At 45.6% G+C, this 68,353-nt stretch overlaps 1 protein-coding gene across 6 annotated transcripts; it reads right to left on the bottom strand.

Moving 5' to 3' along the window:
• Positions 1-22,448: 22,448 nt before the first annotated feature.
• Positions 22,449-64,242, bottom strand: LOC121864140 (titin-like). 6 transcript variants are annotated; one of them, XM_042363082.1, is made up of 17 exons: positions 64,143-64,242; positions 52,627-52,736; positions 42,744-42,863; positions 40,738-41,109; positions 39,059-39,555; positions 38,026-38,851; positions 36,221-37,597; positions 33,624-34,172; positions 33,129-33,575; positions 31,276-31,439; positions 30,613-30,934; positions 29,359-29,531; positions 27,108-27,299; positions 26,617-26,793; positions 25,927-26,013; positions 25,379-25,584; positions 22,449-25,053 (listed from the first exon to the last, which is right to left on the bottom strand). In XM_042363082.1, exons 2-17 carry the CDS (start codon positions 52,706-52,708, stop codon positions 24,813-24,815), a joined length of 5,832 nt encoding a protein of 1,943 aa, XP_042219016.1. In that variant the 5' UTR covers positions 52,709-52,736; positions 64,143-64,242; the 3' UTR covers positions 22,449-24,812. The 6 variants fall into 6 exon arrangements, with proteins under 6 accessions (XP_042219016.1, XP_042219015.1, XP_042219018.1 ...); XM_042363081.1 differs by having other exon boundaries at positions 33,129-34,172; positions 39,059-39,229; positions 39,278-39,555; XM_042363084.1 differs by having other exon boundaries at positions 33,129-34,172; positions 39,059-39,178; positions 39,278-39,555.
• Positions 64,243-68,353: the final 4,111 nt, after the last annotated feature.

The following is a 68,353-nucleotide window of genomic DNA, read 5'->3' as shown; positions in this document are numbered from 1 at the left end:
TCCTCCTCCTCCACTCCCTCCTCCCTCCTCCTCCTCCCTCTCTCCTCCCTCACCCCTCCTCCTCCCCTCACCCTCCTCTCCCCTCACTCTCCTCCTCCCACCCCTCCCTCCCTCCCCTCTCCCCTCCCTCCTCCCCTCCCTCCTCCCCCTCCCCCTCCCCTCCTCCCCTCCCCCTCTCTCCCTCCACCTCCTCCTCCCCTCCCCCTCCTCTCCCCCCTCCTCCTCCCCTCCCTCTCCCCTCCCTCTCCCTCCCCCTCCCCTCCTCCCCTCCCCTCTCTCCCCTCTCCTCTCCCCTCCCCTCCCCCTCCTCCTCCCTACCCCTCCCTCCTCCCCTCCCCCTCTCCTCCCCTCCCCCCTCCCCTCTCCCCTCCCCCTCCTCCCTCCCTCCTCCCCTCCCTCCTCCTCTCCCTCACCTCCTCCTCCCTCCCTCTCACCCCTCCTCCCCTCCCCTCCCTCCTCCCCTCACTCCCCTCCTCCTCCTCCTCCCTCACCCCTCATCCTCCCTCACCTCTCTCTCCTCCCTCCCTCCTCCCTCCCCTCCTCCCTCCCTCCTCCCTCCCTCACCCCTCCTCCTCCCCTCACCCTCCCTCCCTCCCTACCCTCCTCCTCCCTCCCTCCCTCTCCCTCACCCTCCCTCCTCCCCTCACCCCTCCTCCTCCCTCCCCACCCCCCTCCTCCCTCACCCTCCCCTCCCCTCACCTCCCTCCTCCCCTCACCCTCCCTCTCCTCCCTCCCTCCTCCCCTCACCTCTCCTCCCTCTCACCTCCTCTCCCTCCCCTCCCTCCTCCCCTCCCCTCCCTCTCCCTCCCCTCCTCCTCCCTCACTCCCTCCCCTCCCCCTCCTCCTCCCTCACCCCCTCCTCCTCCCTCCCCTCCCCTCCTCCCCTCACCTCCTCCTCCCTCCTCCTCCCCTCCCCACCCCTCCTCCTCCCTCACCCCTCCTCTCTCCCTCCACCCCTCCTCCTCCCCTCACCCTCTCCCCCCCCCTCCCTCCTCCTCCCCCTCCCTCTCCCTCCCTCACCCCTCCCCTCCTCCCCTCCCCACCCCTCCCTCCCCCTCACCTCCCTCCTCCCCCCTCCTCCTCCCTCCCCCTCTCCCCTCCTCCCCTCCTCCCTCTCCCTCACCTCCTCCCACCCCTCCTCCTCCCTCACCTCCTCCCTCTCCTCCTCCCTCCCTCCTCCTCCCTCCCTCCTCCTCCCTCCCACCACCTCCTCCCCTCCCCTCTCCTCCCTCACCCCTCCCTCTCTCCCACCTCCCTCCTCCCCTCACCCCTCCTCCCCTCCCTCCCTCCTCCTCCCCTCACCCTCCCTCCCCCTCCCTCCCCTCCCTCCCCTCCCCTCCCCACCTCCCTCCTCCCCCTCCCCCTCCCTCTCCCCTCCCTCCTCCCTCCCCTCCTCCTCCCCTCCTCCCCCTCCTCCCCTCCCCCTCCCCTCCCCTCCTCCCTCACCTCCTCCCTCCCCTCCCCTCCTCCTCCCTCACTCCTCCTCCCTCACCCCTCCTCCTCCCTCCACCCCTCCCTCCCCCTCCCCCTCCCTCTCCCTCACCCCTCCTCCTCCCTCCCCCTCCTCCCCCTCCCCCTCCTCCTCCCCTCACCCCTCCCTCTCCCTCACCCTCCTCCTCCCCTCCACCCCTCCCTCCCCCCTCCCTCCCTCCTCCCTCACCCCTCCCTCCTCTCCCCCTCCCTCCTCCCTCCCTCCCCTCCTCCTCCCTCCCCCTCCTCCTCCCCCCCCTCCTCCTCCCCTCCCCTCCTCCTCCCTCCCCCTCCTCCTCCCTCCCCTCCTCCTCCCCACCCCTCCCTCCTCCCTCCCACCTCCTCCTCCCCTCCCCTCCCTCCTCCCCTCCCCTCTCCTCCCTCCCCCTCTCCTCCCTCCCCCTTCCCCTCCCCTCCCTCCCCTCCTCTCCCCTCCCCACCTCCTCCTCCTCACCTCCTCCTCCCTCACCCTCCTCCTCCCCTCACCTCCTCCTCCCTCACCCTCCTCCTCCCTCCTCCTCCTCCTCCCCTCCCCTCCTCCCTGTTTATTACCCCTAAGTGGCAGGTCTTCTCTCCCTTCGTTTGTTTGTTTAGGTGTTTGTTGTGTTAATATACCTGGCTGGCAGCTCACCTGGCCTACCTGCTGCTGCTGTTATTGTTTGTATGGGGATGGCTCTCTCTCTCTCTCTCTCTCTCTCTCTCTCTCTCTCTCTCTCTCTCTCTCCTTTATGTGTGTGTATCTGCGTGTGTGTGTGTGTGTGTATGTGTCTGTAATAATAATAATAAACGGTTTTTTGTAGAGTTGCAGCCGGTGGCTGAAAATATACAAACTTACATGTGATTTAGACACAATAATATACGTTCAAAACATTTACAGGGCTGTACAGTACATAAATCAGGAGTTGTTTATTATTTTACCAATAGATGGGATGGTGCTGTTCTTATATCTATCAGTGCGGGCTCTTATGGGCTGAATTTTGTTGTAGTGGCGGACTGCGCGAGGTGGGTGGGAGGACTGCCGGTGGCAGGGGTGGCGATGACGAGGATGGTGCAGTCCTGCCAAACCTTGCAAGAGCTTGGTGGTGGAGATCACTGAGGATGGCATTTCCAGGTGGAAGAGCGTTGGTGTAGCCGGAGTAGTCTGCGCCGAGCATGATTCTGCAGGCCCTCTGCAGCCTTCTCTAACCGACGTTGTTGGGTAGAGTTGAAAAGAAGAGCCAGGCTGGTGACGCATACGTTAATTTGGGAATAAAGGTGTTGTAGATGGTCCTCAGCTCTGGCGTGGGTGTCCCAAGTGACCTAAGTCGTCATAGCATGTAGAGTCGGTAGAGGCTGCCTTGATTGTGTTGTTTACATGGGCCTTCCAGTCCAGTTTGTGGTCTATGGTAACACCCAGGAGTTTGGCAGACTGCACTAACTGGAGAGGATGGGCACCCACTGTCACTGCTGGAGCTTGCACTGGTATGTGTGTGTGTGTGTGTGTGTGTGTGTGTGTGTGTGTGTGTGTGTGCAACAAATGTTTATTGCCTCCAGAAAGAATTTATCTGTCTGGACGAACGTTTATCGCCTCTCATAAAGATCTATTATGGTTCCCCCACAAGAGATCTGGTGTGTGTGTGTGTGAACGTTTATGTCTCTCATAAGGGTATAATGAATCTAGTAAACATTTATTGTCCAGCAAACGTTTATTGTCCAGTAAACGTTTATTGTCCAGTAAACGTTTATTGTCCAGTAAGCGTTTATTGTCAAGTAAACCTTTAGTGTCCAGCAAACGTTTTTTGTCCAGCAAATGTTTATTGTCCAGTAAACGTTTATTGTCCAGTAAACGTTTATTGTCCAGTAAACGTTTATTGTCCAGCAAACGTTTATTGTCCAGCAAACGTTTATTGTCCAGCAAACGTTTATTGTCCAGCAAACGTTTATTGTCCAGTAAACGTTTATTGTCTAGCAAACGTTTATTGTCCAGTAAACGTTTATTGTCCATAGCGTTTATTGTCCAGCAAACGTTTATTGTCCAGTAAACGTTTATTGTCCAGTAAACGTTTATTGTCCAGTAAACGTTTATTGTCCAGCAAACGTTTATTGTCAAGTAAACGTTTATTGTCAAGTAAACTCTTAGTGTCCAGCAAACGTTATTTGTCCAGACGACCTAACCTAACCTAACGTAACCTTGGTTGTATCTCTCATAACCCGGGGCCCGTCTGAGAAACTGTCTCTTTTGTGTAAACATTGAAGGTGCCTCACCAGGATTAAAAATGAGAGAGATGATTCGTTAGTTTCTTAGTAATGTATCTTGTGTGTGTGTGTGTCTCAGTAATGTCTCTCTCTTCTCGTGGTGATTAAAGAGAGAGAGATAAATGTGTGGAGGAAGAGAGGGAGTGGTCATATCTCTCTCTCTCTCTCTCTCTCTCTCTCTCTCTCTCTCTCTCTCTCTCTCCCCTGAGTCCTACCCTCCTGAGGTTAGGTTTAGGTTAGGTTAGATTGTGTGAGAGGGAAGGAGAGAGAATGAAGGGGAGGTTGAGTGAAAGTGAGAGGGTCGGAGTGGCGGAGGATTAGAGCCATGTAAGTCCAAGGCTCCTCCTTCCAACTCACTCTATGGTGCTCTTGACCTGGAGGACGCTGTGGGGCCTCCTCGACCACCAAGTGAGAGAATCACCACCTCGTACGACCCGAAATGTTAATGGAATTCTGGTTTTATGGAAGGAGGAGGCATATTGTGTGTGTATCCGTGTGTGTGTGTGTGTGTGTGTGTGTGTGTGTGTGTGTGTGTGTGTGTGTGTGTGTGTGTGTGTGTGTGTGTGTGTGTGTGTGTGTGGGGTCCTTACCAAATGTTCCTCAGTATGTTTCCTTCATGTTGCCATTAGGTTCCATGTACAAAAGACCGTGGTGGGTGGTGGAGGGTGGTGGGGTGTGGGATGTGAGGTGTGGTAGTGGTGGAGGGTGTGAGAGATGGTGTGGGTGTGTAGTGGTGAGGTGTGTGGAATGTGAGGTGTGGTAATGGTGAGGTGTGAGATAGTGTGTGTGTGTGGTGAGGTGTGGTGATGTGAGGTGTGGGTGATGGTGATGGGTGGTGGTAGGTGGTGAGAATGTTGAGACATCGGTGGCATGAACCTTCCTGCTAATGTTTGGCCGCTATGTTGAGAGAGAGAGAGAGAGAGAGAGAGAGAGACTGAGACTAAGTACACTTGTTATTGTTGTTGTTGTTGTTGTTGTTGTTGTTGTTGTTGTTGTTATTTTTATTGTTATTATGACGATACGGAGTTATATGTTGAGGAACTTTGAGTAATGAAGGTCTCTCTCTCTCTCTCTCTCTCTCTCTCTGTGTGTGTGTGTGCGTGTGTGTAGAACAGTCTCCTCTTTTACACCTAGATGTGTGTGTGTGTGTGTGTGTGTGTGTGTGTGTGTGTGTGTGTGTGTGTGTAACGTTAAAGTCATTAGGCAGGCCAGTCCTCCATCACCATAATATATCAAACCTGGATTCAGTTTTTATAAATATTCACACGACTCGAAATATAGTCACCCCCTCCCTTCACCCCTCCCTCACCCCTCCTTCACCCTCCTCCCCCAACCCTCTCCCTCCCCTCCCTCCTCCTTCACCCCTCCCTCCCTTCACCCCTCCCCTCACCCTCCCTCCCTCACCCCTCCCCCTTCCCTCACCCTCCTCCTTCACCCCCTCCCTCCTTTTCCTTCATCCCCTCTCCTCCCCCCCCTCCCCCCTCCCTCCCCCCCCCCCCTCCCTACCCTCCTCCCCCTCCTCCCTCCTTCGCCCCCTCCCTCCCTCACCCTCCCTCCTCCTCCTTCCCCCTCCTCCTTCACCCCTCCTCCCTTCACCCCTCCCTCCTCACCCTCTTCCCTCACCCTCCTCCTTCACCCCTCCTTTACCTCCTCCTTCACCCTCCCTTCCCCCTCCTCCTCACTCCTCCACCCTCCTCCTTCACCCCTCCCTCACCCTCCCTCCCTTCCCCTCACCCTCCCCCCCATATGATTTGTTTTGTAAATGTTTTAATTCACTCCATTAACTAGATGTATTTTTTAAACATTGATATATGACACAGTAACACGTGAGCGTATTTTGGAAATGACCTCCAAAAAACAGTACATAATAAAAGTTGTTTAAAGAGGTAAATATGCCTTGTAGTTTGGGTAGTTTGCTGTGGAGGCTTATGGGGAGGGGATGTGAGGTGGGGGGAGGGGATGTGAGGGGTGGGGGAAGGGGGAAGGGGTTGTGATGGGTGGGGAGGGGGAGGGGTAGTGTTGTTGTGTTTTAACATATAAAGTAGTTTAGTTGTTTCGTATCATTGGTTGTGTTTGTGTGTATGGATGTGTGTTTGTGTGTGTGTGTGTGTGTGTGTGTGTGTGTGTGTGTGTGTGTGTGTGTGTTGGCGTCACACACCCTCAACTCACTCTCCCAACACACACACACACACACACACACAGACATACCGGATATTAAAACAGAAACACGCAACTGTCCAAAAATTTCGTTCTAAGGTGCGGGTCCTTCGCGCTTCAAGTAGCTGTTTCTGATCTCCTACTTCCTCTCCTGTTCTCCCTCTCTCTCCCTCCATCCATCTATCCCTCCTCCTCCTCCTCCTCCCTCCCTCCATTCTACTATGCCCCTCCTTCTTTCCTTCCCTTCCCCTCCCTCACTATCTCTCCCTCCTCCTCCTCCTTCCCTCCCTCTTATCTTTATTTCCAGGTGACAGCACAGGACGCCAGCCAAACATTCCTTGGTAACTTGGTTGGCAAGGTATCTCTTACTCAGACCTCCTCATAACCGCTCACAAGATGCCTCCTCCTCACCTTGATTCCCACGTCTCTCTCTTGGTTAGGTTAGGTTTGGTTTGGTTAGGTTAGGTTAGGTTAGGTTAGGTTAGGTTTGGTTTGGTTAGGTTAGGTTAGGTTAGAGTACATGGCCCCAGTCGACCCCTTGAGGTAAACCAATTCATAAACTCATTGTATGGAGGTTGGGTTAGATTATGTGGAATGACTTTGACAATATCTAACTCTCTCCCTCCTCCCTTCCCTCCTCCCTTCCTCTCCTCCCTTTTCCTCCCTCTCCCAGCCTCCTAACACCCTCCCCTCAGTTACAGCTGTGAACGAGGTCATTTGGTCGTATTTTGTCAAGCTGGGTGAGATAAGACACCCCTGTTACAGCACCTCCCTCCCCCTTCCTCCCTCTCCCTTCCTCCCTCCTCCTTTCCTCCCTCCCCCCTTACTGCTGCTGCCCCCTGCCTCCAAGGAATTTATGAGCAAGACACTCTGGTACAGTTTCTTGTGGGAGGGTGAGTGTTTGTATGTCTGATTGTTATTGCTCTCTCTCTCTCTCTCTCTCTCTCTCTCTCTCTCTCTCTCTCTCTCTCTCTCTCTCTCTCTCTCTCTCTCTGGTAGACCTGGCTTGAGTTTGTCTTGCAGCCGAGGCGATGTCACGTTATTTCGGGGGCGGTGTGGGTGGGAGGATGGGCGGTGTGGGTGGGTGGTCGGGCGGGAGCGTCACACGGGGGTCGATATGTCTTCTTGGGCAGCATCGACCAGACGGGATCATTCTACTCCTCTCCTCCTCTTGTTCTTCTTCCTCCTCCTCCTCCTCCTCCTCCTCCTCCTCCTCTTGTTCCTTGTCCGTCTGTCTATCTATCAACAAAACTGATATCAGGACTAAACAAAGGTACTCAAACTATCCAACCAGGTGCGAACTCATAACAATGGTTTTAAATGAGACAAGTTTAGAGTTAGGCGCGAGATAGGTAAACATTGGTCTGGAAATAGAGTCGTGGACGAGTGGAACAAGTTACCAAATATCATCATTAACTCGAATACGCTGGATAGCTTCAAAAATAGGTTGGGTGGATATATGAGCAATAGGGGTTAGGTTAGGTTAGGTTGGATGGATATATGAGAAATAGGGGTTAGGTTAGGTTAGGTTGGATGGTTATGAGAAATAGGGGTTAGGTTAGGTTAGGTTGGATGTGGTTATAGAAATAGGGGTTAGGTTAGGTTAGGTTGGATGGATATATGAGAAATAGGGGTTAGGTTGGGTTGGATGGTTATGAGAAATAGGGTAGGTTAGGTTAGGTTGGATGGATTTATGAGCAATAGGGGCTAGGTTAGGTTAGGTTGGATGGATATATGAAATAGGGGGTTGGTTAGGTTGGATGGTTATGAGAAATAGGGGTTAGGTTGGGTTGGGTTGGATGGTTATGAGCAATAGGGGTTAGGTTGGGTTTGGTTGGATGGTTTTATGAGCAATAGGGTTAGGTTAGGTTAGGTTGGATGGATATATGAAAATAGGGGTTAGGTTAGGTTGGATGGATATAGGCAATAGGGGTTAGGTGTAAATGGGACTGCCTAGTATGGGACCCGCTGCAGTTTCCTCCATTCTTATGTTCTTATGTATCCATCCATCCACCCCTACCCTCACCACTCCACCACTTGCCACCCACTTGCCTCACCCACCCCACCCACTCACCCACTTGCCTCAACCACCCACAACACATGAAGCTGTACGTACGAATAACTTTGGATGCTCATGAGAGAGATCAAATGTCACGAGCCTAACTTCTTAACCAAACCAAATCAGTGTTACCAAATCTGGATAATGTTTCTCATATTTACACTTCTTTTATTTTATTCTGTTGGGATATTATTTACAGTTGGTAATACTGGATAATGATTTACGAAATGGAGAGAGAGAGAAGGGAGAGAGAGAGAGAGGGAGAGAGATTATTCATATTTAAGAGTTGGATATTGTGTGCATTTAATGGAGGAGGTTGAGGGTGGTGAGGGGAGGAAGGAAGAGGTAGATTGCATCTCTCCTCTCTCTCCTCTCTCTCTCTCTCTCTCTCTCTCTCATAATACTTCAGTCATTCCTCTTCATAATATAAGTTTACGGCAGTTTACACGTAAGGAGTCCCTGATGCTTTACGCAACACGTCGTTAAAACATTCTGAAGAAACGTTAAAACAAGTTAAAACACCTCAAAGGACACACGACTACACACTAAAACACCTTTAAACACTTTACAACACATGGAAATGACTCACAACACCGTCACTACAGGTTCAAACACGTCACAAACAACAACATCAATTCTATGGGTGTGTGTGTGTGTGTGTGTGTGTGTGTGTGTGTGTGTGTGTGTGTGTAACATTTGTCTTGCGTGCATATCATTTTATTAATTTCTTTATTTATATCATAAAGGGTGTCTGCCTGTCTGTCTGTGTGTGTGGGGGATGGTTGGTGTGTGTTTATCTGGTTGATATTAGTAGTAGTGGTGATGGTGGTAGTGGTGACGTGAAATAATGGTGTGATGTTAGTTGGGGGCCTTGTGTGGTGGTGGTGGTGGCGGCAGTGGTGATTATGGTGATCCAGGTGGTGGTGATGATGGTATGATGACTGTGATGATGGTGATGGTATGATGACTGTGATGATGGTGATGGTATGATGACTGTGATGGTGGTGATGGTTGGTGTTGGTGGTAGTGGGTGTTGGTGTGTGGTGGTGATGGTTGGTGTTGTTGGTATTGTCTGGTAGTGGTGGTGATGGTGGTAGTGGTGGTGGTAGTGGTGGTGGTAGTAGTGGTGGTGGTGGTGGTAGTGTGTGGTATCTGGTGGTGGTATTGGTTGTGATGGTGGTGGTGGTTGTGTGGTGGTGATGGTGGTGGTGGTGGTGGTGGTGGTGGTGGGTGTTGGTGGTAGTGGTGGTAGGAAGGCATTAAGACTAGCGTCTTAAAGCTGCCAGGTGGGGAGGAGGAGGAGGAGGAGGAGGCCGGGCACCACCCTAATACTGTCTCCCCCTCACCACCACCATCACCAACACTTGAGCCTTCTCCCTCCCTCACTACCACCACCACCTTCTCCCTCACTAGATCCATAACTCTCTTTAAAGTATTGGTCATCGGACCTTCAGGAGTCACACCCCCTTCAGGAGTCACACCCCCTTCAGAACTCACACCACCTTCAGGAGTCACACCACCTTCAGGAGTCAATGGTCCACCTGCGTTATAAAACCTGATGTATTGTTTTCTCTTTCACTGTGCTGGGGATTTGTTCAGCTCTGTCAGTCAGCCCTAGAAATATTACTGACTGACTGACCGACCGACCGACCGAGGGAATTTTCTGACGCCGACGTAGGTGATGGATGCAGGTCAGTCCTCGTCGTCAGTAATTGTGTTTTTTTTATTCTTTCTCTTCACTTTATTTTTTACTCTTAATTTTTCTTTTTTTTTTGTATTTTTCTCCGGACACACACAAGTTAAGGTTGTGGGCAACATTGAGAAATATGGGGTGGGTGTGGTGGGGGTGTGGTGGGGGTGTGGTAGGGGGTGTGGTGGGATTATGGTGGGGGCATCAGACGAGGAGGTAGAGACTGATGTTACTGCCCACCACAACCTTTGAACCTGACCTGACCAGACCAGAACTTGACAGGTTAGTTAGTCTCATGGTGAGTTGGTGAGATGAGTTGAGGTGAGGTGAGATGAGTTGAGGTGAGATGAGGTGAGGTGCGGGGATGGGCTCTACATTACCGCTACACACTAAACATCCAGGTAAAATTCTAGTGCTAACATGGACGTCGTCGGGAGCCCTACCTAGATGTGGACTATCCATAGGCAACATTGCTGGTAGGTGAGTGGAGATGACCTACAGGGGGCTAGATACGACCATCTAGGAGTGATAAAACTGGGTCACTAGTTCACTAACAGGGGCAGGCCTGCCGGGTACGGGGCTGCCATCCACACTGAGGGAGAAGCAGCCGGGCAGCCTCCACTCCACCACCACCACCAGCCGCTCTCACCCTCCCTGATGCCAAACACCATTTCACGAACACTGAGGATCACAACTCTTTGGTCCACCTCTGGCTAATTTACCGTGAGGGTCGTGTGTCGTCCCCGCGCGTGCATGTTATCACGACCTCTGAGCTACCGTCACGACCCATCTAGGTACCGTAAAATGATCTATTTACAGGTAGTAAAGGAGAAAGTATCGACAGGGTAAGGTAAAGGAGGGACGGGTGTGTGGTGGACGGTTGCCAGGCGTCACCAGAGGGAGACAGACCACCTAGCTCGGAACCACCCACAGACGATGCAACAATCAATTCCCAGCGAGCGACGGTGGACGAACCTCAGGCCTGGCGGGGAACTTTACGCTAAACGTCTCCTATGACCACCTGGGCGCTTATTTCCGGGCGATATTAACGATTCTCGGCGATAATTTCAGGGGATGCTTTTTTTCAGTGTACTTTCTCGAGGTGAAGTATAATGTAACTTAAAATGAAGATAGATAAATAAAGAGATAGTTTAATATTATTTCATCAATGGAAACTGTTGCTACTGCTCGCCTCTCTCACTGCTTCACCTGTTATGAATACCTGATCTCAATGCACAGGTGTCGTGTTTATCCACAGGTGTCAAGAGTAACCCTTTCTGTATTGTTGTTATTATTATTATTATTATTATTATTATTATTATTATTATTATTATTATTATTATTATTATTATTATTATTATTATTATTATTATTATTATTATTGTTGGTGGTGGTGGTATTGTTGTTGTTGTTGTTGTTATTGTTATTATTATTATTATTATTATTATTATTATTATTATTATTATTATTATTATTATTATTATTATTATTATTATTATTATTATTATTATTATTATTATCATCATTATTATTATTATTATTATTATTATTATCAGACAGACTAACGTTCACATTTTCTCGTATCTTTACAATTAATAACTGAGGCATGTCTTTAAAGGTGGCTGTATGGATAAAGTGAAATTACAGGCAGGCGAACGTTTGCCTGGCGTTGATTCTTTCCTGCTGGTGCGGGCGTAAAGAGTGTACTTAATTGGGACGACTTTTCTTATTTCTCTTCTTCCTTCTTCCTCCTCCTCTTCTTTCTGCTCCTTTTCTTTCTCCTCCTCCTCCTCCTTCCTTTTCCTCCCTCCTTCCTCTTCCTCTTCTTCTTCCTTCTCCTCCTCCTCCCCAATTCGTGATCGATATCTGTTGTGATCGTGCAGGTGGTCACCCCCCGTCCTCCCTCCTGCCACCACTGTCAGCTGTTACTGCCACCACTATCACCACTGTCAGCTGTTACTGCCACCTGTCAGCTGTTGCACCACCATATCACCACCACTACACACCACTATCACCACCACTACCACCACCACTATCACCACCACTACACCCACCTGCCACTACCACACCACCACCACCACTACCACCACCTACACCACACCTACCACCACCACTGCACACCACCACTATCACCACCACTCACCACCACTATCACCACCACTATCACCACCCTATCACCACCACTATCACCACCACTACCACCACCAATATACAGAGGTAAACAATACATCTCCAACCTAACTGAATCTGACACAAGACCATAAAATATTACTTGATTTTCTTTTACCATTTTTACGACCTTCCGCCCTACTAACATGTGTGAGAGGAGGAGGGAGTGAGGAGGGTGAGGAGAGTGTGTCAGGGAGGAGGGTGAGGAGGAGGGGGTGAGGAGAGTCTGTGATGAAGGGGTGGTGAGGTGTGTGTCAGGGGAGGAGGAGGTGGTGAGGAGAGTGTCAGGAGGAGGAGGGTGGTGAGGAGAGTCTGTGATGAAGGGGGTGGTGAGGAGAGTGTGTCAGGAGGAGGAGGGTGTGGTGAAGGAGGAGGTGACTGGGTGAGGAGGAGGTGTGTGAGTGAAGGGGGGTGGTGAGGAGAGAGAGATGTGAGAGAGAGACTGGGGTGACAAATTGAACGGCCATTATTCTCTCACACTGAGGGGCAGGGGGGAGGGTAGAGGAAGAGTACCCCTCACGAGATCACTGCCGACGAGTACCTACCTGCCTCTGTTAACACGACGCGGGTTGATACGAGTGGCTGAGGCGAGTTACTCTCTGCCTTTGTACATGCACCTTTAAGCTGCTGACGAGTGAGTGTGACTGTCAGGAGGAATTACTCCTCCCTTACTCCCTTATTACTCCCTCATAGCTCCCCCACTCCCTCACACTCAGCCGTTATTACCGTCTTCCTCCCTCACTCTCTCCTCCTCCCATCCTCCTTCCTCTCTCCTTCCTCCTCACCACCACCCTCCTCCTCCCTCACCACCTTCCTCCTTCACTCCCCTCCCTCTCCTTCCTCCCTCACCACCACCCTCCCCCCCTCCCTCACCACCCTCCCCCACTCCCCTCCCCACCTCCTCCTTCACTCCCTCATTCTTCATTACTCGCCTTGATGAATAAAGAGAGACGTATAATGCAAAAAAGGACGCTTATTAAATTTCTCAAATGAATAATCGGTATAATTTTATGTATTTTTCACTTTATGAGGTTTAATGAGTAGTGATAAACGAGACTGGTGCACGTAATATTTTTCTCTCTCTCTCTCTCTCTCTCTCTCTCTCTCTCTCTCTCTCTCTCTCTTTCACGTTGGTCGGGGGTGAGATCTATAGGAGATATTAAATTTATTGTGGTGGTACAGGGGGACTTGAATTGGGGTGGAGTGTGTCTTGAGTGTGTTTTAGTGAGGTTGTGAGTGTGTTAGTGAGATCGTGAGTGTGTTAGTGAGGTCGTGAGTGTGTTAGTGAGGTCGTGGTTATGGTCGTGAGAGTGTGTATGTGTTTATGGGTTATGAGTGTGTATGGGTTATGAGTGTGTTTGGGGGTCGTGAGTGTGTTAAGGAGGCTGTGAGTGCGTTGAGGGGACCGTGAGTGTGTGTTAGTATGGTGGAGAACAAATCAAGTGTATTGAACAGGTGGAACAACGTGTGTGTGTGTACAATCACCTTCTCTTATAACTGGTACAGTGACCTGGCACGTTTTGTAAGATGTGGCAACACTGTGTTTGTTTACATCGTATATTAAAACTCCCAGAAAGGCCCTAAAGAATCTCGCAATAATAGCCAGACTAAGGATATTAGGTAAACATTCCAGAGTTGCCACATCTCACAGAACGCACCAACCACTCTCTGTACCAGTTACAAATGAAGGCGACTGTACCATCCATTCTGTAACAGGGAAATAACACCGTTCACTGTACCAGGCTCGCTCCCTCCCTCGTCCTTCCCCCCCCCCCTGAGTTGACTTGGAACTGCTGACGAAGTGATGTTTATAGAGCATTTTATAAACTCCTTTTGACAATCAGGTGGAAAATGCAACTGTGTAATTTGCTTCTCCGCCCTCATACTAACAACATTATTTTTGAGTTAGAGATTGGGAAGGGTATAGGTTGAGGGAGAGGGAGAGGGAGGAAGAGCGGGTTGAAAATCTAGGAAGAGGAGGAGGAAGAGACAGAAAGGATAGAGAGAAAATGGAGCAAGGAGAGGAGGAGGAGACAGAGTAAATTGAGAATTGAAGGGGAGGTGGTGGAGACAGAAAGGTTGGAGTGAAAATGGTGGAAGAGGAAGAAGGGAAAGAAAGGATAGAATAATGAGAGAGAGAGAGAGAGAGAGAGAGAGAGAGAGTCCAGTCCAGTCCAGTCCACCTTACAACACCACAACAAGGTTAGGTTAGGTTAGGTTAGGTTAGGTTAGGTGCACACGAAACACACCTCGGGTTGTTTATTGACTACAGCCTCTGACACCCTGTTGGGACCGAGCTCAACCGACCTATTGGGGGTGATAATGGTGGTGGTTATAGTGAAGATGGTGATGGTGGTAATGAGGGAGGGTAGTGAGTGATGATGAAGGAATTAAAGGGATACTAATAGTGAGGGATAGTGATCACGATGGTAGCTACTCTACCAGCACTTTTACCAACACACACACACACACACACACACATCTCTCATTACAAGGAACCCATATTCATCCTCCCCCTCCCTCTCCTCTCCCCTACCCATCTCCCCTCTCCCCCCTCACCCCCGGTCGAGAGTTATAACCCGCCACTTAGTGCTTGGTTGAATTTCCTCCCTCCCCATCTCCCCTACCCATCTCCCCCCCCACACACACGACCCAAAGGTGTAGATCAACAAACACTTGCACCATTTACTCAGGATGGGTGAATGCACTTGGCTGATTGACTTAAGTTTAACCAGAAGAATGACTTTAGAATGGGAGAATACACTTGCTGTTTGACTTAAAAATGGGAGAATACACTTGGCTCATTGACTTAAGTTAAAACAGTGACATTATTTAAGAATGGGAGAATACACTTGATGTAACGAGGTAGTGTAAATTTGTATTCATTTTTCACTAACTCACTCTACACTACCCCTAGATACTATAGACACCATCTGAAGGAACTGATACTTTGGTTGATTATAGTGTTGAGTATAGTGATGACCACACCTGCCAAACAGCCTTCACTATCACCTGTTATCACCCCTCGCCTACAGGTAGTACAGGTAACATATCAAACAACCATGTATCCAGGACGTGATGGGGTGAAATTGGGGTCTTTGTGGAATCCAGGTGGGCGCATGACGGCCGCCCAACACGCCACCCACTTAGCCACCCACCACGCCACCCACCACGCCACCCACCATCTCACCACCCACCTCGCCACCCACCTATTATAAAGGAGAGAGAGAGAGAGAGTTGTCCCCTGTTCCTAAAACAGTGTCAAGTTTCCCCCCTTAGCTCAGGTAATAAGCTTTCTGCCTCATTAACTTATCTTACCTGTATACAATAGCCCCTTTGAGAACTTTTTTAATACCTCTTGACTAAATCACATAGAAGACTCGCAGGTGGAGGGGGCGGAGGGGCGTAAGATCCCGGTTTTTTGTTACCTGTAGAGAGGGGACAGGTGAGCAAGTGGTTAATTACTGTGATTTAACCCTTTGAGGTAAAATGACCCGTATATTTAACTGTATATAATGGTTGTTGAAATTATACATACAGAAATATTATATATAATGATTATATACAGGTAATAGAAGTACGAGTCTGACCTGTATAGTAAAATGTGGCAGTGTGTGACCGTAGAGTTTTGTGGGGGAGTTGCTATAGGGAGAAATTATATTATTTTGAAGTGTACGATAAAACTGATGGTGTGTTTGGGTTTAGTGAGATATGGTGATGTATAATGAGGTATAGTGAGATATAGTGAGGTATAGTGAGTTATAGTGAGTTATAGTTAGGTATAGTGAGGTATAGTGAATTATAGTGAAGTATGGTGAGTTTGTGAATTATGGTGTGATATAATGGTTGATTCTCTGTGATGGGTTATATATATATATATATATATATATATATATATATATATATATATATATATATATATATATATATATATATATATATATATATATATATATATATATATAGGTGATAATTTGTTGTTATATAGTTTAATATGTGACTACTGTAATGAGCGTGGCTGGGTAGTGAAATGGGGTGAGATGTTTCCGTAGAGTTTAGTATGTGTGTGTGTGTGTGTGTGTAATAATAATAATAATAATAATAATAATAATAAACGGTTTATTAATAGAGTTGCAGCCGGTGGCTGAAAATATACAGACTTACATTTGATTTAGACATAATGATGTACTGTACAGGGCTGTACAGTACATAAATCAGGAGTTGTTTATTATTTTAACAATAGATGGGATGATGCTGTTCTTATATCTATCGGTGCGGGCTCTTATGGGCTGAATTTTGTTGTAGTGGCGGACTGCGCGGGTTGGGTGGGGGACAGGAGGTGGCGATGGCGAGGGTGGTGCAGTAGTCCACGGCCAAACCTTTCCAGTGCTTGGTGGTGGAGGTCACTGAGGGATGGCATTTCCAGGGTGGAGAGAGCGTTGGTGTGAGAATTATTTCTGCGCCGAGCATGTGTGTGTGTGTGTGTGTGTGTGTGTGTGTGTGTGTGTGTGTGTGTGTGTGTGTGTGTGTGTGTGTGTGTGAAGGATGACTGGGGAGTCAACACAGAGTCCAAATTACTTTCCACCTTATGAGTAAAGTCAATAAGGGCTGTATTTACCTGGCGTATGGTACTCATACACACACACACACACACACACACACACACACACACACACACACAGACACACACACACACACACACACACACACACACACACACACCTACTTACCTTAATTACCTCTCCTAAGTGGCCACGGTATGGAAACACCTGAGACTAATTGAACGTAATTAGAACACGGGATCAGAGGAGCTCAACAGGTAATCAGAATGAGGGATGATTCACCTGATTGGCTCAAGGATATACTAATGGCCCACTTACCTGATTCACAGAGTCTCGTACTTGGGTTATTTCTTGTATAAATCTCGTAGTAGAAGATGTGGAGGGTGACCTGGTGACCTTACTTTACCTGGTGTAGTTTAGTTACTACCTCCTCACATGGCGCCGCATAACATACTAACATTTCCTACACATTTAAGCACGTTTCATAATACACATTTACTTACCTCATAACACACACACACACACACACACACACACACACACACACACACACCTCATTGGACCCTACAGCAGAAGAATGTCAGACAAGGCTTCATCCTCCCTACACACCTCTCACCCCTTCGCCAGTGCCTCCTGCCTACTCCTGCCTCCTACGATTACAGTCACCCCTTATTTATTACACCATCGGCCGTTACTACACCTACAGTAGACACTCATCCCACCTACAGTAGACACTCATCCCACCTACAGTAGACACTCATCCCACCTACAGTAGGCCTCATCCCACCTATAGGTTAATGATGATGATAATACCTTGGTGATCTGATCTGACGAAGGTGAATATAACGCACTCCTAAAGGGGAGGGTTACCTACCTTGGTTTTGTTAGTTTGTGAATTTTGCCCTCTTCCCCCTCTCTTTCCTTCCCCTCCTCTCTCTCCCTTCCTCCTCCCTTCCCCCCTTTCCTTACCCTCCCCTCACCCCTTCCACCTCAAGCTCCTGTATATGATAGAGCCGTAACAGGGAGAAGGAACAGGTGGGTGGGTAAACACAGGTAGCGGGAGACACGACCTACACACCCGGGAGAGATTAGCCCAGGTATTGCTCGCCCTCATTAATCATTATGACACCGCCCGACAGTTTCACGCCCCTCGGGACAGCTTCACTCTCAAGGGATGGACGAATTTATTATTATTATTACTGTTATGGTTTGTCGTCTGTGTGTGTTGACTTGAGTGTGTGTGCATAGGGGGTTTGTGGAGGTGGTGGGTAAGGGGGGTGAAAAGGGGTGGGTTGGGTTAGGTTAGGTTAGGTTAGGTTAGGTTAGGTTAGGTTACTCACACGTATACTCTTCGTGTAGTGATACCTTCCAGTACCTGTCTCTGATATGCGCTGGGCAGAGGTATGTGTGCAAGGTGAAGGTGTGTGTGTGCTGGGAGGAAGGCAGAGGTGTTTGGCTGGCTGGTTGCTAGTGGTGTGTGTGCGTGTGTGCGCGTGTGTGCGTGTGTATGTGTGTGTTTTTCTATTTTCTTTGAATTAATTTATGTACTGTCGAAAATATCTCAAGAGGTCAGAGGTCAGGGAGTTAATTGACCTCTTTTAAGTCTTCACTTACGGGGTCAAAGGTCACAGGTATTTAGCCCGTGTGGTCCTATGATGAACACCCGCTAGGAGGCAGAGAGGGAAGGAAGGTCACTAGGAGGGAGGGAGGGCGGGCCAGTCGCATTATGAGGGACGTGCTCTTCCGGCATCTTAATTCAGGCTCTTAGAGGGACCTGCCTAAAATGATGCCTCCTCTACCTTCTCCTCCTCCTCCCCATTCCTCCTACCCCTTCTCCTCCTTCATCCCCCTTCTCCTCCTTCATCCCCTTCTCCTCCTCCATCCCCCCTTCTGCTCCTTCATCCCCCGCCTCCTCCTCCTGCCTTCCTCCTCCCTAACCCTCTCTTCTCCCTTATCCTTCTTCTCCTCCTAACTTCTCCTCCTCCTCCTCCTCCTCAGGTTAGGTTAAATAAAGTCAGGTTAAGTAACGTGACATTTGGCTAGATTAGACGACCTAAAGTGAGGTTAGATTAGGATTAAACTGGAAGATTAATTCTAACAGGAAACCACACACCAACTTCCATCAATTCCCAACACACTCAGTACCGGTTCAGGCGATGGGAAATACACTGCTTAATGATGTACAGTTACGGATGAAAATTCCCTGGACGAACGCGATTAAAATTTAAACATATTTTCACGATGTTTTCTTCATATTTAAGTATTTTTTTTTTGTAATCTATTGTGATTTTCTAATATATATGATGATCAATAGAATGATTAGATAATAAATTGATGATTAATATGACTCAGAAGCTCAGGCCAGATGTACCCAAGTGTCCAAGGAATTTTTTTGTGTGTGTGTGGAATTGTAACTTTGTAGAGAACCAGGTTTAATCAGGTGGCGGAGGCGAGGTGTGGGAGGTGGTTCTGTGGCTCTTTGGCTGTGATGAAGGAAATGATTTGATTGGAGTGTGTTATAGAAAATGGGGTGTGTTGTTGTGATAAAGAGTGGGAGGGAGGTTTTATTGTGTGTGTGTGTGTGTGTCTTTACTTTGTGTTTGTTTGTTTATTTTTTATTTGTTTCAATATCTTTTTTTTTTTGGTTTCTTTTTTGTTTCTTTGGGTTTTTTTTCCTTTTTTTTCGTTTCTTTTTTCTTTCTCACACACAATCATACACTCTCACTCTCACACACACACACACACACACACACACACACACACACACACACTGTTTACTTTTCATTACCCGCTAAGTCTCCTCCACCTTCTCCTACTCAAGGCTGATGAAAGAAAGTCTCCCAGGAACTTCAATGTCTCCTAGTGTCTCCTATCCCTACAGTGTCTCCTAGTGTCTCCTCTCCCTACAGTGTCTCCTACCCACCTGAACAATTTAATTTGCCGTTTGTTATTGTTGTTATTGTTATTGTTGTTGTTACTATTTTTATTATTATTATTATCATCATCATTATCATCATTATTTTAGTTATCATTCATCATAATCATTAGAATTAGACAGAACCATAGATGATGATGACACCACCACACACTACATCACCACCACACCATCACACACCATCACACCACCACACATCACACCATCATCACATCACACCTCACCTCAATCACAGGTCGAAGCCAGTTTGAGTCGTGCAGGGATACGGACCCACGCTTTGTACCCAGATCAATATGACTCTTTAAAACATCTTGGGTCGAACTCCTTCACATGTAAATACCAGCACGACGTGATACCTGCATGACACACACCTGGCAAGGGGGTAATTATCGGGGGGTGGGGGGAATAACAGGAAGAGACGTTTGGTTTAATGTGTGTGTGTGTGTGTGTGTGTGTGTGTGTGATGGTGATAAAACCTCCACACACACACACACACAGACATACCACCAATGTCAATGTATGTAATAAGTTATTTATGTCCAATGTATATTTTCAACCTTCGGGCTGCAGAATTTTTTCAATAAACCGTTAATTATTATTATTATAATTATTATTATTATTATTATTATTATTATTATTATTATTATTACACACACACACACACACACACACACACACACACACAGGTAATTAGGTTGATGTATGCAGATGGGTCAACTCAGGTGTATCGTGTACCTGTTAATTGCTTATAACTCCAGGTGTTTGATACAAGCTCTCAGGTGCCTCTTATAATGATGTTTGATGATGATTCAGAACCATTTTACCTTGATATTTAAAACTCTCTCTCTCTCTCTCTCTCTCTCTCTCTCTCTCTCTCTCTCGTAGGAGCCTGGCGGTGGGCGGTTATTGAACTGGATTGGCAGATTAACATTGGTCCCTGGTTCGAATCTTTGTTGACACATATACACTTACAGAAACGCCTGCACACATACATACATGAACACACACACGCACATACATACATAAACACATACACATACATAAACACACACGTGGTAATGTATTGGGTTATGGTGAAGGTTGGTGACTCACGGAGGAGGAGGAAGAGGTGCATGGAGGAGAGAGGGGTGGGAGGGAGGGTAAAGTGAAGGGAAGGGAGGGGAGGGGAGAGGGGTGGGAGGGGAGAATGAGGAAGGGAGGTGAGGTAATGTTTTTATTGTGTGTTGTCCTGAGTCGTCTATACATAGTCACTTCCCATTGGGTGTTTGGGTGGTAAAAGTCTCTGCAATTCACTATTCATCTCACCTCTGGTCTCACTCTTATGCTGTAGCCTTCACCCCGCCCCCCAGGTCTTGGTGTATGGGGTGCAGTAACTCAGAGACCTATAGAGCAAGGGGATAAAGAGGAGGGGAGAGAGGTAGGAGGAGGGCAGGATTGGTATAAAAGGTTCCCTGCCATTTCAGGCCAGTGTGTGTGATGCTTCCTCTGGCCGCTGCAGTGAGGGGTTTAAGCTGTATCCGGCCATGACCCAGACACACACACACACACACACACACACACACACACACACAGCCCACTCACCTTTAACAAACATTCACACAGGCCTGTTTCCATAGTTTTTAAAGGCAACCTGATTACCTCTCACCACACACACACACACACACACACACACCTGGGACGTGAACTTTATGTACTAATGAAATATTTTACCTGTGTGTGTGTGTGTGTGTGTGTGTGTGTGTGTGTGTGTGTGTGTGTGTGTGTGTGTGTGTGTTTCACATAAACCTCCACCTAGTGCGTCGACCAACTGAGTGTGAACCTGTGGCCACTCCCCAGTGTGCACAGACAGACCCCAGTGTACACAGCAGACCCCAGTGTACACAGCAGACCTACAGGTACACAGCAGACCACAGAGTACACAGCAGAGCACACAGCAGACCACAGGGTACACAGAGACCAGCAGACCCAGTGTACACACAGCAGACCACAGTGTACACAGCAGACCCACAGTGTACAGACCACAGTGTACACAGCGGACCATACAGCAGCCCCAGTGTACACAGCAGACCACTGTGCACAGCAGACCACTGGGTACAACCACACAGCAGACCACAGTGTACACAACAGTACACAGCAGACCACAGACAAGACCCCAGTTTACAGCACAGCAGACACAGACCAGTGTACACAGCAGACGTGTACACACAGACCACAGGGTACACAGCAGACCCCAGTGTACACAGCAGACCCAGTGTACACAGCAGCCACAGGGTACCACAGCAGACCACAGACAGCAGACCACAGGGTACACAGCAGACCACAGGACACAGGGTACACAGCAGACCACAGGGTACACAGCAGACCCCAGTGTACACACAGCAGACCACAGGGTACAGCAGACCATAGGGTACACAGCAGCAGCCCACAGTGTACACAGCAGCACAGCAGACCACAGTGTACAGCAGCCCCCAGTGTACACAGCAGAGTGTACACAGCAGTGTACACAGACCACAGCAGGTGTACACAGCAGACCACAGTGTACACAGCAGACCACAGGGTACACAGCAGACCACAGTGTACACAGCAGACCACAGGGTACACAGCAGACCAACACATTACATTCGTTTTTTAATATATTTGTCTTCTTCTCTGTTTAAAGGTTCATGTTTTTCAGTGTCTGTGTTGGGAATACAGGGGTTGTGTCTCCTGCTGCTGTTATATGGTGATAAAATGACGGTGTAGGTGTGTGGGGGAGGGAGGTGTGTGGGGAGGGTGTGTGGGGAGGGTGTGTGGGGGGGAGGTGTGTGGGGGGGAGGGAGGTGTGTGGGGGGAGGGAGGTGTGTGGGGGAGGAGGTGTGTGGGGGAGGGTGTGTGAGGGAGGGAGGTGTGTGGGGAGGGAGGTGTGTGGGGGGTGTGTGGGGGGAGGGAGGTGTGTGCTGGGTGTGTGGTGTGTGTGTGTACAGTAATACTTATCAGGGTAATAAATAGTCATCCTCATCTGTGTTCACCTTATTCTATCTTTATCATAGTTTAAATATTCTCTTCTTCCTCCTCCTCCTCCTCCTCCTCCTCCTCCTCCTCCTCTCTCCCTTTCTCCTCCTCCTCCTCTTCCTCCTCCTCCTCCTCCTCCTCCTCCTCCTCCTCATAGTCAAGGACAACAAAACACAGTCGTGGTTGATACAAGTTTATTATATAACATTCCCTACGTAGTTATGTTATTTACCCAGTGTCAAGGGGACGAACGGACGTAGGATTCACTAAAGGTCAACACATACGATAGTCTTCACGAGATGACAGAGGGGAGTTCACCAAGAGGGGCGGTGACGACAGGAAGCTGGTGACCCTACAAACACACACACTCACCACAACAACACGAGGGATTATTATTATGATTATTATTTTTTTAGAGATGCACTATAGTATCCCCCGAACACTCTACTCTATAGAAAATATGGGGACCAGCGTCCGTGTTAACATCAACAACAAGAGTAACAGGTCTCCCGCCAGGCCGCTGCTTCACACGCGCCCGGCGGGTAGGTTACGGTCCCTTAGCGGCATCTACTGTATACGTGTAGTTACTGACTAGTCTACGGTAGGTCAAGGGTGACGTGACAGACATGTACAAGACGTGATACAATCATATACAAATTCCTTTATACACTGTAGAAAAACCACTCGTAAAACATGATACATTAAGTGTGTGTGTGTGTATTTGTGTGTGTGTGTGTGTGTGTGTATTTGTGTGTGTGCGTGTGTGTTTGTTTATGTGTGTGTGTGTGTGTGTGTGTGTGTGTGTGTGTGTGTGTGTAGGCTGCTACGGGCGTGCCGGTCGGCAGGTGTGCCTCGGCCCTGTCAGGCCATGGTGAGTGGTCATAGTCTGAGGCCATGACAAGAGGCCATGGTGTGAGGCCGTGATGAGAGGCCGTAGCATGAGGCCGGCCACGGGAGGACACCTGGCCCTGTACCTGACACGCCCCGTTGACAAACAAAACCTTCAAATAACAAAAAACTTTTCTGTCAACTTAATGACGTGAGTGTTTGTTGCCGCAGCAGCCGTAAGCCTTAGTAGTAACCAACTGGCAGTAACTTCATACATAAAGCAACATGTGTTGTGTCCATACGCTGAGACTAGCGATCATTTCGCCTAACATCCGGACCAACCAATGTACATTAGTCCTACTGGTGCAGCGACCAATGGACATAAGGCCTCTCCAGCAGGCGTCGCTCACCAACACCTTAGGGGTCTGCTACACCGTCCAGGAGTGTTATTGTTTGGCGACAGATGACCGCCATAGTCTGGTCCTCGAGCGATGGTGCCGAGTGTTTCCTTACTTGATGTAGCAGAGAGTTGAAGGTGATGAGCGACTCCCTGGCAGGAGAGTCGGTGTAACAGTCACACAAGAAGGCCGTCCAGAGACTGATCCTTCACAAAGGAACAAGCTGACTAGATTGTACTCATCCGTGTATAAAATCCTTAAGTCTAATTATTGAGTTTCATGAGCGAGGTGCCGGGGCCACGGGCGGCAGGTGTTGGTCTCTGGGCAGTCTCTCTGTCTCTCTCTCTGGGGGAGAGACTGTCTTACCTGAGAGACGATGACGTCACTCCACGAATTATATATACATCACGTGCTAATGAAGTATTATTTACAGTCCGCTAATGAGTGAGACAATTGGACACTGATGTATATGATGTCTTCATTCACGATATATTAGTTTACAGGTGTCAACAATGAATCTTAAACTATGGGAACCTGGCGGGCCGCCGACACCTGCGGCACCTGGGCGGGACAGTCATCATCAACGTCTTCAACATAGGAATCCCTCTCGTAAGTCACCGTCTACGGACCTGGAATGCTCTAAGACGACACAACAGAGAGGAATCTCGAGTCTTGCCTATGGTAGTGAGGTTTATGTGTAGACATGAAGGTTATCTTCTCCTGATGGTGTAGGGCAGCCAGGGGCCTCCCACGCTGCCCCGCCCGAAGGTTGTCCTCGGGCTGAACAGTAGCCCGAGGACGAGCTGTGGGGCGGAGGGTGGGCGTGCCCTGCCTGGCCTCCCCGCATCCCACCTGCAGGTCAGCTGAGGGTCGTCTGTAAGGCTGTCAAGCGAGGGACGACGATGAAAACTTGGTAAAGAAGAGAGTAGAGACGAAGAGCGTCACGAGGCAGTGGACCAGGGAGGTGTGGTGGGAATGCAGGGGCGGTGCCGCCTGTCTGTTGCCGTCAGTGTGAGGGACAGCGGCCGCCTCACACACCCAGGAACCAAGAGAGGCAGCAGTAAAGTCTCCAGTAGGGTAACTAGTGTCGGCAGGTGATGACACACACCTGTGACAACACCGTCGCGGGGGTATGGCGGGGGCGTGACCTGAGTGACCCCGTCTTACTCCCGCCCACCCATCTCCTCACGTCGTCTGGGGTCACGGCGGCTTAGGGGCCAGTCGCGTCTCCAGTTTTAATATCACACAAAATTCAGCTGTGCTGCGCCCCCGCGCCTCTGCAAGAGCTGCGGGCGTGCGGGGGCGTGACGCAAGGTGCTCAGGAGGTACGAGCGGTGGCGGCGGCGGGAACGGAGCCTCTGACGGGCGGGACGGGCACGGGGGTGGCGCCCTTGGATTTGGGTGTCGGAGCAGAGGCGGCAGCCTCCAGTAGGCGACGGTAACGGTCGAGCAGCTCCGGCAGGTCACTGCTGATGGCGGCGTCTATCTTGGTGAGGGGACACCCGCGGAAGAACGAGCACGTCCCCTTCAGGGTCTGGAAGTCGAACAAACTGTGCACCCTGTGGGGGGAGGGGGGAGACTTGTCAGTAAACACCGCCTCAACACTCTTCTTCGGGGGTTATGTTAATAAACACTCAGGATATACAGCGTCAAGTTCCTCATATACTGACAATGTTCCTCGACCGTCTCTCCCTCGGCAACTAGGGGAGCAGGCCTGGTTACATTTTATCATTAATGAGGAAACCTGTCTTGTTCCATTCACCCTTAACCATGGGTCTAACTACTGTACTAACTATAGTTACAAGAGTAAAGAACACAGATATTACATTAAGAGCGAGTAAGGCGGCCATGAGAGGGTTGACCCCCAGCAGGTGAAGAACCTACCTGAAGAAGTCCCTGTAAATTTCCGGGTCAGGGAGATCGTAGCGAGAGATATTGGTCAACATGCTGACGCCCTCGTAGATGTTGTAGGTGTGAGGGTTTTCGGTGATGTCCTCCACCAGCTTATGCTTGCTGGTGAGGAATCCCTTGTTCTTGTAGTAGGTGGTGAGGTAGGTGTCTACCATCTGGGCGTGGTTCCTCACACGCACCTGTAACACCCACCAGGAGCCGCGTCAGGAGACATAACAACAGTAAAAACCACATCTTACACCCATCTTGCTCTCACAAAAACCACACACGTGATTATAAACCTTTCCTGAGATATACTTAAGGACCAAATTCCCTGGACACACTTAGCATTATCTAGCCTCCAGTTATAGATCATATAGTTAGGCTCAATTACTACATAAACATTATTTAATATTATGTCCGTGTTATATAGTGCAGTGTAGGTGTTGTAGTTATGTAACATGAGTGGGTGTATGATGGTGTAGTAACGAGGAAGTGTGTGTGTGTGTGTGTGTGTGTGTGTGTACCGTAGAGCCACTCACCGCGTGTCTGCGGGCGATAGCGATGCGGTTGTCAACACGAGAGTTCACAGCCAGGGCGATATCGCTGAGCAGTGCTTCTTCCTGGGCCTGTGGGGGCACGACAAAAGTTACTCACAAACAGTTACAGGTGGACAGGGAGCCTAACACACACACACACACACACACACACACACACACACACACACTCTCTCGTATCATTAACTTCAGTAATTACTAAAATCTCATATAATTATCGTCTTTTATGCAAATTATCAATTACGTTAATATATAATTATTACTAAAAACGAAAGAATTATTCAAATCATATAATTATCGTCTTATATGCAAATTACTGAATGGATTAAAAGATTTCCGAGATACATTAAAACTTCGATATAACGGACAACATCCTCCCATAGAGTCCGTTAAATAGAGCTCTCATAATAATGGACCTCTATATAACGGACAACATCCTCCCATAGAGTCCGTTAAATAGAGCTCTCATAATAATGGACCTCTATATAACGGTCAACATCCTCCCATAGAGTCCGTTAAATAGAGCTCTCATAATAATGGACCTCTATATAACGGACAACATCCTCCCATAGAGTCCGTTAAATAGAGCTCTCATCATAATGGACCTGGATATAACGGACCTCAATATAACGGACTACATTCTCCCACACAGTCCGTTAAATAGAGGCGTCTCACCTGGAAGAGACGAGCTGGAGAGGAAGTCCGGTAAGGCTTGGAAGAGAAGGAGCCTGCATAGACTGTGGGCGGCGTGGAGACTCCCAGAAGAGGACTCAGGTTCCAGAAGAGTGAGCCTTGTACCTTGATGAGTTCCTCGGCTGGTACCTGGTCAGCCTTGTTCAGTAGGATGCGGGTCTGTGAGGGAGTGGGGGGGGGGAGAGGAGCAGATGTAGGATTATGGTATTGGTGGTTGTTGTTGATGCAGGGCTCTCTCTCTCGTGGTGGAAACATTAGGCTTTTTTTCATTTATCTCTTTTTTTTTTACATTATGATAGTATTGGTGTTTACTTTCCTCGTTCTGTTACTTTGACATATGTTAAGTCAATTGTGTCACCTAGTGTACTTAATGTGTTACTTAATATGTGTCACTTACTTGTCACACACACATAAAGACTCCATAGGTATCAGTGTATCATTATGCACAGGTGTGGTCGACTCTCTTATCTCACCTGAGCTTCGCGTCCCTTTAGTTGGTCCAAGATAGCCTCCAGCTCGTAGCCAGCGTCGAGTTTGGTGTAGTCGAACATGACGAGGATCAAGTCGGCGCGGTCAATGAACCACTGAACGACATCGTTGTAGGGGTATAGTCGCTCCCCTGGTCGTCGCATCTCCAAGATACCCGGAGCTTCCACGAAGGTCGCCTGCAGGAAGGTGGTCACGTGTTTACTACCACAACAGACACCCTGGGGCTTACTAGAACGTATATTTAGGCTGATTGAGACATGATATATGGCTTATAGAGGTGGCTGATCGTATAGTATAGAGACTTATATGATTCTGGAACATATATTTAACCTGATGAGACATATATGGCTTATAGAGATGGCTGAACGTATAGTAAAACAGAGATAAAGTCTAAGTCAGGTGGGTGAGCTGGGTTTATAAGACATACTCAACAAGTGAACAACGGGTGGCGAGCAGCAGGGCCGGGCGGGCGGGGTGAGGGTTGTCAGTGGTGAGTAGACAGAGCGCACATGCCTAACAGGCTACTGGAGAAGCCTGCCAATTCACCTTCCTCAGCAACCAATTAGGCATGCGCGCCCTGAAATCCTCTCCCTCCTCTGTGAGTAGAAGAGTCCCGAGGAGGTGTGAACAACTGGTGGTGTTAATGGAGGAACTTCTTATCTTTAACGTTAATTCCTCGAGAGTGAAGGTTAATGTTACAGGTCCTATGGTGTTAATGTGGGTCCCTTAGGTATAGCGTCTTGGTGATAATATGCGGTGGGGTCTTGGTGATAATATGTGGTGGGGTCTTGGTGGTGTTGCTGATCGCGTTTGTGTGGGTGTTGTAGTGATGGTCTTCTTCTTTCTTCTTCTTTCTTCTTCTTCTTTCTTCTTTTTTCTTCTTCTTTCTTCTTTCTTCTTCTTCTTTCTTCTTTTTTCTTCTTCTTTCTTCTTTTTTCTTCTTCTTTCTTCTTTTTTCTTTTTCTTCTTCTTCTTTCTTCTTTTTTCTTCTTCTTTCTTCTTCTTCTTCTTCTTCTTCTTCGTCTTCGTCTTCGTCTTCGTCTTCTTCTTCTTCTTCTTCTTCTTTAAAAATACTTAATCGAGGTTTTCCCTGAGTGTAATGAAACTTAAGGCATGACTGGAGCTGATTGACCAGACTTGAGTGCTGACTCTGAGCCTCCCTGAGTCTTCTTGTCTGATGTTGTGTCCAGGTTATAGAGGAGACTTGAGGAAGGTTCATCATTAGGGTGAAGATCTTGTATGGTTGACGTAGAAGAATATTACTAATTATTACATGCAATTGTCAAGTGTCGTTAAAGGACAGAGTCAAAAGAGGTCACACACACACACACACACACACACACACACACACACACACACACACACACTAGATACACACAACCCGGACCTAAACCATGTCAGAGACTCCGACGCTACGCATGTTTGGTCACCGCCTGTCGCGTCTCCGTCAGCCTCCGTCAGAGTAAGGGCCGTCATGACCTACTCTGACGGAGGTACTGAGGGCCCACACCTTCCCCAGGAGACAAGTATGACGGCTCACTTAACTTTATCAAGACAACATCAGGTCTAAACTCTGGAGGCGTGTACGTGACTTGTTTGAGGATTATGTCCAAGAGGAGGGCTGATGGTCAGGGGTGTGTGTGTGTGTGGTGATGTGTGGTGATGTGTTGTAGTGTGGTGATGTGTTGTAGTGTGATGGTGTGTGGTGGTATATGGTGATGTGTCTTGGTGTGTGGTGATGTGTGGGTGGTCTGTGGTGATGTATGATGGTGCGTGGTGATAATTTGTGATGTGCCTTTGTGTGTGGTGATGTATGGTTATGTGTCCTGATGTATGGTGATGTATATCTCAGGACCACACACACACACACACACACACACACACACACACACACACACCAGCCTCCGTCATCACGTGTAGGAGTGACAATCAAGCGAACATGCTCTCAAGTCCTACGTTTTGAACACACTGAGGGTACACTAGTGAGTGCCGTCTCTTATAACTATCACAGCTACGACTTATGAATTAAATGATGACTTACCACTTAATCCAACAGCATACACGTATCACACTCGTAAGAATAACATACATTACCTTTTTTTTCTTATTTATAATATTCAATAAATTCACAATATTATTCATTATAAAATATGAAAAGTAAAGAAATATTTAACGTTGTATTAAAAGAGATTAACCTTTATGATGGACTTAGGAGGGAAGGGGGAAGTGTCTCACCTTCTTCAGTAGAGGGACGTTGAGGGCCTTGCCGGTAAACTGATCAATGAAGTTTTGTCCGAACTTCTGAAGGGAGGTGAAGGACCAGTGGGCGCTGAGGTCGGTGCCGTCCAGTTCGCTGTCCTTCTCTCCATACTGCACCACCCGGAACGCCCCGTGACTTGGTGGCGTCCCTGGAACATGTACCACTGTCTGTCTCCACCCACACCACCGCCTGTCTCCACCGTCTCCTCCACCTACACCACCGTCTGCCTCCACCCTCACCTCCACCCACACTACTGTCTACCTCCACCCACTACTGTCTACACACCACCCGTCTCCACTGTCTGTCTCCACCCACACCACCGCCTGTCTCCACCGTCTCCTCCACCTACACCACCGTCTGCCTCCAGTCTCGCCTCCACCCACACTACTGTCTGCCTCCACCATCTCTTCCACCCACACTATACACACACACACACACACCAACGACTACCGCACCCCTTTCCTTTCATGGCCTCAGGGAGTTAATCTCACACACTACCTGACGAAGTTCACCCCAACCCGGCTCACTTTAAAGGGGTGCTGGGTGTTCCTCCGTCAGTAGAGAACAGCTTAACCCTCCCCCCCTCAGGCCCTACCAACACACTCTCCTTGGCTGCCTTCACTTAGATATTCTCATTTCATCACTGGCTTGTCAACACACTACCTCCACTAGCAGCACAACCTCCACCATTAACACAACCTCCACCATTAACACAACCTCCACCATTAACACAACCTCCACCATTAACACAACCTCCACCATTAACACAACCTCCACCATTAACACAACCTCCACTATTAACACAACCTCCACCATTAACACAACCTCCACCATTAACGAACAACCTCCACCATTAACGAACAACCTCCACCATTAACGAACAACCTCCACCATTAACGAACAACCTCCACCATTAACGAACAACCTCCACCATTAACGAACAACCTCCACCATTAACGAACAACCTCCACCATTAACACACAAACAAGAGACTTCATTATATCGAGGTAGGGCTCAGGTGACTATTACAAGTATAATGAGGGAAATTTTCTTAATCCTGTGATCATTGTAAAATCAGACAGTATAAGTATAATGACTTGGATGATGTAACGACCCCATTTAGGAGCAATGAATGTGTCTTTTATATAAACAAAGAAAGAAGGGGTTTAATTTGGTCTCGTTAAATAATGATCGTATACAGGTGCTGCTGCAGGTGTGTTGCCACTTACCTGTCTTGAGGGCTCGCTTAGTGTACTCGACGCCCAAGAGGTAGTTGATGAAGGAGGACTTGCCTGTAGAGTAAGGACCCACCAGCAGGATGAGCGGGGTGCCGAAGAGCTCAGCGTCGGACACATGACGATTGGAGATGTCCTGGTACTTGTAGAGCATCTCCAGGGGCCTGATGGTGGTTTCGTAGATGTTCTTAAGCTCCTTCAGGGTGGCGTCAGCGATGGGGTCTGTACGGGCGGCTGTGTCTCGTGAGGACTCGTCTAGGCCCAAGATGGCTTCCAGACGGTCTCGGGAGCGGAAGGAGGAAGGTACAACCACTATCTGTAAATACAGTCACAGTAAACCTTCACACGGAACAGTACCCTTCCTAACCTAACCTTGCTTTACCTTACCTAACCTTGCTTTACTTAACCTAACCTAACTTAACCTAACCTGGAACAAGATGGTTTAATATTTAGACTCGAAGAATCTAAATAACTAAAGCTGCCTAACTTAACTGAACCTAACCTAACCTAACCTAACCTAACCTAACCTAACCTAACCTAACCTCCGAGGATCCATTTGTGTGTTATTCTCCTCTGCCTTCCTGTGCTTACCTTTCTCCTTTTCCTCATCCTCTCCCTTCTCCTCTTACCTCTTACGTTTCATTAATTCAATCTTACCTGTTCTTCCTCCTCCTCCTCCTCCTCCTCCTCCTTCGGTAGAGCTGGCGGAGGAACTTGTTGTGTCTGTGCTTCTTCCACCAGTACCTGCTGCTCGGGGGCTTTGGGGGCGTCAGCCACTGGTTTGGCATCAACGGAGGCTGCCTTAAGAGCTTCACCTGTACCTGAAGGGGAGGCACCACGTCTTAATTAGTCACCTGAGTTACGAGGGTCATTAAGGTGTTGAGCTGTAAAGGTAATAGGGTATAACTATGGTATAATGGAGGAATGATAAGCTAAACCCGGCGAGGAGGTATTTAATTAACAATGTCTACCTGTCTGATTATTTAATTCGAGGTGTTGTTTATTTATCTTCTTAATACAGTAATAAATGCTATGTAATTGATGATTCAAATCTTTGCTTTTCTTGTTAATGATTTTAGATAACTTGTGAATTAGTGAACTTCATCCGGAACAGAAGTAGATATGACGGTAGAGTTGTAGAGGGTCGTGAAGTAGGTGGGCATGAAGACCTTGTTTGGGGTGAGGGGAGAGAGGGGGTGAGGGGAGGGAAGGGGTGAGGGGAGGGAGGGGGTGAGGGGGGTAGTGGCTGAAGGGAGGGAGGGAGGGGGTGAGGGGGGTAGTGGCTGAAGGGAGGGACGGAGTGGTGACTGTGAAGGGAGGGAGGGAGAGAGGGGGGTATCACATGCTGCTGGTCAAAAGCGTCTTCAGTTCACTGCTGTCTGGTTGGTTACTCACTCGTGCTACTCTAACAGTGATACAGTACATCCATCCATAAGGCGACTCTGATGGTTCATTTAATATACCAAGATGGGAGGTGTTGGGGTAGCGTGGGTTGGCTGGTGAATGTTTCCTCCTCGATCCGTAAGTATCAGGGCTGGGAGGAGGCGGGAAAACTTCTTAAAAATCTGTTCGTTATTAGAAACACAAGGAGCTAAAAGATGTTTGTTGAATATTAGATGAACCATTTTTTGTTATTACGAATGTTTGAGCCAGAGATGCTGTCGCCTGCTTGCCAATATACTACATAGAGAGAGTTGCACTTGGCATCTTGTCTCATAAAACAACAATGCGGGAAAAAAAAGGTAAAAAAAAATAGTTTATGATCGAGATGAATAATAATCTTGATGGCAAAAGACTCCTGAATGCAAATCTCTGGTGGCCGAGGTTGCGTTAGCTCAGTCGTGTGTTGAGGATCATTGACTTGTGGTGGTAATATCAACTCACTATTTTAAGATCACTGAACACTCCACCTGAACGTCCAGCCTTGAACTCCTTCGCTTAAACACCTGAATTGACAACTACTTGAGAGTATAAACAAGAAGACCAACACCTGGACGACCTCAGAGTGCTTCAGTATATGACTATAGATTAAACGTATCCCTCAAAGCACGACTGTGGGACTATTCTACTGCTCCCAATAGTTAAGTGCAGCTCTTGAGATTCTCTGTGTGCTGTTAAGAGAAAATTATTAGAGCTGTAGGAAGAAGAAGACTTAGCAGAGATTGTCGAAGAACATCAGAAAACGAGAGACTAACAGACGCCGAGGAACAAACATCCTTATATTATTACACAAAAACTGTTTCGTGGAAATATTAAACAGCAGTGAATACACGCGAGAAAAAGTCGATTTTGATTTAGCCTGTTGAGCTTTGCATTAAAAACTAGAATTAAAGTTTTTTTTTTTCACGGACTTCAGTTTAGGTCACCTGAGAGTAGGATTAATTAGCTCTTATTGCAAAACACTCAAGCATAGTCAAACAGGTAATAGAAACAGAGGGACACAACATCCAAGGCATAGGTGCAGCAAGCAGTGGCCATGACCAGTATGGTTATTTGTGTCTTCATCACACCTTCGTCGTCTGGGCTGAGTCTTGCTTTATCATCCTCGTCTTCGTCTGCTGCCGCTTCATCGTCATCTGATTCATCGTCTCTTGTGTCTTCGTCTCTCTCTGTGATCTCTTCCTCGTCAACTCCTTCACCCTCATCATCACTACCAGTCTCAAAATCTCTCCGAATATCGCCACCTTCGCCGTCAGAACTATCAACATCAATTCCCTCGTCAACCTCTCCCTTGTCTGCCTCAACCTCGAGTTCGTCATCGTCATCGTCTTCGTCTTCGTCTTCGTCTGTGGTAAAACCTTCATCATCTGACTCAAGACCTTCATCGTCATCAGATTCAAGTTCCTCATCTGTCATTGTCTCGTCTTCCTCTACTTCGAGTTCCTCCTCCTCCTCTGGCTCGAGTTCCTCAGCTTCCTCTGTGTCTTCAGTTTCCTCAACTTCCTCAGCTTCTTCATCTTCAACTTCCTTAGCTTTATCTTCCTCAACTTCCTCAGCTTCTTCATCTTCCTCAGTTTCATCTTCTTCAGCTTCTTCCTCAGCTTCTTCAGCTTCTTCCTCAGCTTCCTCAGCTTCATCTTCCTCAGCTTCAACTTCCTCAGCTTCATCTTCCACAACTTCCTCAGCTTCTTCAGCTTCAACTTCTTCAGCTTCAACTTCTTCATCTTCCTCATCTTCCTCATCTTCCTCATCTTCTTCAGCTTCCTCAGTTTCTTCCTCAACTTCTTCAGCCTCATCACCAGTATCTTCCGCTGAGGCTTCGTCAATTTCGTCATGGGCGAGTTCCTCCTCTTCATCAGTCTCTACATCATCATCTGTCTCTAACTCTTCGTCATCTTCATCGTCAGTAGCTTCATCACTATCGACGGTGTCCTCAATGGGATCTTCAACTCCATCATCAATGTCTTGGGTATCCTCCTCCTCGACTTCATCAATATCATCATCAATAAGTTCTTCCTCTTCTTCATCTTCGTCAACTTCTTCTACGTCTTCATCTGTGTCAATTTCCTCTTCTTCTTCCTCATCTTCTTCGTCGTCGACCTCTTCGTGTTTACCTTTGAGTTACCAAGAAGGGTTAGAAAATTATAACTGAAGGAGGACCTGTACTTCTTCAGGAGATTCAACCCACCTTAAGGTATAACTCAGCGCCCTCAGGATCACCGTTATAGTCTGTCCTGTCCACTCCAATTTTCCAACTAAGGAGCAAAGTTTGAGTAGACAGGTATCAATAGATCTTTTATATTACCCAAAAACAATTGACTTTTCATTTATTATAATTTTATACTTTAATCTACTTTCCCAAGGACGCTGTAAGCTAGTAGTTTGGAAGTTTATTCTAAGTTTAAAACTATAAGCAGCTATAAAAAAGTAAATATTTCATTATTGTGTAAGTTATATATGATGCAATATATTAACATATGTATATTGCAAGCATATAAAGAGGTTCAAGCTACACGTGTAGAGCAAGTGTTACAGAAGCAGGTCTATGTTATTACCGTTTGACACAGCAGTGTGTGGGTTTAGATTCCCTTGTTCCTGTCATTAATTTTATTTAAAAAAATTTTGGTTGATGTATTTTTAATATATATTTTTTTTTTATCAAATCATTTGACATAAGCAGCTGCGACTACGTGCTGCCTCCATGATTGGAATTGTTCAGCACAGATGTTTCAAGTAGATGCAGACATGGGGTAATCGATTATAGTTTTTGAAATAATCGTAATCGAATACATTCATATTTTGGGTAAATTAATCGTAATTGTAATCGATTACATTCAAAATATAATCGTAATCACGTTTACTTCCACGATTACCGGTACTTCGTTTCCTTTTCCTGCAATACCGAGCTCATGATTTTCCATACAGTCATCTACATTCGTCCTCTATATGACTTGGCAAACATTCACCATCCATATTATGTCTGGAATACTTTAGCTGTTAGAAACAAAATATCGAGTCAGTAAGATTTAAACATTCGTGCTTTTAACCACTGATTTACGTCTAAGCAAACACAGAACGTGTTAGCACACAGACTTAGGCTAATCATTTTACAATTAAGTGAAGCTTCAGCAACGTTACAGTGTGAATTTGTTTATTCTTGTAAGATTAAACCAGACTGTGTAAATTTAAAATACACACGAACTGGGCGTGTCAACCGTCTCACGGTGATCCACCCAAACGATGTTGCTGTACACCATCATTATGATTTTATTTGTGTTATTGTTTTGTAAACTCAATTCGTAACACATAAGAATTATAATTTTTAACTATAATGTAGAGACGATATTAATACAGGCTACAGTAAGCGTACAGTTACCATCGTTAGCAAATATAAATAAACGACGAGTCAGTGGCAGCGTGTGGCGTCGGCGGGCAGCTGGGTACCAGTCGTCCGGCGTCATGTTTCAAGGGACTGTTGCTAATCATGGCTACATCTAAACCGGCAGTACTTGAACATTTTGAAAGGTCTTCCTCCACAGGTGGAATATATAATGCAGAGTGCAATCTTCTGACTCACTTGGTACAAGTACATGTACAGTAACCTTTATTTCCTTTGACTTAGCATTATCTAATATTATTAAACGATATTTTACTTTCATTGTGTACCAGGTTAACAAACAGTACAGTAAATTGAGTTTTTGCAGTACGTTCATTTATTTAAGCACCATCCTTTTGAAGTAATCATGATTACGCATCATGTAATCGTAATCGATTACATCCATTTTTACTGTAATTGTAATCATAAAATTACCATGTAATTGTAATCGTAATTGATTACATTACCGATGTAATCGCCCCATGTCTGAGTAGATAATAGTCTTTATTTAAAATATGCTTAAAATTAATGCTGTTATATATGATATTGTACATGAGTTTATATTTAAGCAAATATGTTGAAATACACTCACATGGTAGAGTATGCTCAGACGATGCTGCTGGGTGTATCTGATAGACAAGTATTATAAACAGAGAGACCTTGGAACCCAAAGCCAAAACGGTTTTTCACTAATATAACACCAAGGGATTATGTTTTTAGTTGACGTGATGACAAGCCATACAGGCTCTCGCCTTTAGGGACTGCAACTTCAACCATAATACCTACCTGCCACTTCCTCAGCAGGAAACGTTGCCTCTGCCACAGGAGGTTCCTTGACGACAGGTTCTGGCTCTGCTACTGGAACTGGAGCAGGTTCTGCTTTTGGTGCAGGAGCAGGTTCTGCTTTTGGCGCAGGAGCAGGTTCTGCTTTTGGTACAGGAGCAGGCTCTGCTTTTGGAACTGGGGCTGGTTCAGGCTTAGGGGCAGGAGCTGCTGCTGGTACTAGCTTAGCCGAAACACCTTTGCCCTTGATGTGTTCCTTATGTGTCTGCCAAGGTTCGGCCCATTTAGGATCACGCTTGGCAGTTTCTGGTGGGGCAGCGAAGAAAAGTTTGACGAAAGAATCAATGAGTCCTCCAGTTGTAACAACAACTTTCTTCTCTTTGATTTCTTCAACTGGCTTAGGCTTCTTGATGTGTTCCTTGTGTGTTTGCCAAGGTTCGGCCCATTTAGGATCACGCTTGGCAGTTTCTGGTGGGGCAGCGAAGAAAAGTTTGACGAAAGAATCAATGAGTCCTCCAGTTGTAACAACAACTTTCTTCTCTTTGATTTCTTCAACTGGCTTAGGCTTCTTGATGTGTTCCTTGTGTGTTTGCCAAGGTTCGGCCCACTTGGGATCACGCTTGGCAGCTTCAGGTGGGGCAGCGAAGAAAAGTTTGACGAAAGAATCTATGATTCCTCCAGTTGTAACAACAACTTTCTTCTCTTTGATTTCTTCAACTGGCTTAGGCTTCTTGATGTGTTCCTTGTGTGTTTGCCAAGGTTCGGCCCATTTAGGATCACGCTTGGCAGTTTCTGGTGGGGCAGCGAAGAAAAGTTTGACGAAAGAATCAATGAGTCCTCCAGTTGTAACAACAACTTTCTTCTCTTTGATTTCTTCAACTGGCTTTGGCTTCTTGATGTGTTCCTTGTGTGTTTGCCAAGGTTCAGCCCATTTAGGATCACGCTTGGCAGTTTCTGGTGGGGCAGCGAAGAAAAGTTTGACGAAAGAATCAATGAGTCCTCCAGTTGTAACAACAACTTTCTTCTCTTTGAGTTCTTCAGCTGGTTTAGGCTTCTTGATGTGTTCCTTGTGTGTTTGCCAAGGTTCTGTCCACTTGGCATCACGTTCTTTTGTTGGTTCCCCAAAGAAGATAGTAATGAACTTATGAATAATTCCACCTTTTGACCTGTCGATTTTGGTTACTTTAGGTTCCTCGACGACCTCCTTCTTCTTCTTGAACTCCTCGTGTGTCTGCCAGGGTTCTGTCCACTTTGGATCTCGTTCCTCTAATATCGATACACCGAAGATGGCGACGACGATCTTGTCAATTACACCTAGAACTTTTTCTTCTTTCTTTGGTTTAGGAACTTGTACAATCGGCTTTTCCTCAACTGGAGCAGCTGGGGAATAGTAGAATTGTGTCAGCTGTGAGTTGGTAAATATTATTATGAACCATTTCCTATAGGCAAGATAAATTTATGATTATTACCATGAAAGAAAAGATGATTGAGAAAAGATTTTGGATATATCAAATGTGACTTTCCAGAAATGTATGTTTAAGTAATTACATAAAAAATTATAAAGCATAAAAAAGTATTAACAGTAGGTTATACATCACCAGAACCACAAATATTAAATAACACTTGAAAAAAAAAAAGAATTCCAAAATCTGTTACACCAAAGACATTATGACGGTGTTACATCGATCAAAGAGCCAGGTAAATAGAACAAGGTAGAGACAAGGACCCAAGCTGCAGGTATTTCACAGATGTGGGTAGGTGAAGGGCGGGAGGGGTGGTTGGGGGAGGGTTACGCTAAGGCTTCTTACTGTGTTTCTCTTCTTCTGTTGTCTTCAAGTCTTCTGCTGTTTCCATATGCTCAATAACATCATCATCAATATCATCTTCATTATTATCTTCTTCTGTTTCATTCTCCTTATCTGCCTCAGTTTCTTCTTCTTCCTCTACCTCATCTACAGCTTCTTCAGTTTCACTTTGGTCTTCGTCCTCGTCAATTTCTTTAACCTCATCCTCGACATCTTCCTGGACCTCATCCTCGACATCTTCCAGGACCTCATCCTCGACATCCTCCTGGACCTCATCCTCGACATCTTCCTGGACCTCATCCTTAATATTTTCCTTTAATTCCTCATCCTCGAGCGCTTCCTCCTCGACCTCATCCTCGACTTTTTTAACCTCATCCTCGAGAGCTTCCTGGACCTCATCCTCGAGAGCTTCATCCTCGACCTCATCCTCGACATCTTCCTGGACCTCATCCTCGAGAGCTTCCTCCTTCACCTCATCCTCGACATCTTCCTGGACCTCATCCTTGAGAGCTTCCTCCTTCACCTCATCCTCGACATCTTCCTGGACCTCATCCTCGAGAGCTTCCTCCTTCACCTCATCCTCGACATCTTCCTGGACCTCATCCTCGAGAGCTTCCTCCTTCACCTCATCCTCGACATCTTCCTGGACCTCATCCTCGAGAGCTTCCTCCTTCACCTCATCCTCGACATCTTCCTGGACCTCATCCTCGAGAGCTTCCTCCTTCACCTCATCCTCGACATCTTCCTGGACCTCATCCTCGAGAGCTTCCTCCTTCACCTCATCCTCGACATCTTCCTGGACCTCATCCTCGAGAGCTTCCTCCTTCACCTCATCCTCGACATCTTCCTGGACCTCATCCTCGAGGCTTCCTTCTTCACCTCATCCTCGACATCTTCCTGGACCTCATCCTCAGAGCTTCATCCTTTCCCTCATCCTCGACATCTTCCTGGACCTCATCCTCGAGAGCTTCTTCTTCACCTCGTCCTCGAGCTGACCTTCCTCGAGGACCTCATCCTCGAGAGCTTCCTCCTTTACCTCATCCTCGACATCTTCCTGGACCTCACCCTCGAGAGCTTCCTCCTTTACTTCATCCTCGACATCTTCCTGGACCTCATCCTCGAGAGCTTCCTCCTTTACCTCATCCTCGACATCTTCCTGGACCTCACCCTCGAGAGCTTCCTCCTTTACTTCATCCTCGACATCTTCCTGGACCTCAGCCTCGAGAGCTTCCTCCTTTACCTCATCCTCGACAACCTCCTCCTGATTTTCAGCTTCTTTACTTTCACTAATTATCTCTTCATCTTTTTGAAGTTCTTCCTGAACATTACTTCCTAATTCTTGTTCGTCCATTGTCTCTTGTTTCCCTTCTTCCTTTTCTAATTCCTCATCCGTAACTTTCTCCATCTGTTCTTCCTCATCATCAGGTGTCTTATCAGTTACCGTTTTCCTTACCTTTCTCTGTTTTTTCTTTTTGCCTTGTTTATTGTTGTTCTTCTTTGCCTCTTTTACGGGCGTTACCTCATCATCTTCGGCTGGTAATAAGACAGAAATAATGAGGTCAGTCTGCACAAACACCAAAACAAATATTGGCCCTTTGATACATATAACTACAGCAACATAAAAACATGTTTGAGTTATTTCTACAGGGTCATCAAAAAATACCCTTAATTTTTTATATACAGAGTAAGCCAAGAAAAAATCTCACCCAATAAGGATTTTAATTTATGCAAGGAAAAAATCACAATGTATTTTTAAACTTTTGTGCTACCCTGTATAACTCTCTTAAATTTTGGCTTATTTTTGTATCTTTTTTTAATAACCCTGTATTGTAGTTATTAATATAAGCTTTGACTTTTAACATTAACTAAAAGACAATTTTCCACCATGAGCAAATAAATCATGAAAGCTGACGAAGCAACAAATATCAATCATGCAAGTTGTTTAACAAAAAATCTATGGGTGTTATTTTATCACAATACTAAAATTAATCTAACATTGGCCATACTGGTGATGTTGTTGAAGACTTTTGTCACCTAGAACACTCATATGGGATGCTGAATTATTTTAGAGTCTGAGTGAGATCTGATAATTGTGTAAAAAGGTGGATTTTGGGTGAAGAATCTTATGTTCGTGTGATTCGTTTAGGTTCGAAGGTTCATAGAGATTCAAAGGTTCGTGGTCTGGAGGTTTGTTTATAGATCTGAAGGTTCATAGAGATACAAAGGTTCATAGGTTCGAATATTTGTAGATACAGTTATTCCAAAAAAAGTATCGGGACCCCAAGTTTCTGTGGCATAGAAAATGAGCGATAACCTCAGAAGCATTCATGTATTCGATGAGTTGGGTTGGTTTATACCCAATGTTTCATATTCATTTGGACGCCTGGGGTTTCGATACTTTTTGGATTGGCTGTACAAAGGTTCGAAGGTTCATAGGTTTAAAGGTTAATAGATCTGAAGGTTCATAGGTACAAAGTTTCGTAAGTCATATGAGTGTTGGTAGACAACTCTTCACTCTATTCTAACATATTCCTTGCTGACGCTGAATTTGAAGATGCAGCTTTGGAATAAACTAACACAGCAGCCACACACGTTAGAGTATACGTACACCTTAGCTAGTAAACAGTGAGTTGTTCTATACAGATATAAAATGCTCTTGACACCACTAATTATAAGCGCCTGTGTGTGTGTCAGCTCTGGCCGCTCTCATCCTACCTTTCACGTTCTCCACTGTTGCCGGCGCCTCCTCCACCACTGGGGCAGCAGCAGCCTCAACAATGGGCCCAGGCTTCACCTCAGCTGCTGCTGGCTCTTCAAGAACTACAACTTCAGGTTCGGCGGGTGCCACGGGCTCAGCAGGTGCTGCTGGCTCAACTGGTGCTTCTGGCTCAACAGGTGCTTCTGGCTCAGCAGGTGCTGCTGGTTCAACAACCTCTTCAGGTTTGGGTTCTTCAGGCGGCGGAGGTTCTTCAGGCGCCAGAGGTTCTTCCGATTCTGACGGTGCTTCAGGCTCTGGTTCTAGAGATGGTTTGGTGGGTTCGACTGGTAATGACTCTTCAACATGTGCAGCTTCAGTCACGGCATCGTCTGTGGTCGGTGAGATATAACCAGATTAATATAGATAACATGTGGTTAAGGCTGCCAGGAAGGGGAAGGAGTTTAACCCACATATCATAGCATAAACTGTAAATCATTTAGCCTTATTGAAACTAAGAGATAGTTTATTTTTTCAAGTAAATGATGCAAGTAAATTCAGTATGCAATGGAATTCACTGTTATGTGTCAAAGAGGGTACAGTCATGGTGAAAAATCCTGTCGCCTCTTCTGCTGCTTCACGAACCTCGAGATTCAGACTCGTGAACCCTAAGCAGTAGACATTGATACATTATTCTGTCCACGGATGCTTCGGATTCTTGAGTCTGAATCTCAAGGTTCGTGAAGCAGTAGAAGAGGCGACAGGACTTTTGACCGTGGCTGTGCATATTAGAAACATCCATAGTGTTTTGTTATGAAGAGAGACAATAAATCTTTTCTGGGATTCTTATGGAAAGCACCAAGTAAGCTTCACACAAAACCTAGCGGTAATACAGGCAAAAGCGAGAAGCGAATGATGGAGAAATAAGCCAAGGGGGAAGCGGATATAAATAAATTGAAGCTGGAAAAAGGAGCTTCATCATTACCCACAACAACTCCTGAAGCACAAGGAATTCTCTGCGCCTCCAATTGTATATAAGATGGAGAGCTGGTCGGCCCACACTACCTCCTGAGATAACGAGATTATCCTATAGACGCTTTTTATCGTAGTGGGTAGAAGTGAGCTCTGAAGGGGATGGTGACGACACGCTTGGTATATATATACACTGAGAAGCAAGTACCATAGCCTGCACTTAAACATGGTACAGTGGCTGGCGTATTTTGTGAGATGTGGCAACACTGTGGAATGTTTATCTAGTATCCTTAGTCTGGCTGCTATTGCGAGGCTCCATAGTATCATTCTGGGAGTTTTAATACGATGTAAACAAATACAGAACTGCCACATCTCTCAAAACGCACCAGGCACCGTACCAGGTGAAAGTGCAGGCGACTGTACCTCAAGAGTAATGGGTTTCTCGTTCACAAGGAAACTCAGAACCTTCAAGTAATTTAATTAACTCTTTGGGGACGAGTGGGATAAAACATCGCTCTTGTTGGGTCAAATTATTGTCTTTATGAGGATTAATCTATCGTCTTCAGGTTGTCATCGTTCTCAAACGTGTCGAGTGTTATAGTACTGAATCTTAAGACTATCCATCAAGCTATACCTTCCAGGACAACTTATGGATGGACGTAAGTTCTTCCGTTCACCGAAATACTGAAAACCCGAAATGAGAAAACAAAAACAAAATCTACTTAAACAAAACAAACGTATCTAAGTGTTATCTAGTGATGGTGTAAGTGAAGACAACACACTTATACAAACTTACAAGATGATTAACTAATTTATTAAGTGTTACAGTGTTTTAGTTACTACAGTGGTAAAGTCTTGTTTTATTAATCATCTGAGGTTCTATAAGTGTAACGGGTTAGTAGAGCGAGGCGAGAGATGAGCTATGATTAATTTGCTAATGCCTCCTCATGGCTCTCTCTCTCTCTCTCTCTCTCTCTCTCTCTCTCTCTCTCTCTCTCTCTCTCTCTCTCTCTCTCTCTCATATATGACCGTGAAGGAGTCGTTGCCGTCGTACCGTATTCCTGGGAGCCAAGGTCGTCTGAGGGCACTTCCCCGGCGAAGATGGCCTTGGCTGCCAGGTCGCGGATGGTGGCATCTATGTGAGGACGACACTCTGTGTAGGATGGATTATCACCTGTACGGGAAGAACACACACAGGTGAGACCATTCCTGCTGGGGTGGGGGGAGGAACTGAACCTCATGTGGGGGGGATAGATACCTGTCAAGAGGGGGATGGGGTAAGCTGAACCTCATGTGGGGGGGTAGATGCCTGTCAGAGGGGGGAGGAGTAAGCTGAACCTCATATTGGGGGGTAGATCATGATGCCTGTCAGAGGGTGGGGGGATAAGCTGAACTTCATGTGGGGGGTAGATGTCTGCCAGAATGGAGTGGGGAAAAGCTTAAGCTGTACATGATAAAATAGGGGTGTCAACAATTCATAATAGGGGTGCCAACACTTCATAATAGGGGTGCCAACACTTCATAATAGAGGTGCCAACATTTCATAATAGGGGTGCCAACATTTCATAATAGGGGCTGTAACGGGGTGCACAACACTTCATAATAGGGGTGCAACATTTCATAATAGGCCAACATGAACAACACTTCACCAACATTTTAATAGGTGCCAACACTTCATAATAGGGATGCCAACATTTCATAATAGGGGTGCCAACACTTCATAATAGGGGTGCCAACATTTCATAATAGGGGTGCCAACACTTCATAATAGGGGTGCCAACATTTCATAATAAAGATACGAACATTTTAAAACTTTGACAACACAACATAAAGGCAAATAAACAAGAGAGATAAACAAACAAACAATAAACACAACACAGAAACAAAGCTGACAAAACAGTGAAAAAAGCTTAACTTATGCTATATTTCATAAGCTTGAAATATATATATATATATAGAAATATAGAAATGACGGAAAAAAGGGTAATTAGAATATAGTTTTTCACAGGTAACTTAATTATTACCATATCTAGTTAAATGCTAGTGGTGAGGTTAGGTTAGGTTAGGTTAGTCGAATTTCATATTGATATTTATAGTTTTGTTTTAAGTTTCAAAGCTATTATGTCTGTGTGTGTGTGTGTGTGTGTGTGTGTGTGTGTGTGTGTGTGTCATTTCCCCATAATTATATAATTTGTGTAGATAATGAAGTACTTAGAATTCTGCATCACTATCACCATCGTCACCATCACCATCACCACAACCACTACCAACCACCACCACCACCACCACCACACCACCACACTTACTACCACCACCACCACCACCACCACCACCACCACCACCACACCACCACTACCACTACCACCACCACCACCACCACCACCACCACTACCACCACCACCACCACCACACCACTCAAGACTAAATTACCACCACCTTTTCCTCTTATTCCATAAATTATGCTAATCTATTTCTCAGGTTATAATATAAACATATTTCTTATTTTCTTTTTTTCATACGTAATTACACCTGGCAGATTAATTAGCTATTACGCCAGGTAGATTAATTTTGTCACCTGTGTGTGTGTGTGTGTGTGTGTGTGTGTGTGTGTGTGTGTGTGTGTACCGTGACAGTAAACAGTGGGCACTAACACCTGTCGCTCTTAACACCTGACAATAAGATGAAGACGTCACTTGTGGATTTGGACCTGACTCTTCCCTCCCCCCTCTCTCCTTCTCTCCCTCCTCTCGCCTTCCCTCCCTCCCTCCTCCCACGCGACACATGGCTTCTCTTTGAGCTACACGGATATGACACAAAATCCCAAACCTAACCTAGCCTAACCTGACCTCACTGCCCCTACTGACGTCATTCCTCATACTGACGTCACTCCCCCTGACATCTCTCCCCATTCCGATGCCACGCCCCCTCGCCCACACATGGACACACACTCACTGCATATAACGGACTATGTAAGAGGGTACTGTCCGTTATATCGAGATCCATTAAATGTGAAACCTCCATATAACGGACTATACCTGGTAGATGTCCGTTAAATAGAGGTTCTTTGGGTACGAGCGTCACTGCATCTATCTAGCTGACACTAACGACCGATTCACTGTTATTAGTGGTCAGTGTGGCAGCGGGATGACCTTATCTGTGTGTGTGTGTGTGTGTGTGTGTGTGACGTCAACTCTGTTTAATGGTTCCGTAATGCTGCTCTAATTACCTGTCAGTTTATTAATAGATTCATTGAAAAGTTATTGTTGTTTATAGATGGTTAGGTTAGGTTAGGTTAGAAAATACATAAACATTTGACTATCGTGGAGCTTGTGTTATGGTTTCGTTCATCTGTCTATTAACCAATGAACCCGGAGATTCAGACTCGTGAACCCGAATAATTTATGTATAAGATATTGTATCAGTCTACTGCTTCAGGTTCACGAGTTGTTTATTTTTGTTTTTTGGGCGTGTTGACGTGAGTGTGAGGGGGCCAGTGAGGGAGGGAGGGAGGGAGGTGCGGGAGAAGGAGTTACCTGGTCGTGATCGGCTAAAACCTTCACTAGCGATGGTCGTAATGTTTGGGTCAACACGCCTTAGTGCTGCCATCTGGTCCTCGATAACGCCATTAGTCTATGCCCACCCCCCCCACCCTCCTCGCCTCGTTACCCTGATCGATGGCCCTCCTCCTCCTCCTCCTCCTCCTCCTCCTCCCTCCTCCTCCTCCTTCCTCCTCCTACCTCCTCCTCCCTTCCTTATCTTCTTCCACCTCTTCTTCATCATCCTCTTCTCCCCCCCCCTCCTCATCCTACTCACCACTCACATGACCTGCTTCACCAAAGAACACTGTTTCGTCACATTCACTACTCCATAACAACCTCACCTCACCTAACCTAACCTCACCAGGTGTACGACCCCCTCAGGTGCTGTCGGCCACACCTCAGAATAAAGAGGTCAGCTGGGTGAGTAAAACAGTTTCGTCACTTCCGCGTTAATAAAGACATAAGGATCAAACAGAATGTGTACGTACGTTTGAGTGTTTATTCAATACTTAGCTTAACTATTTCGACCTTCTCGCTCCACGATATCCTTCAGCGTAATTTCCCTGTATGTGTCAGCCAGTCAACAAGGTTTATATCCCGTCAGTGTCACCTCCTGAATCGTTTATGTCAGGGACTGGAAGGCCATGAGTGTTAATTGAGGGTAAATGAAGTGTGTTGACGTGAGAGAGAGAGAGATGGTGAGGTGTTGTGATGGTAGATGCAACACACCTCCTCATCCCGAGTGTTCCTGTGTTGTGGAGTTTTATAATTGACTAAAACTATATGGCATCAGACGTTCTTCATCTTTGTGATCTCTGTAGTGCTGCATCGTCCTCACTACAGTAGCGATACAGTGAAGGTAAGACAGGTGACCCGACCAACACAGGTGAGGTGTGTGGAGGTCGTGATGGCCTCCTGGCACCTCCCACCTACCTCCCTCCCTCACCTCCTTCCTCCACTTCCCTCATACCCGCTCAAAATATGACTACTTCTTTTCTACCAGAGCACAACGAACTGTCGGGCGAGGCGAGAGGAGACACAGACAGATAGACAGACAGAAGAAAAGAGAGAGAGAGAGCTTGGCACGGGCACAGCGACCCACACTCCACCTACCAACACCAGTGACACCTTTATTAATATCACCTGTACAGTATATTAACACACCTGAGATTCACGCCACTAATTCGTGTTGTTTTAGTCTATAGAGTTTCTACCGCTGTACTGTTGAGGGGGAGAGTGACTAGAACCTTGTAATGGGGGGGTGAGGTAGTTTACTCCCCTCCCTACCTTCCCGCCCCATTACCCTCCCCACCACCTCCCTTCCCATTACTAACCCACACCCTTCCTCCACCCCATGACCCTCCCGCCAACCCCCCCTTCCCTCTCCACTCTCAGGGAATCCTCGAGCAATAACTTCATGTGTTTACGTCAGAGAGTAAACTGCCAAATGTCCCGCCCTCTGTCACTGTCGTACTCGCGTTGGGGAGAAAAGGGAATAGAAAACGGGAATCCTCGTGAGCATCGGTGGAGGGGGTTCTTAGGTATATTGTTCACTGCCTCTGGTGGTCTTTATCCATGCCTCCGTGTGTACCTGGATGTTGTAATAGGTAAATATCATTAAATATGCAATCTCTTCCCCCTCTCCTCCAGTAGACCTAACCTAACCTAACCTAACCTAACCTTCTTTATTATCACAGTTGGGTAGAGGAAGCAGCGTTGTCAAGGTCCTGGGCTTGTATAGTTTGAAGGGTTCAGTGTGTGTGTGTCACTACCTATGCCCAGCTTACTTAAATGTTTCACTATCTCTCTTCTCTCTTTACTTATATACTTAATTATGCCCTCTCTCTCTCTCTCTCTCTCTCTATCCTTTTATTTTTGGTAAACAGAAGTTACTGGCAGATATAGGATAGGAGGTGGGTAAGGGTAGGGCAAGAGGTGGGTTGAAAGGTGGGTAGTAGAGTGGGGCAGGAGGTGGGTAGGGTGCTTTGGAAGGTGGGTGGAAGGTGGGGTATAATGGCCCACCCCTCACTGTGCCAGAAGCCAAATATAAAGACTCAGCACAAGATGGGTTAAAAAAAAAAAGAGGAGTGGTCCGCTGACGTCACGTGAGGACCCGGGTGCCAGCTGTCTCTACCACCATCACCACTATCGCCACCATAACACCATCATCACATCCCCACCACCATGACATCTCCACCATTACCACTATAACACCTCCACAATATCACCATAACACCACGACCAATTGTGTAAGTGTAGTGTGAGTGTAGCATAGTATGGTGTATGTATGTATGTATGTCAAATATAGTATGGTGTAATGTATGTATGTATGTCAAATATAGTATGGTGTATGTATGTATGTATGTCAAATATAGTATGGTGTAAGTATGCCATCTTAAGTGTGAGTATATTATGAGTTATGAGTGAAGTATGGGTGAAATAAGCCACTAATTAAGGTCTCGACTATATCCAGGTACGGTACAGGTATTTCCAAACAAATCACGACTCCTACCTGTCCCATTAACTCCTGTACCAACCACTTAACGACTCTCCTTGGCAGTTAGATCGACGGAGTAATGGCAATTAACTATGTGATGTGTACGACAATAGCCAATATTGAGTAATTACTAAACCACTACACCGCTCGTTGAAGGGTAAGTCATTATTGGTATTGGAGGCTGTGTGGGAATTGGCAATACTGAGAGGAATTTAATTTTAAGGATGGTGGTTTGAGTGTGTGGGGGGAGGGGGTGTTTGGAGAGGGGAAGTGAGATAGGTCTAGTTAATTCTTTCATCTATACTGTATCACACACTCACACAGACACACACACACACACACACACACACACGCACACACACACACAGACACACACACACACACACAGACACACACACACACACACACATCACACACACAGACACACAAACACAGACACACACACACAGACACACACACACACACGACACTCACACAGACACACACACACACACACACACACACACACACACACACACACACACACACACACACACACACACACACACACACGTTACCATTATCACATCACTTCATGGCGGTAAAGGCGAACATTAACATCATTTACAGGGGAAGTTGAACCAATGTTACCTGCAATATGAGATAAGGTGAGTGAGGTCGAGTTAACTTGTTGTTGTTAATGAGGACAAGTTAACCTCGACTCACCTGAGATAGAGTTGGTGTTAAGGTGATATTGGAACTTTTATATAATAGAGCAGTTATGGATAACCTGAAGAATCTGTAACACCATAGTTTATTTCACTTAATGTTTAATCTAACCTGACCTAACCTGAGCTGATCTGACCTGATATAAATGAAAAATAATATACGTGTAGGAGAATGTGTTAACTGAATGTGTAAACTCCGTCTAATTAAACCATTGGTAATTAAACTCCTTTGTGGGATAAATGTATAAAATAATTGGGTAAATAAGTAAATAAACCAAGATAGTGAATGGTGTTGCAGGAGAGGAGGAAGAGGAACAAGTGAGGGTGGGAGGTGAGGTTGGCAGAGACGCTCCCAAAAATACCCGCCTTGACAGCTGACGGTTAGCTCCATACCGTTCATCCCTTGCTTGCCAAAACTCTCCTGAACTACAGTTATATATCAACAATTACAAGTAAAATAAAAGACCACTAAGCACTAGATTATATTTATTGTGTAAACTGTAAATCATAATAAATTGATTCATCCATCAGGTAGAGGAATGTGTTGGCGGGTGGGTGAAGAGCTGCACTTCCACGCCTTCTACAGTATGTCGAGGTTTTAGCAGTGTACAGTCAGACTCATTCCGTCATCTGTTCGAGGTTAAAAGTGCCATTCAGTGTGGCATAAATCTTCGCGATAACATCGGGGAGAGCTAATTTTAAAACACGCTTTTTTTTTCAAGATCTGATCATTGTTTTTCTTACACGATTGTTAAACGAAAATAACAACTGCAGTTCTCACGTTAATATGATTAAATGTTATCATAATTTCGTGTCACGTTAATCATAAGAATGAGATGGAAGTATTGGAAGCAGCTGTAATTTGGCTGGATGACTCAGGCTGACAGCAGCTATATAGGCAGGGAGCCTAGAGCTGGGCAGTGTGTGTCCTTCTTACAGCTGGAAAATGGTTGAGGGCCGCCATACAAATCGCTAATGCACGGAACAGATGTCGTCAACACAACCCTTCATAGACTTCAACATAGGACCAAGGCTTTGACGTGACGATTATCAGATGCTGTCCAATTATTGCTTTCACATTATTATTATATTTACGGGTATTATTATTATTATTAATATTATTATTATTATTATTATTATTATTATTATTTAAAACTTCAGTTGAACTTGTGAATAAGGAAACTGAGAGACGTTACATTCTTTCTTCATCTTACACAACCCGGCCAGACGGTGTAGCTAAGACCTTCCTTAGCCTTGGTTTGTCACAGCTGCTTGTGTGTGTGTGTGTGTGTGTGTGTGTGAATACGAAGACACCCACCCACTCTGCCACCCTTCCTGCCGGCTGGTGGGTGGCGGGTGGCCAACTACCACCTGAGTCCTGCGTCAGCCAGAGAGCCGCCCACGGGCACCAGGTAGGGTAGGTGGGTGTTGTGTCGCCAGGACCTACAGACAATCCAACACGCCCCACAAGGCACCTGGTCATGACAATGTGTTACTGTGGTGTTAATAATTGCCTCAACAGGTGGCTGTATCACAACACTAACCCACCGACCCCCCTACCTACCAACCCTTCCTCCCAACCCCCCTCTGCCAACCCCTCCTACCGCTTTACCCCCCTGCCCACCTACCCCCCCCCTCCCCACCGGCTGAACACCCGTCACTGAGGTGTCTTGTGTCGCCTCTACACCTTTGTCACGCCGCAACACTTGTATAGTTGTATACAGTCTGCCTCAGCCTTATTCCATAGAGTGAAGCGACTCCCTAGGCCGGGCACTTTGTAGAGCGGTGTGTGTGGCAGGTCCAGGGACAAGGGGCAGATGGCTGGCAGTATTCCCTCAACTGCGGTGACTGAGGGTCCCTTGGGAGTGGCACCTTTCATCACCACCTACCTCACCACCTGCCGCGTCCTCCACACTCCCCTGGCTGACACACTTATGACTCTGACACCGGAGAAAGATTGGATTTTTTTTAGGTGTATTTTCGTGGAGGAGAGAAGAGTTACCTAAACACCTGATGAGTGTTGTAGGTGAACCTGTACTGAGAGACGTGATGTTTGTGTTGTGTCCCCCTGCCGGTCACTCACACCTGTCTTGTGCACAGGTGAGAGAGACGAAGAGGAGAGAGAGACAGAGGTAAGGGAGAGAGAGAGAGGTAAGGGAGAGAGAGAGAGAGTGATAGGGGGAGGGAAAGACAGATGAATGATGTTGGTTAGGTTGTGACAGAAGAGGTCAGCAGTGTGTTGTGTCCTTGGGTCATATTACCAACACCTGTCACCTTCAGTTCCTCCGCCCCCACTCCTCCCCTAACCCCCCTCTCTCTCCCCCACCCCCTCTCTCTCCCCCCACCCCCCTTCCTCTCCCCCTACCCCTCTTCCTCTCCCCCTACCCCTCTTCCTCTCCCCCTACCCCCCTTTCCACTACCTGTGTCCCTGGTTCCATCATGTAACCATCTGGACGACAGAGGTGGAGGCTGGCCACCTGCCAATCTATGTTCTCACCTGTTGATAAGTCTTAGGTTTTATTTATAGATGACTAGCCATTGAAAGTGGTCGAGGGAGGAGGATATTGCTCAGGTAGTTAAGATGGACACTGTCACTTAGTTATTGACAGGTGATACGACAGTTAACGTGTGAACAAACAAGTGATGAATATTGGGTCTTAATTTTGGTATCGACGTTTGACAAAACTTCTCGTCGTGTCTGGTGATGAGAGAATGTTGTTACGTCACTCAGTACATAGTGAATGATTTTAATTGTAAGAATCATCTCTGTATCGAAATTTAACCGAGCAAGTTACTCCAGTTAAGAGAAAATTTAATGTACTGTAATTATTTCTAAGAGTGGTGGTTGTAGTGGTGGCGGTGGCCCAGCTTGTGAGGTGAGCACAGGAAGCAAGCGCGCGTGTGTGTGTGTGTCCGGACCATTGTGTGAGAGACGAAATGTTAAATAACCTCAGAAAATTAAGCAGAAAGTATGAACAACTAACGAGGCTAAGTGTGAGATACATAGAGGATTGAAAAAAAGAAACAGCGAATGACGAGAACGTGTTTACATAAGACATTCAAAATCCGGAAGACGCTCTACAAATCCGGAATCCGGTTTTCAGTCTACTTGTGCCTTTCCGAAGAACTATCCATAGCTCTCAATACATCTCACACGGTTCCAATAATCCTGTACCATTTACTGTATACTGTCCTAACGTGTGTCTATCTTCGCGTGTACTAGTGTAAGACATAGTGAAGAATATAGTGTAGTACATGGTGGAAGAGCAAATAGTGTTTATGTTGCGTCACTTCCATAGAGGACAAGAGTCAGCGAGGGATGTGTTTTAAGACAGAGGAAATGAAGGAGTCTGTATGTTTTTTGTGTTTGTTTTTCTCACTGGAATTGTCTGTCAGTGGAAGCCGTCTGTTTCTAGGACTGTTTTGCTAGGGGCTGTCTGATGCTGGGGTCTGTTTTGCTAGGGGCTGTCTGTTGCTAGGGTTTCTGTTGCTAGGAGCTGTCTGTTCCTGGGGTCTGTGTTGCTGGGGACTCTGTTTTTTGGGGGTTTGTTTAGCTAGGTCCATCTCTATATAGTCCGTTAAATGGAGGTCTCACATCTAACGGACCCTCGATATAACGGACTTTCCTCTCCATATAGTCCGTTAATGGGAGGTTTCACTGTACCTATATTTTCCTACGTGTTAAATAATTAAAATTGGTAATAAATAAATAAGAGTTAAAGGTGATAAACGCTATACATTATGATGCAAGTAGTGTGGTGAGGGAGGGGAGGGAGAGAGGGACACACTGGTTGGGTCACACTGGCTGGGTCACACTGGCTGGGAAGGGGAGGGGAGGAGGAGGGACACACTGGCTGGGTCACACACACTGGTTGGGAAGGGGGGAGGGAGGTCACACTGGCTGGGTCACACTGGCAGCGGAGGGGAGAGGAGGGAGGGACACACAAGCTAGGTCACACTGGTTGGGAAGGGGAGAGGGGAGGTCACACTGGCTGGGTCACTGGGGAGGGGAGAGGAGGGAGGGACACACAAGCTAGGTCACACTGGTTGGGAAGGGGGAGAGAGGGGAGGTCACACTGGCTGGGTCACACTGGCTGGGAAGGGGAGGGGAGAGGAGGGAGGGACACACAAGCTAGGTCACACTGGTTGGGAAGGGGGAGAGAGGGGAGGTCACACTGGCTGGGTCACACTCACCACACACTGGGTGTAAGATGAGTAAGGAGGTGGTGAGTAGCACAGCCGTCACCACCGCTGTCTTCAACCCGCCGAAGGCCATCTTGCCGCGAGGTCACCGCAGCTCACTTCTGTCCGGGATACAACAACAATAACAACGTTAATTAAACAAAAACATCATCATCATCATCGTCTACATCATCATCATCATCGTCTACATCATCATCATCATCGTCTACATCGTCACCATCACCATCGTCACCATCACCATCGTCACCGTCACCATCATTATCATCACCATCATCATTAACATCATCTTTGTTTTGTGTGTGTGTGTGTGTGTGTGTGTGTGTGTGTGTGTGTGTGTGTGTGTGTGTGTGTGTGTGTGTGTGTGTGTGTGTGTGTGTTTTTTTACCTGTGACTGATTAACATGTAAACACAACACAAACAAGGTGAAGACAATGTAACTGACAGGTGACCCATACTCTAATTAAGTTACACCTGAACGAAGATGTGTGTGTGTGTGTGTGTGTGTGTGTGGTAATTAGTTGACAGGAGAGAGGGATGAGAGGTGTGGTGGGGGATTATGGAAGAGGATAGTGGTCAAGTTCAACTCTCTCTCTCTCTCTCTCTCTCTCTCTCTCTCCATCATAGTTCCAGTTTCAGTATTAAGGTCTGATAGGTTGACCCGGGGAGGACACACCACGTGGCACCTTCTCCATGACCCCACCCCACCCTCCTCCCCACACCCCACCCTCCATCCCCTCCCCCCACGCTGTCTCCCTCGTCCTAATCCTGGAGACGTGGCCGCGGTGTCTGCATAACTGAGGTGTTAACTGTGGCCTCTACGCACCAGATGGAGAATGTTAGGCGTGGCCACCTCCTCCCCAGTCACTGTGGCCACTGTTTCTCCTCACCCCTCCTCACCACTACCTCCACACATCACCACCACTGCGACCAAGGCTTCCATCACCCCCTCATCTCCACCATTCTTCAGCACCAGGATGGGATCAAAGGCCAATATTACACCTGATACAACCAACAGTGTTTACTACCATTTTGCCCAGCTGGTGTAGGTCATAGTGTGGTGGTGGTGGTGGTGGTAACACTGGAGGTCATGGTGTACTTGGTCCGCCATCTTGGTCATTGCGTCAGAAGCACCTGTCTCACCCCCCCCCCCCAACACCAGGTTAAATCAGAGACAAACTGGGCTAATTAAGAGGTGGGCGGCGGGGCACTGATAGAGTACCTTATGCTGGATGACAACTGAACACGCGTCTTATTATCATCAAGAACGACTCAAGAGGCTTTGCTATATTCAAAACTTGGTCAATTATTTCTTATTATACCCATCAGTTGGGAATGAGACTCCGGGAGACTAATGCTATATATACCACGAGCCTCTAAAACCGTACCCTCTTGTATAAAAATCTCTTGGGTTAACCTTGTAGTGGTAACAGATACATTCTTTACCTTTGTTTTTATCCACAGTATGGGTGATTGATTGTATTCCTGTGTGATCTACCTAACCTACCTCCTCGCCTTCATACAGTCAGTCACTCACTAATACTTTCCCCATAATTTAGTTTTCTCTTGTACCTCTTTTTTGTCTTGCCTCCATCCTTCGTCTTTCTCTCCTATACCTTCCATGGGGTAAACTTTATCCTTTCCTCCTCTTTTTTGTTCTTAGTCGAGCCAAGAGCGACAGCCACAGTAAAGCGATAACCTCAGTTGTTTCCCGGGCTGGTGGTGAGAGCTTAACACTACTGGGAGGAGATACGGTCGGTGGCAGATGTGTTGGGGGAGAGTTTATGCCTGTGGTCGACGGCTGGGAGAACCACACAAGGGATAAACTTTGCCAACGGACGTGTACGGGGGGGGGGGTATATCTTTGTCTTCTGTTATGTTAAATCTTTAGTGGGATTCGATTTTAGTTTTAGTTTTTTTATGGAGTGCGATTGATGAGTCTTATGCAGGGAGAATTTATGAAGAGACGTGAGGTAAGACTGTTGATGTATTTGTTGAGGGAAGAGCAGGTCAAGGGCACAGGGGGCATGAGGTTTAACACATGGGTGAGTGCCAACCCCCGGCTCACCATACCTGGCCTACCATACTCACGCCCCTCCACCACACACCACCGCAGCGGTATAGTATGGTGTGGGCAGTTGTTTTTTTTTCTGGGAGGGGGGGTGTGTGTATCAACGTGAGGGGATACAGACCATTGTTGTGAGGGAGTGTGAGGAAGGTGAGGTGGTGGCCGGTGCATAGTAACGGTGGTGGCGCCTCTGTTGCTGGTGGTGGCTGCTGAGCGTGCCCGCGCCGCGCCCCTGCCAGGGTATTTGTGGCGCGCGCCCTCTGCACTTGTTCCGGCCCGCGGGTCACGCCGACACTGCCACACGTCATCACACTAATAATGGTCACTGTGGCGCCGCTGCCTGGTACCTGTAGCACCTCTAACACTTCCCAGGACTTTACGAACCTTGGCCCTTACAGGTGATCATTACTGGAGTTGCCTTGGTTATTATGGTACACACACACCTAGGAGGAGTGAGGTACAGTACAGGTCATAGTGGGTCATCTTATCTACCAGGTTGCTCAGCTGCATTGTGAGTCAGGAGGAGGAAGGTGGGTAGCAAGAGTGGCAGGTGGCCAGGGTCACGGCGGTGCCACATCTGCCAGCACCTACCACCATCACCTCCACTACCACCATCACCTCCACTGCTACCATCACCACCACTACTACCATCACCACCACTACTACCATCACCACCACTACTACCATCACCACCACTACCACCATCACCACCACTACCACCAACCACTACCATCATCACCACCACCCCTACCCCTTCACCTCCCGCCCTATCCTCACCATTGCATTATAATTCTCGTTACTGCTTTCGACGCTGCCATGAATTTTAGATAGAAACAAGTAGGAAGGTTAACCGCGGGACTATGAGACGGCAGCGCCCCTCGGTATAAGAAGGAAGACAGGGAAAACGTTCTCAAAATTCAACCTTAAAATCAAGAAAGTAGTGTGTGTGGTCTGCCAAAATCATGCTCGGCCTTGTCTCCCGCACACTTAACAACAAGTTGGTTTGATAAGCATCATGCACTGTTTATAAGACTTCCTGGTGCTATTAAGTCTCTCTCTCTCTCTCTCTCTCTCTCTCTCTCTCTCGATAAGAGCGAATATTAGTTATCCTTGATTATGGCAGCGTGTGTGGCTCAAATACTATAAGCAAAATGGAATGCAGATCAACACAGTCAGATACTCAGTTTAAGAAGGGATTAAAAAAACTCTCACATACCAAATATTTCTGGCTGTGGTTCTCTGCTCAGTGCCAGCCAGTCCTAACCAAGTGTCAATATATGTTTTCGTGTGTTTTTTTTGTTCAATTTGGTTTATTATTTACGCTGCCGAACGTACGATCAGTCTCGTTAACTCGTCAATAACCAATGCTCACTGGCCACACCTTGTTTATATAACTGTTATCGCTTTCTGATATTTGAAACCACATCAGAATTCATTTTATTTTTATTGTTTTATATCATAGTCCCTTGCTAGTTATTTCTTCGGTTGGTTCATCATCTGAGAGGCTGGTTTGGGTTATATTGCACTCGTTATATTACTAATATTTTATGTATCTTTACTTCATTTAGATTTAAAGATGATTTTTACAAAGTACAAACTGTGTAATATTATCAACAGCCACAGTTCAGAGCATTATAGTGAGACCTTCAGAGATTACCGTCTAAGTTCATCACTACGGGAGCTATGATAAATTATACCATTTTATCACTCTTTATGACATATTCTACCCTAAGTTTTATAGACCTGTGAGAAGGAATTAATGTAGCTTAGTCAATGAAAAAAAATCCATTGCGGTTAATTGTTTGATAGATATATAAAACCAAAATAGAATTCACATGAGGCTATCGTGTTCGTGTAGCCTCTTGATGTACTGTGTTATAACAGCCTCCGTCACTCGGGTACTGGTGCTAGGTAACTGCTGAGTCAACAACCACTTGTTTGTATTGTAAATATTATTGGCTTGTGGTTGTTTTTTAACTTGTTTTCGTGTCATAGATTAGGCTAGGTTAGGTTAGGTGAGGTTAGGTTAGGTCCTCTCGCGAACACCTGTATATTAATCCATTGATATAATAACACCGTGTAATGATCATTGAATTCAGTGTATATAAGTTAAGACCTACGTAAGTTATTGGTATCTGGTAAGGTTAATAACATACTGGTACTATTAATTACATTAGTTATTAAATAATTTCTCTTTAGTATTTGATCAATTGCATTACGTAAGATATACATAAGTGTCAAAAAAAAATTTATAAAAGAAATACAAAATAGTTTCCACATAGTTGCCACATCACAGATCGGTTTCTCGCGGTCTTATTCCCGGGAGAGTTGTAGGACTGAGAAAAGAAAATTGTATTATAGTGTTAGTATAGTGTGTGGAGCTGTCCCTCTTATTACCACACCCATGTTGGCAAGGTCACCTGGGAGAGCTCATTCCATGGTTACTGTATTTTGGTCTTCAGCGTGCTTATGTTTCCTTTTATAACAGGCATTCTCGCCCTTTAGGTATTTATACCACGTAAACGACCAAGATCTTATATCCAATGTTGTTTTTTAATAGTTTGATACACTGGGTTTTTATGATTGAATTGTAAAGTTTTGTATGTCGTGTTTAGCCCCCGAGAAGAGTAGAGAAGCGAACATTTACGAAAGACAACTATTTATTTTCAAAAACTTCTAAATTCACTTGAAACTAAAACAGTATTGGTAAAGAACTTCCAATAGCATTCCCGGAAAAATATAGTCACATAACTCAGGAATTTCTTACAGTTTACTAGTAAATATCAAGAGTAATAAATTTAAAATTTCGCGGATACAGGGAGTTACGAGGGAAGCAGCGGGACTGTCGCCATCTGTATCACAACTTTCAAATATCATCTTTACTACTGACTTCCTTCAGCTAACGAGTATTAAATAGAATATTCTACCATATTTTTAATAATCTACAAGCTAAACTACGATATAAGTCGGATTAAAATGAGTAAAAACACCAATACTAAAACTTTTAATGCTATATTGACAGTTCCGTCCATACCCAACTCAGCCAAACTTTACGCAACCTATCCATATCCTGGCATATCCTAACCAAAACTCTGGACTCACTTGACGTAAATGTAATCAAATGTAAACAAAATATAGACTCCTGATATATTGACATAGATATACTAATTTAAATTCCGCTGTACAATGGCTTAGTCTTTACTCTTTTAGCTATGTAATGTTCCAAATATCGTTTAGTGTTGTATAATTAAAAATATTATGCTTAATCCTCTTCCTTATTTGCTATTCACGCTTCAGTAAGGTCAGGAAGACGTGTGTGTATATATATATATATATATATATATATATATATATATATATATATATATATATATATATATATATATATATATACTTTTTCCAAGAACCCCAGTGACTGACGCATCTCTCTTAACACTTACCTGAGTATAAACCCATGATTCATTCCATGACATTCCAGGGTACCTGGCGGCGACCCAAAGTTGGTTTTGGGACGAGTTAAAGGGATTTTTATCTTATTTCTTTTATTATTCTTCTATTATTATTTATCTGTTTGCTTGTTTATTGCAGAACGTGAGAAACCAACCCAAGACGTTGCCCCCAGTTTGAGGCGGTAAGTACCCAAGTCTAACCCGATCAGTATAGTATTCAGTAGCCAGTGTATTGTTATATTCTACTGGGGGTTTTTATCGCCATTAATATTTGAGTGTATTAAGTATGTAAAAATGCTGATTCTTTTCTCGTGTTCAAGGTAAGGTTTCTCTATCGTCTTGTAATTATTAAAACTCTTAACTTTTGATAACGTGATTTTTTTTTTCTGTTTATAGTTTTTTATTTGTCTAAAGTCTCAGTTTGTTTCGTTGGTTATTGTTCAGCTATATTTTTCTGATAATTTTTCGTACCAGTGTTGTATTTTTAGTATGTCTCACTGTTACCTCTCTGGGTTGTTTCTTGACACTAGGCTACGCAGTGCGCCAAGTTAAGGAGTGATGGTTGTGTTGCCAGTAGCCTCCATACCTTAAGTAAATACCCTGCCTACGTGGTTTAAGTGGCGTGCCTTGCCTGACTGTGGTGAGGTACACGGGTACTACCTCCTTGACGTCGGGAGATACAAACATAGCCTCTGGCAAAGGTCATTTGGAAGGTTCTTAAGCAAAGTAGAACTGCTCGGATTATCCCACAGTAATCGCAGTGGATAGTCCTGTGTGGTAGATATATATACGACGATACTGTATATATAAGTGTAGCGGAGAGTTGTGGTGTTGGAGATTTTTAACAGATTTTGTCCGTGAAACAAGATAGTCCAACAGCCGTGAAATCTGTTTTTATTTGCATTGTATAGCTGAACAAACGCTGAGTCATCATTTCAAGTTGTTGGAACAAGACTGCCTAAACAACCAGTCATTTAATGTTTTCCTCCACCAACGCTTAAGACATTTACTACGGCCAAGGGATTAACACCTTTCCTGATTTCACTTCATGACCAAACTGAGAACAAATGACCTGACGCTGTGATTACGCTATGATGACGTCAACAGGCGTCGAATTACCTGCGTTATACCAAGTTTATCAAAGACGCTCTATACTCCTATTTCTCATAACAAACTGTATAGGTGTCGTTCTCGGATCTATTCACCGGGGCTATGTGAAGCAAGTTGTTCCACACAGTTGTAGTTAAGTTACTGTATATAACACCAATGAGATGTTGTAAAGGTCACTTATTGTTCCTCCCTAGCTCTGTGCCAGGTGTTAACAGGGGCGTCACCGATCTACTGTACAGTTTGTTGTTATTCCTCGCCACTGTTATGGAATGGTCATATAACGTTACGCTTGCCTGTCTGTGTCTTTCCGGCGGTTCATATGAACTGACTTTTCTCAACACTTAACCAAACGATCGTGACACCACATACATGTCGTATTGATAAGTGCAACAGTGTGTATGTGTGTGTATGTCCCAGCACAGATTATATCAGCAATAAATCTCAGGGGAATAATAGATTGATGGATCTCGGTGAAACTTGGTACATAAAAGGATCCATAAACGTGGACACTTGTGTAAGTTAGACAATTGCTCGAAGGTTGGGTGGTGTCCATACTAGCCAGCCTTGTTTACACCCAACCTTCATCACTCACATATCTACCCAACTTATATTTAAAGCCTTCCAATGATCTCGAGTTAGTGGTGGTGTTAAGTACTGCTCCACTCCTCTACAACTCTGTGATGAACCAATGTTTATCTAATTCCTTCCTAAGTCTAAATTTGTCTTATTTAAAGTCATTGTTATGTGTTCGCTTCTGATTTGATAGTTTAAATACATTTGTTATATCACCTTTGTTTAACCCCGTCTTCCATTTATACGCTTCGATCATTATCTTCACGCGCACTACGTCTCTCGAAATATTTTAAGTTGTTTTTATTCTGTCTTTATACTCAAGGTTCCTAATGCCTATGGGTTTCAGGTTCCTACTTATCATTACCCCTAAATATCTCTCACAGTCGGATTTCTTTTTATGTACGTTCTTCAGTTGATACAAGATAGGGTTCCTCTGTTTTCATTCATAAGTATTACAACTTGACATTTTTCCGCGTGAAATTACAGTGTTAACCTAAACTACGCTTTTAAAGGTATTATTTGTTAAAGCTAATATATTATAACATCAACGCAACACTAAGTCACTTCTGTGTGTGTTTGTGTGTTAGGGGGAGGATATGAAGTATTTTGGATACTATATCTAATATCAAATATGTGTTGACAGGGTAGACAGGCAACAAGGTAACAGACGGGGAGGGGACTAAGAGGCTCTGTCTTCACACCCGTCCCTCCATCTCAACACTCTAAACAGTCGAGGCACAAACTTAAATTGGAAAATTAGAGGCACATCCAGACCGAGTGAGTTCCTTTACTTTTTCGCCGTCAAATCCCCAACAATTTTCCTCGTGTTGCTCTGAGATGTGAGGTGAGACGTAACGGGAATTTGAGATAAAAGAATATTGTGAATTATGCTAGGTTAGAGTTAGGTTAGGTTAGAGTTAGGGTGGTTAATCTTCACGCGAAATAAGCCAGGGGGAGGTGGTGGTAATTTAGGTGTTGCTTAAAGAAATTAGAAGTGGTTAGATTTTTACTCCCTAGCACATGCATATGGCAGCGAAGGGAGGAGGAAGTGCGCGGGTGCATGATAACTGCAGAAAACGACGCGAAAACAAGAAAACTTTGAAGAGATTGTCCACCAGGCGAGGAAATCGAAGAAAGTAAACCGATGATTTATTTCGTGGAGTTTTGAAAGATGAGTGCAAAGTTATAAGAAAGTTATAAGTGGTTATGATAATCTTAACGAGGCGAAAAGTATAAATGTTTCAGTCTAGACCCAAAATGTTACAAAATGTGTTGGATGTTGAAAATTGTCCTTGGTGGCTTGACAATGGAGGTATACAATTCATTATGTATAATTATAAACAATGTAGGTAAACAATATATATATAGACCGCTAGTTATGTGTGTAAATTAATAAATTAACTCCATGCCTTAGAAAAATCAATCGGTATCGAGAATTTGAAAAACGAATCGGAAGGTTTTTCATTGCGTCCCGTGATTCTCTCTCTCTCTCGCTAGGCCTCAGTCTGCTATCCTCAACGCCCTCCGTCCCGGCCTTAATTAAGCTAATTATCTAATTAATATGCAAATTGAAACCTCCGAGGAAGTAATCAGAGCAAAGCGTCATCGTGAAGGATATTGATACACCCATTACACATACATACATACATACATACATAACCCCAATACACAAGCATTTGTGATAATAAGTATATTGTCAACTATACTTATATTAAAAACACAAAGACAGGCCCTAGGAATACCTCTCCCTCCATTTCTTTCACTATCTCTTCCTCCTATTTCTCCACCATCTCTTCCTCCTCCTCCTCCTCCTCCTTCACCCTCCCTCCCCTTCTTCCTCGGTTCACAGGAACAATCAGGTCTTGAACAACCTATTTGTACCAACTCCATATGTACACTAATTCTACGGGTGAAGAAAACGAAACTATTCTTCTATTTAATCTTTTTTCAGTATATATTGTCTATATAAAAACATATAATTAATCAAAATGACTCATTGACGTATATACATTATTTTACGTAAGGTTTGTTTATATAGTTAAGTGTTTTGATGAATTTAACATTAGCCCTTCCCGTTATATGGAGGTGTTTCACTGTTATCTGTACTTGTGTGTGTGGAAATGTTCAGAACACTTTTTTATAATTATTAATTTTTTCATAAAGATATCGTTAAGAAATTGTTTAAGGGTGAAGTGTTACAGATAGTGATCGAGAGTAAGTGATGAAGAAGGATGTAGGTTATGACAAAATAAACTTGAGAATAAAAAAGTAATAATATATGACATTACAGTGGCTTAATGTAGGCTGTTGATGGTGAGAGTGTTGTTGATAGTGGTGGTTGTGGTGTTATCAGTGGTGGTGGTAATGGTCGTCATCATGGTAGTATTGTTGTGATTGTTGTTGCTGTATGTCTCGTAATACAACTGTTCAAAAGCTGTCTTCGAGTACGCTTAAAAACCTGACGTGTAAGAAAGTCACATCCTCCGCCATTACCTGTGTCTAAGAGGTGTGCACAGCGTTGTTATATCACTCTCAAAGAATGTAGATAGATAGATAATAGATAGATAGATCGATAGATAGATAGATAGATATTGCTTCGGTAAATTCGTCATATAAGTTCAAATTGATTCGCCTGTATAGTCCTGTTGTCTCTTCTGCTGCTTCATGAACCTCAAGATTCAAAACCGTGGATCCGAAGCATTTATAGACAGAATAATGCATCAGTTTCTACTGCTTCGGGTTCACGAGTCTGTATCTTGAGGTTCGTGAAGCAGCAGAAGAGGCGATAGGACTTTTATTGACGAGTGTACATAGACAGTGATGTAAAAATAAAATGAGAAACACTAATTTAATTCGGCAATGGATCAGCTGGACAAAATTATCATAAAGTTGAAATAATAAATTTACTTTTCTTCACTTTTCAAACCTTTTTTGTTTCGTTATACTGTTTTGACCGAAACCAGGAGATAACAACAGTCATCATTCGGTATCGTTCAGTCACTCTTACTGGGGGTATTCAGCTGCGTTATCTCCCCTCACAACACTGAGTCACGATCTCTTTATGGTGTATTACTGTCGCCTCTCTCACACTCCACCGCCATCATCACCACCACGTCCTTCTCCATTCATTTACACAACCACACATATCCAACCACCCTCAAGGTCTTCTAGCGACTTCCTGAACTAATAGAAGGAAAAAATTTTGTTTACTTTCAATAGAAGTATCCCGCGCGGTTTTTTTTTCTTTAACTTGTATAAAATAACTCTGACTACAGGTAGGGAGCAGCTTGGCACAACAAATGGAAGACAATGTTAAGAAAATAACCTCACTTGGTGTAACTGTCGATAGAATGTGTAACTTAGCTCGAGTAATCGGTAAGACAAGTAAGAAAAAACTCCTGTTGGTAAAATAAATGATAGAAATTGGGAATTATTTAACTATCAGTGTTTGTAAGACTAAACTAAATGCTTAAGTTTACTGGGAGGAAATTTGCGAGAGAATTTTCTAATATTTCGTGAGTACCAATTGTAAATGTAAAGAAATGGGTATAGTCAAGAACACGTGGAAATTACCATCGAAAGTTTATATATAAAACAACAAAACTCCGCTTGTCTCTTTAGAAATATAACTCGACGGTGGGTGGCATAGATGACATATTAACGTTAGGAAGCCTGATTTGGCGAGGCTTACTGCAGGAATATTAAGGAGCGTAACTTGGCAAGACTTTGGCCAGGAAATGTACATAAACCAAGATGCCACGACATCAGGGAGAATATCTTGAAAAAAACCCGACTAATTTAGATGAGAACAGAGAAAAAAAATAGTATATATGAGAAAGGAAATCTGTTGCGAGTTAAATATTATGTCTTAGCTGTTTCTACCCGGTTACTCACTGGTGTAAATATTTGTGGGTTTGTTTTCTTGTTACATCAAGGAATTACTCACAGCTAAAATAGTACCAGTTGAGTCAGCAAGAAACATCCAGGCATTAGAATAAGTGATACTGGAATGTTATTTAATGTTAGTGAGGGGAATTAAGTATCAAGTTAGCGTGTTGGTGTTGAGTACGACACACTAGTGGCGGTGGCCGGGCCGGGGAGCGCACTTAGCAATAATCTTTAATGACTTTGTTGGGTGACGATTGTGTTTCCTGTCCTGTATCAGTAAGTGTTGTCAAGATTGTGAATGCCTTAACAAAATCCAGGACTGGGGCTGCACCAGACGACGAAGGAGTGCTTGGGGTTATAGAAAAGAGAAGAACAGGAGCGAGGAAGAGGAGGAGGAAGGGAAAGGAAAGGGCGGAACTGACCTGCTTGCGGGACCCTGCCGGGTAAGATGAAGCACAGTCGTGGAGGAGGAAGAAGCCGGGATGCCCTCGTTGTTCACACACTCACACACCCGCCACTACTGTATGTGTGCCCGGCGCTACCTCCTGCCCACCTACCCCCCCTCTCCTTACCCCCCAGGGCCTACCTTACCCACCTCCCTCTTGGCACCGGCGACACTATTACCTGCCAGCACCATTACGTCACGGCGCCCTCGGGGATCCACCGCCGGTATAGAGGGGAGGAGACATGAGTGACTCCGCTATACCACAGTCCCACACCACACTTACCTGCCTCACTCTACCACACTTACCTGCCTCACCCTACCACACTTACCTGCCTCACCCTACCACACTCACCTGCCTCACTCTACCACACTTACCTGCCTCACCCTACCACACTTACCTGCCTCACCCTACCACACTTACCTGCCTCACCCTACCACACTTACCTGCCTCACCCTACCACACTCACCTGCCTCACTCTACCGCACTTACCTGCCTCACACTACCACACTACCTGCCTCACTCTACCACACTTACCTGCCTCACCCTACCACACTTACCTGCCTCACCCTGCCTGCCTCACCCTGGACCCCTACCACTATCTGGACTGGGAAATAAAATGAATATGAAACGATGGTATAATGTGTCGGGGGAACAGAGGGGGGGCAGGTGTGCAGTCAGCCAAACATTGACGGCAACAGCAGGTGAGGATGCGTCATCATTCACACCCCACACACTGCTCTCATGATGGTTACCCCTCACCATGCACGACACTCCTCCTGTTCCTCTTCTTCCTGTACCTCCTCCTCCTGTTTCTCCTCCTCCTCCTCTTCTTCCGTCTCCTCCTCCTCTAACACCACCATGCCTTCTCCATCACTTTCTGCACTCTTATTCCAGGTATCTCTCACCTCTCCCCTCAGTGAAGAGTGACATTACCCACATGAATTTTCCCGTGTGATTTTATCAAGATTTATCTTATCCACGTTTTCATTGTGGATTTACATGAAATATATATATATATATGTATAGAGGTCAGATTCATGTGGGTAATGTCACTGTTCGCTGCCATGCAGGATGGAGGTTCGTACACAAAGAGATGTAGCATATATATATATATATATATAGTCAATAAATATGCTACATCTCTTTGTGTACGAACCTCCATCCTGCATGGCAGCGAACAGTGACATTACCCACATGAATCTGACCTCTATACATGTATAGCTGTTAATGAATATGATGTATTTCTTTGTGTATGAACCCCTGTCCTGCGTGGCAGTGAGAAGTGATACCACCCTCAGTGTCAAGACCTGACTGAATTACTCAGAATAGGCAAACTGTACTACAAGCTTTGCCAATAAATTTGTTAAACTAAAAAACTCACCTCTCCTCACTCACCTCCCGTATCTCTCACCTCTCCTCACTCACCTCCCGTATCTCTCGCCTCTCCTCACTCACCTCCCGTATCTCTCGCCTCTCCTCACTCACCTCCCGTATCTCTCACCTCTCCTCACTCACCTCCCGTATCTCTCACCTCCCGTATCTCTCACCTCTCCTCACTCACCTCCCGTATCTCTCACCTCTCCTACCTCACCTCTCATATCTCTCACCTCTCCTCACTCACCCTCAATTTAGGTTAAGTTGGGTTATGTTACGGTTGGCTTGGCTTGGCTTGGGTTATGTTAGTCTACCACCACCACGCTACCAAATAACGTCATATTTAAGTGAGTATAATTTTCTACGTTTATCTCATAGTATTGATACCGGACGCCATTTTGTGAACCTCGCGCTTGGACATACTTGGCCTAACTCTCCCCATAGAAGGCGCTGATATTGTTGAAAAAATGGCAAAGTTCAGGAAACTAACCAAACTGGGGACTAGAGGGGGACTTTGTCAAAATAAACCTTAATTAGAGATTTTGTCAGAATTTGGACCTTAGGACGATCTTGCGAACTTAGTGGCTTTAGTTAGGGAGTCTTCACTGAAATGGGTGAAAATATAACCAATACTCAACGGCGAGAGGAGGAGGAGGGAGGACAATTTAGGAAAGTCAAAGAAAAAGTAACCTAACCTAATCTAATCTGACCTAAAATGTGATTTTTTTTCCCGGTCACCAATGAAACAAGAGTAATGTTAATACTTACTTCTTCATCTGACAGTCCACGAACATCAGTCTTATGTTGTGTTACTGCCTCACGGTATTCTTCAATGATTTTGTTTTTTTGTTTCCTGGCCACTACCTTTATATTCTCTCTACATTCCATATTCTCTTTACATTCCCATATTCTCTCTACACTCATACATTTACTACACCTTAGCCATTCTTCGCACATTCTTCGCTGTGTGTTCAAGCAAGCAAGATTTACTGTTACGGTAGTGGGGAATCAACAAGAATTGGGGGAACGTCTGGTGCGCTATTGTCTTTTTCATGTGGAGGTGGCTGCTGGCCAACACAAAATGCTTCAAGTGCCACCCACTCTCTACGTGGGAAATATAACTCACGTGGACTGGTAACCTGTTATAAGGACTCTCACGCTATCAGGTTTAGCAGTTTTGGACAACCACATCCTCAGTCCCCAGCCCGGGCTGCAGAGGTATTGTGGAGATCGTATATGTCAGAACCGTGTTGGATGATTCTGGCACTTTTGTTATTGTGTTCAGGTGCCTCAACTGCCAGGGTCTTGAGGAAGCCAATGAGGTGTTAATCCTCGAAGAAACGAGCTGATAGGTGTTGGTCCTAGTACAGTGTTCGTTGTGGGATTTCATCTGGTGGATTTTTTTTTTCCCCGTCTTCCACAGGCGTCCTCCCACGGACAGGGAGTTCTGTCTCATAATTTTTAATTGTTGATGGACTAACCTAGTTACGTGCTTAGAAGCCTTGTTTGCTGAAGCCCAGTAATAACATTATAACTACAAACACGTCCATGCAGGGCGCTCCTAACGGAGATGTGCCACCCAAGAATCACCTGTTTTGTTCCAATAAATCCCCAGACGTGGAATCGTTTAAAAATAATCCCTAAATAGGAGACCAATTTTCAACCTAAAACCCTGGGAATGGGGTCCGGTTCATTTTCGTTCAAGGATGTACAGTACATTACAGTAAATCGTATTTATGAGTAAAACCAGAATAAGATGTCCCCATCCATCTTCCTGCTCATCACTGCACACCAGCCACGAATATGTACTGTAGTAGAGACCAGGAGATGGGCAACTCAGAATTGCAACTCCAAAAGGCAGGAAGCCCAACAAATATCAAACAAATCAAAATTAAGTCTCAAACATTCACTAATCACTTCATCCTTAACTTATCTCTTTTGCATTTCTTTATCACCTTCCGGAACAGAACAGTTGACCACTTCCCAAAAAGTTATCACTCATCCTCAACTGAAATCTTCATTCACAAAATTTCATTTGATTATCTGTACTGTCGTATTTAACATTTTTTATTTTGTGGGTGGAGGTGTCTACAGACAATACACTATTTCTAACCAAACTTTTCTTTTGCTACATAGATGTTAAATGCTTCCATTTCATTATGCTGTTCCTCTCCTTCCACAACCTGGGTTTCTGTACACTGCATTTTCTATACTGTGTTCTCTCATTTTGCCCAGTCTGTTATATTTAGTTTCTCATTAAAACATTTTTGAAAGTACAGTTGCAATGTTTTCATCCTTCAGCCTTTATTCTACTTAATTTTCATATACACTTCTTCCAGATCATTTAAACTGTCTTCATAATATATTACAGTATCAAAAAGTTTCCTTCACAGAAATACTTAAGATACCTCTTTCTCCCTGCTTCCCTTATGGCTATACCATGCATGTGTGTGTACAGTACTTGTGTATGTTTAAAACAAACATGTCGTACAAAACTCCACTGATGAACACAATTCATATATGGAACCTTTGCATCTTCTCCTGGCACTCCATCCTCAAGTTAGTCTTTACATTAAGGTCCTCCAACCGAGTCACTCTTCCCCTTATGCACAATTTATTCTTCTACCTCACTCCCTAATCTCATCCTACCTATTACTTGGGGAAAAGGGAACATCCACTAAAGTGATACTGCCTTACTTTACCCACAGTGAACTTAACATTCAAACCATTCTTACAGATGACTTGTTTTTCATATAGTGCCATTCCATCTCTGCACAGTATTTGACATCAGTTTTTACATCCTAACACATTGC

This window comes from Homarus americanus, unplaced genomic scaffold, assembly GCF_018991925.1.
Source record: "Homarus americanus isolate GMGI-L3 unplaced genomic scaffold, GMGI_Hamer_2.0 scaffold26351, whole genome shotgun sequence".
Classification (NCBI taxonomy): Eukaryota; Metazoa; Arthropoda; class Malacostraca; order Decapoda; family Nephropidae; genus Homarus; species Homarus americanus.
The sequence above is the reverse complement of the archived record's forward strand: the minus strand, read 5'-3'. Positions and strand labels throughout refer to the sequence as shown.

Bases quoted from the DNA above. Each gene is read 5' to 3' on its own strand.
- LOC121864140 (XM_042363080.1), bottom strand. From the start codon at position 52,708: ATGGCCTTCGGCGGGTTGAAGACAGCGGTGGTGACGGCTGTGCTACTC. The intron at 26,794-27,107 runs GTGAGATAAGAG...ACTCCCTCACAG, and splicing joins TAAAGGGACGCGAAGCTCAG to ACCCGCATCCTACTGAACAA. The intron at 25,054-25,378 runs GTAGGTTCTTCA...CTCCCCCCACAG, and splicing joins ATTTACAGGGACTTCTTCAG to GGTGCACAGTTTGTTCGACT.